General features: G+C 37.3%; 3 protein-coding genes and 6 non-coding genes across 10 annotated transcripts in view; 1 reads left to right on the top strand and 8 right to left on the bottom strand.

Annotated features, from left to right (window-relative positions):
• Positions 1-4998: 4998 nt before the first annotated feature.
• On the bottom strand, positions 4999-20449 carry valopa (vertebrate ancient long opsin a). Of its 2 annotated transcripts, none has more exons than XM_088013193.1 (5): positions 19680-20449; positions 16274-16484; positions 11778-11919; positions 10958-11191; positions 4999-8359 (listed from the first exon to the last, which is right to left on the bottom strand). In XM_088013193.1, the coding sequence occupies exons 1-5, from the start codon at positions 20041-20043 to the stop codon at positions 8123-8125; spliced, it is 1188 nt and encodes a 395-aa protein (XP_087869319.1). In that variant the 5' UTR covers positions 20044-20449; the 3' UTR covers positions 4999-8122. The 2 variants fall into 2 exon arrangements, with proteins under 2 accessions (XP_087869319.1, XP_014865539.1); XM_015010053.2 differs by having other exon boundaries at positions 11802-11919; positions 19680-20097.
• Positions 20450-40780: 20331 nt separating this feature from the next.
• trnai-aau (transfer RNA isoleucine (anticodon AAU)) lies at positions 40781-40854 on the bottom strand. Its single transcript has one exon. It is a non-coding gene; the product is annotated as a tRNA-Ile (tRNA).
• Positions 40855-42286: 1432 nt separating this feature from the next.
• On the bottom strand, positions 42287-42360 carry trnai-aau (transfer RNA isoleucine (anticodon AAU)). Its single transcript has one exon. It is a non-coding gene; the product is annotated as a tRNA-Ile (tRNA).
• Positions 42361-44013: 1653 nt separating this feature from the next.
• trnai-aau (transfer RNA isoleucine (anticodon AAU)) lies at positions 44014-44087 on the bottom strand. Its single transcript has one exon. It is a non-coding gene; the product is annotated as a tRNA-Ile (tRNA).
• Positions 44088-44227: 140 nt separating this feature from the next.
• On the bottom strand, positions 44228-44301 carry trnai-aau (transfer RNA isoleucine (anticodon AAU)). Its single transcript has one exon. It is a non-coding gene; the product is annotated as a tRNA-Ile (tRNA).
• Positions 44302-44704: 403 nt separating this feature from the next.
• Positions 44705-44778, bottom strand: trnai-aau (transfer RNA isoleucine (anticodon AAU)). The gene has a single exon. It is a non-coding gene; the product is annotated as a tRNA-Ile (tRNA).
• A 140-nt stretch (positions 44779-44918) lies between these two features.
• Positions 44919-44992, bottom strand: trnaf-aaa (transfer RNA phenylalanine (anticodon AAA)). Its single transcript has one exon. It is a non-coding gene; the product is annotated as a tRNA-Phe (tRNA).
• Positions 44993-60832: 15840 nt separating this feature from the next.
• Positions 60833-64473, top strand: nkx6-2 (NK6 homeobox 2). Its single transcript, XM_014978687.2, has 3 exons — positions 60833-61621; positions 62441-62613; positions 62733-64473. Exons 1-3 carry the CDS (start codon positions 61201-61203, stop codon positions 62982-62984), a joined length of 846 nt encoding a protein of 281 aa, XP_014834173.1. The 5' UTR covers positions 60833-61200; the 3' UTR covers positions 62985-64473.
• A 645-nt stretch (positions 64474-65118) lies between these two features.
• inpp5a (inositol polyphosphate-5-phosphatase A) overlaps positions 65119-72089 on the bottom strand; it is a 158994-nt gene continuing 152023 nt past the window's right edge. The window contains exons 14-16 of the mRNA XM_088013192.1: positions 69602-69697; positions 68088-68175; positions 65119-66797 (exon numbers count right to left, since the gene is read on the bottom strand). Of these exons, the coding sequence (XP_087869318.1) occupies positions 68095-68175; positions 69602-69697 (177 nt within the window). The 3' untranslated portion in view covers positions 65119-66797; positions 68088-68094. The remainder of the gene's footprint in view (positions 66798-68087; positions 68176-69601; positions 69698-72089) is intronic.

The raw sequence follows: 72089 nt of genomic DNA, 5'->3' as shown, positions 1-72089 counted from the left end.
TGTCATGAACTGATTTATCGTCCTTTTTCTTGGTTCTTTTATGACCTTCTGGATAAGTCATTGATGGCCTCTTGGAGTAATTTTGGTTGGCCATTTTCTTCTGGGAAGTTTCTTTGTTTTTTTCCATTTGTAGATAGTGGTTCTCACTCTGGAGTCCCAAAGCTTCAGAAATAGATCTGTAATGCTTCCAGGACTGACAGGTGTGTTAAAACTTTGCTTTTCATTGGTCCTTGAATTTGTTCAGATAGGGTGATGTTTTTTTTTAACTCTTTGACTGAAATCCTCATCTGAAAAATGTTTGTCTGATATTAAAATGTGTGTCCTGCTGAGCTAATACCAGATATTTCTTTACACAATTCTTTTTTTCATGAGCATGATCCCAGTTACCAAACTAACACTGTTATAACTCTTCCCCTGCAGCAGATAAGAGAATGTCCCAGCCACTTTATCAGACAAGACAGATGAGCTGAGGTTGCTGTCCATAGCCCTCACCTTCATTCCACCCACTTCCTGTCACTCGACTCACACAGATGATGAACGATCCCTGTCTGTGTTTTCATTAGATGAGAGTTTAAGCACTTTTAGTGATTTATAAGGTTCAAAGTTCCCTCTAGGTGAATTATCATATGCTTTAATGAGATTTTAAGCATAAACAGAGGGAATTGTTGTTTTTTTGGCACCTCAACTGATTAAAATGAGCAACAATTATGAAACTAACTGCTGTGGTAGTGTGAGAGATCTTAATTTGATTTGATTATCCTTAATGCAGGTTTGATCAAGAAGCAGTTTTCATGGGGCTCATGATACACAAGTTTTATTATGTTCCCTGAAGTCAACCAAAACATGCAGCATAATTTATCATCATCTCAGAACCAGAGAGAAGCTCCTCTTGTTGTCTCTGCTGAACGTATCGCTCATTTAGGGACAGAGAACTCGGCTGCTGTGGTTTGTGCATTGTCTTCTTTTTCCGTGTTTGTCTTTTTCTATAGCTGACACTTTCATCTCAGCTGTCAATGCGGTTTGACAGTCTTTGTAAATATTTATTATGTCTTCTGTGATGGATACAGAGCCACTGGTGTCATTGTTGTTTCAAAGGATGGATAGAGGTTGTCTAGTGGATAGAGAAGAAAGAAAGGACCACTTGAGAACAACAGTGATGCTGCGCAACAAAGAAAAGAGTCTTTCAAGCAACCTTCCCCTTCAACTTTTTTCTCCTACTGGCCTGTATTTCTTTACTTTTTCCTTCTTTGTTCTTGCTTAGTGATTTATTTTGCAGAAGGTATTTTTAAGTTGTGCTGGTACTAATTGGTTGTGATTTTTGGCACACTGGCAAACTTTAGGAGAAATATGTTATGTTTTTTATTTTTTTTAAATCTCTCACTTTCTCACTGTTTATTCAATGTCACATGCTGTTTTTATTTTAATTATGTAAAGCACATTGAATTGCCTTGCTGCTGAAATGTGCTATGCAAATAAAATTTGAATGATTGATTGATGTTAAGGCTCCCCTTATATTTACATGAGCAAAAATTAAAAAATGTAAGTAGTAATGTAAGATTTTACATGAAAAGGCAAAAGGACAGAGCAGACTGTACTTCTGAAGGAAGCTCCTTCAGAGCTTGCAGCTAGATGTTGTATAGGTGAAACTAACGCCAAAAAACAGATAAAGAAAAAATCTAAATCACCCATATTCTTGTTTTTTTTTTTTTTTTAACTCTGTCGGCTTTATGATACACCCATAACAGCTCCACTAGCCAGCAAAGCACCGATCATGTTCAAGTGTATCAGGAATATCATCACCAAAAAAAACGGCAAACCTTTCCCTTGCAAAGAGCAGAACAGTTATGTTTTCAGGCTCGATGTGTACTTTGCGATTACGTATTATTTTTTATTTTCTTCATTTTATTGTCTTTAATTTCATCATGAAATTATTACTTATTTAAACAAAATCTATGTAATAATTTTGGGAAAGCTTGGTTTTATTTTTGCGGCCGTGACCTGTGACGTCACTTCCTGCTTCACCAGACCAACTGAATCGTTCATGGCTGTTATGGAGGAAGGTGAGTTTCTCACGGAGTTTCAGTTGATTTACGATTTAAAAGTTGCTGTAGAGAAGAAAATGTTTTACAGTCTTTTATCTAAGTTGCTTGTAAGATGCTTGTTTCGTTATTTGCATCTATTTAGGCGGAGAATGGAATGATTTTGTCAAGTTTCAGGCCTTACTGTGAACAAGCCGACTCGTATTGTTGTGTTTCCTTTGCCATGGGCAGATGAACTGATGCTGTCTGGGTGTTTTTCAGTCTGCTGAACTGTTTAATACCACTCTGCCCAGGTATTTTGAACTTTCCTGTTCCTTTTCAAAGTTTTATATATTTTATTTTTGTAGTATACAAGTTGTAATGGATTTCAATTATTAATCGTAGAGATCAGGTTTTGATGTGTTTCTTTCCTTTTTATTCATTTTGTCCTGAAAACGTAACCTGATTCTTTATGTTCCCAATTAATACTGAATACTGATAAAAGACCAGACGTTCATGGCTGTTATGGAAGAAGATGAACTGATGTTGGCTGTTTTTTTTAATTACTATTATTTTGTGCAGCTGAATTGTTTTAATTCCATTCTCTAAAATAAATATGCCATCAGTTAAGCTGACCTGGAACTCCAGAGCTTTATTGGTGGTTTGTGTGGTGTGACGCCAAGCCAGGCTACAGTTGCCTGAACATAAGTGTTTGATTAGCTAATTTAAATGCCTGCTATACTGATGATCTGTCAGAGGTCTATGGGCCACCTTATTCTTTTTTTAACTGAACCGAAACACATCAAATTGCGCAGTACATCTACAAACTAAGGTTGGCAAAGCCGAGCTAGTATAACTGACCTACTTTCCTCTCCCTTGCTATTTTTTTTTTCCATACCTGTGAAATGCAATACCCTTGGACCTTGCTAGTTGTCTTAGTGTTAACAATTAATTTCAAAGCACTGTGCCCTTTTTTATTTTATATATCATATGTACATTTAAGATTTGGCGTGTTATTTTGACGACTTGGCAGTTAATACCAATGGTAGTCATAGTCGGTGAGCAATTTTTTGAGGGGTGGGATCTTGCAAGCGTGATGTCACGTTGCAACGTACCTGTATCAATGTAGCACCTGCTCCTCCTACCAAGCCATCCAGCATCCTCAATACAATCATATCTTTATAGACATTGTACAACTCTGAACTGGAAACCAATTCAAATCCAAGCTGGGGCCTTGGCACAAATAACTCACTGCAGAAGGGATCAGCCTCTTAGTACAACACAACAAACAGCTGGAGAGACTTTATTCAGTTGGATAATATGAGCTTAAGCTTGCATAAAGATGGTGGAGGTGCTCCCAAAAGCATGCTGCAAAGTCTCTTAAATGTGACCCTGGCAGGTTTGTTTGATTTATATCCCACCCCATCTTCAAGGCCATATGAAAAAAAGCCCCTGGACACCTTGTGTATTTCCTACTGTTGACGGGTCTCATTTCTGCTCAGACCTTCTTGACTCACTGGGATATTGCTTTCTTTGTGGTTTATGCCAAAGTTTACATAGAATCATTTAAGTACCTTTTTATTCAAAGATGTGCTCACTATTTGTTACACTTTGTTCTTGCTAGGTATTTGAGGATTTGAAGATTTGCCACGATTTTCTGCTTACTCAACACAAATCTCACTTATACCCCAGTCATGCTATTTCATATTGTCCCTGCTTTCTAATGGCATACAAGGATACACAGGTTTAAGTTAACACCGCCCCTGATAATATTGCAAAGATAAAATGATCTCCAGGTGAACCAGGATGCCCCAGATTCTATAGGGCAGGTTGAGAAATTAGTATTTATTTTAGTATTTGAAAATTTTTTTTTTTTTTTTTTTTTACATTATGTAACACTGAGGAGCCGATAACAACAATCCTGTATATTTTAGATGTGTCTCTGTTGCAGAACAATTGATTCAAGTAATTGCACCACCTCCTCTGCATTCCATCAAGTGCTGCAGGAGACTGTTAGTAACCCACTTATTCAGGTCAGGTGTGGCAGAAGAGAAACACCAATAACATGGAGGTAAGTAGTCCCTGAGAACTACAACTGCTCTACAATAAAGTGGAGAGGGATGGTGTTTTGAAAGGTACTGGAAGGACACTAACAATTTTTATTTTGATTTTTGCAAAAACCCTTAAAATACGTGAGTTTCACATTCAACTTATGTGCCCGCAAAAAGTTTTTGTTTATGTTTACGCCTCCAAAATGCCAATGCATTACACACAATCATAATAAACTCCAGTGATACAATTGGTTTTTGCAGCAGTTTTACTGTTTGGACCTAACAGAGCAACAAACTTAAGATCCTAAATACGGTTGCATAGATTTATTGACCAGCCGATTTCCTTAATTTAGTTAGATCAATGATTGGCCGATACTTGCATCGGAAGCTGATCTTGTCCCCCGATCTTAACTGCCTAAGCAAAGGTTTAGAATTCAACCACTGTCATCTCCTGCTGTCCCGAGAGGTTTGACTGACAGACTGGCCCACCAGGTCATGGCATGTCTAAGCCAACGTTTGCAGTTAACAATAGTCACATCACTCTTACCAACTTTCATGCTATATTTAGTGATATTTCAAACCAAAATAAATGGTATTGGTCAAAATTGGAATCAGCAGGTCAGGCTTCTTAATAATTGGTAATGGGCAATTTGCCAGAAAAATGCAATCGGTGCAACCTTAATCCTAAATATGTGTGTCAAACCTAAGTAGTGAATTACCAAATGGCCAATATGTATTTGTGGACAGTCTTTTTTTGTAGCCCATCTTTCTAAAGCCGTATATATAAATGTGTTTTGGGTTAATTGTACATAAAATGGTGATACACTATTATTTCTTTTGATGCTGCTGCTTGAATGCAACTGTATCTTGGAATATTGTAGGGTAACCAAAACAGACAGAGACATTGAAAAGAGGAGAGAATCAACAAACAGCATGAGCAAACTGTAATTTGAGATTGAAAAACAATGATGCAAACGGTACATTTTGAATACAAATTTGACATTTTATGTGAACATTACAACATTTCTGGTGGGCAAACTGGTTACACTAAGATGGAGCATCCTAAAGTCAAGATTCAGTCTACTGACTCCTGTAGATGCACAGGAGTAGCAGCTCTACTCTGAAACACCCAAAGGAGCAATCTCATTTCACCCATGCAAACAAAAATCATTTACATTAGTTAAACGTTGTTTGGATCATTTAAAACCGCTTTTACCCATTTCAAAAGAGACACGCAGAGTACTGTGGTAATATTATTGAAGGATGTCACCAAACTTAGCATTTGTGATCACCAGGGCCCCATACTGTTATGATTACATTAATGTATCACAATAAGTATAGCACAGATGTACACACCCTCATAATGTGATTTTGAATAGAACTGTCTGACATGACTGGGACACACAGACACCATAATGTTATATTGTTCATACATAGAGTATCATTGTGCAGCAGATAACAGTGATTGACATATACCAAATAACAGTAAACAAACATGCAACACAAAGTCCAGCAATTAGCAACACTCACTGCTACACCTGTTGTAGCTAAAGCTTCGGTGCTAGTTTGTTGGACATCATTTGACTTCCGTATTGCTGTTGATTTTTGCTTAATATAGAAATTATGGCTAATTATCAAAGCAACCCTAGTCCACTGCATTTTTGTCACAGTGACTACACTTAGCAACACGGTGTCCCAACTTTCAGGGAACACTGTGCTAATAGTGGGTTTGACCCAGTTTGGCCCTTACAATTGCCTTTATTACATTTGACATACTTTTAGCAAGGTATTGTCAACACTTCTGAGATTTTGGCATCAGACATGTTGTAGATTTGTCAGCTCGATATCCAAAAGGAGTTGTGTTAGACTGGGATTCAGTGACTGCAGAGAACATTGGACTACAGTCCAAGGAATGATTTGAGCTTTGTTACCTGGTGGAAGGAGATGCCAGATGTTGGATACAAGTGGATCATGAAGGAATGGACATGCTGAGCAACAGTAGTCAGGAAGGCTAAAGTATTTGTACAACACTCAGTTGGTAATAGGTGTCTGTGCATTCTTAAATAGTCCTAAATTCATGCATCTAAAATTAAGGTCTTAAAAAATCTTAAATTCACAAGCTGGCTTTATATATGTCTATCCCAAGTTTTAAATGTTGTCATGAAATAACTATTTCCTTTTGTATATTCTCATATAGTTTTTTTGTGTGACTTTTCCAGCAGGCAGAAGTTCGAGTTGCGCGTCGACATCTTCATTTCATTCTGTAGCAATCAGTTTGGATTGAGGCACCCGCTAACTAGTTGCTAATACACCTTTGCTAGCTAGCTAGCTTTTTATGTCTGTCATAGGTGATGGACGAATGATGGGGTGAAACCTAACAATAGCGATAGTGACATCTGTGACAAAAGTTGAAAATCTTTGATCTTGTCACCTCTACATTTATGAGCAAAATTTCACATGCATGTCATCAGATGCTTGGCTGCAGGAGGGCAAACAACTGTCCCCTCGTTGTATAAATTTTATAGGAAATTAATGGAAAGGGAGTAGCGTCGATCTGCATGTGTCGAACCCTTTAAGCGTAAAATTTATCGCTGGTCGGCCACAACAAATAATATTAGTTGTGGCCTCTGGGTCACTTCTGTTGCCAACCCATATTTGGCTCGGTGCATTCTGTGAAAAAAACCAAAAAAAAACAAAAAAACATTTGCATTGTAAGGACAAGAAACACAAAGATGCTGCCAAGAGCCACAAAAAGGCCCCAGAAATGTAAAAGATTTTGCTATGCTTGATTGTAATTCAGCAGGATTCCCAGACCATCCCATATATTTATAGCTTTTTTTAGTCTTAAATTTTATTCAAAGTGGTATTTATGCCATTTTTCTTTCAAAGCAGCATTTAAAAAGTCTTAAATTTGAATTGTTGAAACCTGCAGATACTCTGTGGTATTAAGAAGTACCACAGAGGCCTATTTTCTGGAGCAATGTGTCCAGAAAATAGGCAGGTCTGCTGCAGTAGAAATATTTTTGTATTAAATTACTGTGTTGGGTTATTGGTAGTTTTACTTGTTCTGGTTTTGGCTACAACAGCTGTCAGATGGAAAGTGCTTGGCATTTGATTCCTGAAGAACAGCTGGTACCTCAACTTGAAAATTTAATCACAAATCATACAGTTCCATTAATAAAAGACTCTGGGTACTAAAGTGGCCAGTAAGTGTTTAGAGCTTCTTGTTAGACAAGTGCTGTTCATATGCGGTGTTGCATATTTCCTGATCTCTTGCTAGCAGCTCATTAATACTTTGACTCTAGAACTGCAAAAGAAACAATGGCGGACTGGTGAGACAACTCAACCATACTCAATAAAGATGAAAGCCTTGGCCCAAACTAGTCTGTGCAATAAACACTAAAATAAAAAAAATAGAAGAACTCCCAATTCAAAGACCGCTCCGTGCTTTTGACACAACAAGCTGACTGAAGCTTGCTGCCAAAGCAAACACTGAAAACAGCATAGGAAATCAACATTTTCTATGCAGACGCTATCACGGGGCTTCAAAGGAGAGGGCAAGGACAAGATGAAAGCCTGGATGCACTGTGGTTTTTGAAATACACTGACCAGTCCTTAACTTACTGATGTTGAGATTTTTCAGTCCACTTCTGCACTATGAAGTTGAATTGAAGTGCCCACTGATGTGATTCATAAACAGGAAGTGCATCAGGGACAAGGAGAAAAAGAAGAAGAGAGAGAGTATTCAGTATTTACAAGTGGCCTACTGGGCAAAGGCTGAATATATGTTACTGCTGTTTTCTGGCCCTATTTTAAACAAAATATAGCAAACTACCAAAACAGGCTAAAGCACAAAACTTTTCCACAGTTCCAGAGAACAATGAAGGTTCTTCAAAAGTGCCAGTGCCCTCAAAGTATAGCCAAGACATTGACTAATTATCTGAATTTCTCTTAGCGTCCACAGAGTTTCTGAAGCACACTGTAGCTGGATGACAGACTGGTAATATTCACTCTTAGGGAGAAAAATGACACCTAATGGAAGAAGGCTTGCAGTTACAATGGGCACACTTTGTTCTCTGGGATGGGAAGCTGAGCAAAGGAGCCACAGTCAGTTGGGGAGTCATCGGATCTGGGAGACACGGTGCCGCCTACAGGGATGCGGGCTGCGATGGCAGACATTTCCCCCGTGTGACTCTCGGCAGTAATTCCGGGTCGCTCTGTGGTCTGATTCATGTTGCTTTCTGGGATGGTTCCCATGCCGGTAAAATGCTGGATCAGGCATTTCCTGAACTGCAGAAAAAGCAAAGAAATGTAATATTTAGTTCAAAAGAACTGTTTAAAATTCTCTGTTTCAGACTTTGTGGACCAAGTACTTTATTACAAATGTAATTGGGTTTGGCAGTTTCTTTAGAGGTACTGATGGACATCATATTGTTCACAGAAGGTCAACTCTTCTCAATGCACAACATTTGAGATATTCCAGTCATGGTGAAACAAGTTCATCCTCTGAAAGGGATTTTTTATGTTTTCAGGACATAAAAATGAAGCAATTTTAACTCAATTCTAAGATTATAGTAATCTAACTTTAAGTGTGGAAAAAACTCATTGCATTTTAATATGTAAATGCTTATTAAAGAAGAGCAGAGCCAAAATAGAAAGCCTGTTAAATAAATACACCCCCATGATTCAGTAGACTGCAGAACCATCTTTACCAGCAACATCTCTCAGTGGTGATTAATCTGTCTGACTTTAGAGGTCTGAAAGTGTGGTGAAATCTGGGTTCTCTCTTTTTTGTTTGTTTTTTAGGTCCCAGTGTCATCAAAAAATTATTGGCACAGCTTTCTTAAGGTCCCATCTCAGAATTTCAGTGTTTTGAGATCTGATGTTTTTATTCACCATTTAGTGTATGTGCAACAAACATTACACAAACCTTTCTAAACAGTCCTCTGACTCCTTCCGTCGTTTTCTCATTGTAAGGTGATAAAGTTTCAACCAGACACTTCAATATTTTTAGTTGGGTTTTATGTGGCACACCAACACCAGCTGTTTTACAAATAAAAAAATTGCAATCATGGTTTTCTTTTGTATTCAGTCCCCTTTACTCTTGCACTCTGAAAGAAAATGTTGAGCAACTAATTTCCTTCGAAATGTACCTGCTTTTTAGAAATGTGACTGGTAAAACGGAGATAAGGGAAGATGGATGGAGCAGAGCTATCCTAGAAGAAAACCTGTTTTAGGCTGCAAAACATTTCACACAGGAATGGAGGTTCATCTTTCAGCCCGACAATTACCTTGTTTTAGCAGAGGCCCCTTTGTCTACCAATATCAGATTGACCTAAATCTGATTTTAGTTCCTGGCAAGAGCTGAAAAGTGATGTTCATAGACACTCTTTATCCAATATGACTGAGTTTGAGCTAATTTTTGCAAAAGTGAATGAGCCCCAAAACACATGCAGCTGTAATTGAAATAAACTGAAATTTTGAATGTAACATGACAAACTTCAACTCAAATCTTTAGCATGTTCTAAATATTTTAACTCTAAAACTAAGCGAGGTAAAACAGAGATTAAAACCTGTTCGAAACATTTTAAACAACCTCATGAAGTGATGCGTCCAAGGATGTTTCATAGTCAGCGACTTTTGACCTTTGAGTTGGCTGAAGGCGTTCACCCACTAACTACAAGCAGAGTTAGTCACGCATCATGGAAATCCCCTCAGACTGTTTGAGCTCACCTTGTTATGTACCCTAGTGGGGGAAAAAAACCTGACTGTTGCAGGTCAGCTGGAATCATACAGTCATGTGAAGGAAATTAGGACGTGCTTCAACAATAAAATAATAAAATAAAACTTACAAGAGAACCTTTCAAACCTGCCAGATTTTAAAAATTCAACTTCTGACATCTAAAAACATAAAACTAGCATAAGTGGCCATCATTTCAGTCTGCTTTGGGCTAAAATTACATAAATGTATATCAAATCAGACCCACATGACTAGAATGTTTATCCTGTTTGAAACTTGGACATTTAGTTTGGTATCCTCATTGTTGAAGTAAATGTGAACACCATTGTGATAGAAAGAGCTGCCTTAGGCCTCTAGAAAGAAACTAACTGCTTATGAGTCTGGTGGGGGATTTAAAGAGATCTCAAAGGAATTTCTAATCAGCTTTTCCACTTTATAGGAAATAGTCTACAAGAGGGGAGGCTTTGAAATAACTGTCACCATGTTCAGGTCGAAGCTTTCACTCTGAAACCATCAACGTAAAAAGAAAGCCTACAGAAACTCAAAATATTGGTGAGAATTTATCGTAATGTTTATTTTTTTATTGTAATATGCTTTTTATGCAATCCTGTATTGTCTTGCTTGCACAAAGTCACAGCCAAAATGAAAAAGTATTAAATTAAGTATTCCACAAAAATAATTTCAGACCAGTTTTGTGGAAGTTTCATGGGGATGCTTTGTTCCAGCAGGACCTGGCCAGCTGACCATTACAGAATATTAAATGTAATTAAACAGGAAAATTAATTTTTGTTGCTTAAGTGCTGTTATTTCATATTTTTTACAGTGTTTTTCCAGAGGTTAGCGTGTCCTAATTGTTTCACATGACTGTTGGCACCTTATGTCTGTCTGAGGCAACCCCTTTGAAATCATTTCCTGTCTTCTCAATGCTGTTTACATCCAGAGGTCTGCAAATCCCCTCTTTGTAATCACATGGACATCCAGACTCCATGCAGCTATTTAGCAAGAAATGCTTAGCTGTGCCGTCTTAAGACCATTTATGATCTGGCTAAAGTTATTGATATTTTAAACTTCCAAAAAGCTGCATGAAAATAGATTGCTACGCTCTTTATTGTGATATTTCTTCATATTGCTTTAAAGAGAACCGTTACCTGTTTGTTCATAAAGACGTAGATGATTGGATTGTAAACGGCGGCTGTTTTGGAGAAGAAAGCCGGGATGGCAGCCGCCCTTGGGTCAAGCTCAATAGTGGGATAAGCTGTGACCAGTATGGAGAAGGCTGCGTAAGGGGTCCAACCCACCATGAACGCCACAATCATCACCACAACCATACGGGTCACCTGCCGCTCGGGCTTTCTGGCAGTTGCCAGACGACCATGAGATACCTGAAGGAAACAGAAACTATTGATGAATTATGTCACCAAAACGATTGTGTGCTTTTTTTTTTTTTTTTTCAGAAAAAGTCAGCAGTTTATAGCCTTTTCTTGGTCATATACAAAATATCAGCATCCATAAAGGACAATAATTAGAACAAGATTCCAGGGACACAGCTGTAAAAAAAAATTATACATTCTGCAAAACTGCAATGGAAACACTTTATTCACATTATACTAGTCAAGTGATCAACAACCAAATGTTACTACTGGCGGAAAAGACAAAGAAGACGACAGGAAGTCATAGGAGGATAGCACTGCAGCATGTTAATATTTAACTTATTGCATGAGCAAACTTACTGACGTGTGATGTTGACAGCGTTTCTAAATTAAAGAAAATGCTGCAATTGTGAAATTGACTTTTTTCAGCATTAGCAGCTTATTGACATTTGTGATGGAGACGGAGCTACTGAAGGTGTTTCCAATTACAAACTGTGTAAAACGATGATTGACTATGCACTTCACGACTGTATCTCTATCATCTAGCACTAATGCTGGAAATCATAAAAACATTAACTTTATGCAGCACCCTGCACACAATGTCTTCCAACTCAGAACTGACCTTTCTGAGCTTCCTGAGGAGTTTCCCATAGCAGAAGAAAATCACTCCAAGTGGTAAAATGAAACAAGTGGCGAAGAAAGTTATTATATAACTGTGGTCTGTTATGTTGGTTGAATACCTGTGGAGAGGAAGACAAAAAAAAAAAAACATTGATAATCACTGTAAGCTATTTGGTGTTTACTGTTACAGTATTTCTTGATAAGGTAATAAGCAGATACTTGGATCAGCTGCTACACTAATTGAGTGTCGCTTTAAGAACCAGAAGGCAAACAATAAATTCCCAGCTATGAGACGCTGTGAAATTCAGGAGCTTTTATGTGACTCGGGAGAAACATCACAGTTTGGCTCCTCATTTGAGCTTTAGTTAAATGGAAAATTTCACAGCTGAGACCAATCTCTGCAAACACTTAAGAGCCCTCAGGACAGCAATTTAACCTAATTAAGTTGTTTCCATAAGAACACCTACGAATCTCTAAAGAAACACCATTCAGATTAATTTCTGGGGATCCACCTGGCAGAGAGAGCAGCATGATTCTGTTGTAGTAAAGCCCAGACCAGGAAATGTTGCTTCTGCAATTTACCAGTTAGTTAAGCAGACTTTTAGGTGTCTATTATGAGTTAAAAACTCAGTTTTTCAGCAGTAGTGTGATGTAGGTGATGTATTTGAATGCACCGTAAAAGTGCAGCTGTTTATAGCAGGGGTGTTCAAACTTTTTGCTTCGAAAAATGTTAAATTCAAAGTGCTTAGGGCACCACAAAATTTAGCTCTCAGTAAAATTTCAAAAAACTACTTTATTTTTTTCATGTTTACCTGTTCAACAGTAAATTAATCACACAATATTTTTTTTACAAAACAAGTAGTCATTTCTCAGGAAAACCGATCAGTATCTCAAAGGTTTATCTGGATGAAGAAAAATACAAACGGCAAACAATTTCCTAATTTTTCAAATTGCATATTGCTCTCTACATGAATTTGTATCTTTTTAAACAGCCTCGCGTTAGCGAAAATTGCACCCTTAAGTTTTTTATTTATTTATTTAAATGTTTCCAAACCAAATTCAAGCCATTTTTGAATTGTGATCGATGGCCGTGTCGAATCATTTGCCTCTGCTTTGCACTTTGGACACTCTTTCATTAGAGATTTCTCCTTTTCAGTTTTTTTCATATAGCCTGTCCCTTCTTGGCTAAAGGTGAGGTCTCAACATTTTATTTCTTTATTTTAAACAGAAGAACACTGTGAAGTTAACTCAGTTCTGTGTAACCCAATTACCATAATGCCATTTGAACATTTAGCAAGCTATGTTTCCGGTATGTCAGTTATCAGTGTGAGCAGGCAGCAGTACCTCATCTCTAATCAGACTGATTTCACTTAATTAGATATTTAGTCTTCTCAATTGGTTAATCAGACAAATTGAGGTCAGTTGAGAAATTAGGTAATCTCAAAAACAGGAAATGAGCGACAATGTTTGAGTTAATTCTGATACAAGGACAAAATGTTGATCGAAAGAGATCCACTATAATTATTTCTATTTGCTACAACTTGCAGTCTTTATTTAATAAAGTGTAATTAGAGTGTCATCTTGATTATCCCTAATTAGCCCCTAATGCATCATCCTTAGTGTGTTGTGACATATTACCAGCACCAGATCCTAAATCGATAAGGTGTCAACTTTGGGTACATTTAAGACATTTTGTGTTAGTTATATTTGCAACATGGTTTTGTAAACATAAAAAAAAAAACATTGGTATTTTGGTATTTGTCCCTCAAAAAGGGTATTTTGAGATGTTATGGCACCATGGATGAAAATTAGCATTTGTCTAACTCCGGTATATTTTCAACAACATTGTACATTCATTAATATGAACTGTCCCATTTAAATATAATCAATCAATATGAATATAACAAATATATTAAACCATTTGAAGTATTTCTACAGCTAAAGGGAGATGTTCATGCGCCTATGTAGTTTTAATTAGTTCCATCTTTATAATTTCTTTAAATGTTCAAATATTTAACTCTTACTGTCATTAGCAATGTCTGAAACAAGCACTTTGGCTATTAGCTCCTTCGTCCAATTGAGTTAATTAGCACACCACCAGGTTATATTAATCATTAAATGAATTTAAAAGTGGTGCCTTCAGTATTGACACCCATTGATCTTGTCTACCATTTAACATATTACAACAAATTTCAATGTATGTTTTTCAAGTGTTATGTGATCAAGATGAAGCATAGGAGTGGAATAAGTTTGGAAAGTTGTGCCTGCCTTTGTGTTCAGTCCCTCCATTCCAGCTGCAGGTTTTCCTCCAGGATTCAGTTATTTTGCTGCGTCCATCTTGACATCAACCCTAACATCTCTGTCCCTGCTGCAGAAATCATCCCCACATCATGATGCTGCCACCTCTATTTTAAATGTGTCAGTTTTGTCTGTTTTGATTGAGAGTCTCATCTGTCAAGAACACCTTCTATCACATATTTGATGTTTCCTCTGCATTGCGTGTGGAAAACTCCAAACACGACAGAAAATGTGTTTTTTTCTTGCAAATCAAGCAGCCCCTCCAGAGTTACGGTTGGCCTTTTAATCCATGGATACAGTTTATACCCAAACTCAGCAACTTCCTCCCTGACCTGCTGTGCTCTTTGGTCTTAATGACGCCGTTTGTTCACCACTGTCCTCTAAAATCAGCATTTTACTGAGAATAAATGACACCCAGGGGTGCTACACGGCATTATTAGCTGAGTTTTGAACTCAACTGGTTGCTCTAGATTTTATTTAAAGGCAGACCAGCTTAGTCCTTGCTGTTAGCATCAAAGCCAGTTTGGCCTTTACTCTTCTTTGTTTGTAGTTTGCATAAGGGAATAATCTCTTTTCTAATCATATTTTACCACAGATTTCAACTGCAAAACTGTTACAGCTGCAGGACTGATGTGTGGTCTACTCATTTTCAGTGTCAAAATTTTTCACATTAATGAGGTATTTAAATTCACCAGACTGATGATGCTGCAGCACCTGGACCACACACACACACACACACACACACACACACACACACACCTCTGAAATCTCTGATCTGCTTTTAACCAAATGCCTTCTGTCATACTTACATTTACTCTGCTACATTTATTTTAAAATTACTTGTAGGAGTAGATTTACTGCACTGTAACTTTTTTTACTTCTTCTTGAGTCATATCATTTTGAAGCAGCGCTGCTCTACTCACCTGTGGCGTCATGCAGCCAGACGTCATGGACTCTCCAATGAGAGATCTGCTAATTGTTCTGTGTGAACCATTTGTTCTCAACCTCGAAATAATTCTCCTTTCTGGGCTCGAGGTCAACACTCAGTTCTATATCCGTACGCCTTTGATCAAAACATCTAAATAGTGTTAACCAGATGGCTCCCTGGGGGCAGAGGGTCACAGCAGGCCTGCTGCTCCGCTCCCTTCATGAAGCGCATTCAGATTGAAGGCCCTGGGCCGCGTGCAACAGGTCTGTTACCTTTTTCTGTTTGTGTCAAAGGTATGTGGATAAAAAGTAAATATCTGGAGGGGATTGTTAGGCGGAAACCTATCGAAATTAGTTTAGTATATAAAAAAGTCCATAAGACTTAGTGCTTGTAAAATTATCCTCAAAGTCTGCCAGATTTTGTCACAATACAACCACTGAGTTTAATGTATTATATTGAGATTTTATGACATATACCACACCACAAAGAAAAGTCATTCATAACTGAAGAAAAACATAATTGTACATTTTTGTAAAGCACCCCCTAAAAGAGTGAAGGTTATTACAAACATTCTTACAATAACAACCTGGTGAGGATTGAAAAGTGCACCATGTATTCATATTCTTTTAGTCTGACAGATAAATAAAGCCAAAGGTTTACAGAACTGGTAGAGACAGCAGAATACTTGCAGCTGGAAATGTGGAGAAAAGTGGCTCCACACAGCAGCTGGATGCAAATACAAGCCACACTTTTCAGATTTCTGCAAGTTAATTGGAAGCTATCGAGAGAACAATTAATCTAATTATCGCTATAAGAAATTTTTCACGATAAATAAATGGTACGATAAAAACCTGTCTCTAGGTGAAGCATGGTGACGAAACATGAAACTGCAGGTGACTCAATGGGCTGTTGCTAGGTAACCAGAGATTGAGTGAGTTGCTAGGAAACCGAAGAGTGGGTAAGTTTGTTGACTCCACCAAACTTGCTTAGCTGACTATAAGAAGTTGAGCAGTTCACACTTTCCCTCTGCCTACATCCCCCAGAATGCTGTGCAGATCTGGATCAGAACTCGGTGAAATTATTGAACATTTATTGGCTGTTTTCTATTGATATTGATCATAAATCTATCAGCTTATATATTGCCGTTGGTTTATTTCAAGCCCTAATTACTAGGTGTTTATATGGAGAAGGGTGCCCTTCATACAGCTGCCACTGCCCACATTAGCAACAAAACTTGAGCGTCTCACCAGTCGGGCTCGCAGGTGGTTCCGATCTTGCTCACAGTGTATCTGTTCCAGCCCAGAACAGGAGGGAAGGTCCAGATGAAGGAAAACGTCCACACGAACAGCAGGCCCAGGATGGCATGCTTGGCTTGCAGTCTAATGTTCCCCAGCGGCCGACAGATCACAAAGAAGCGCTCAAAGGACAGGACGGCCAAGGACCACAGGGCCACGATCCCTGAGGAAATCAGCAACCACAAACACACCGGTGATTAATGTGTGTGATTCAGAAAAACGAGCTCACGAGGGGGTTTCACATCCTTTTTTGGTCTCTAACATGCTTCTGAATTTTTAAGCAGACATCCCAGAGGTCAGCGTGGCTGCGCTGTTTCTGGAAATACTTTACTGATCTGGATTGGGTGCGTTCTGCTGCCTGCTAATGGGGCTAAAAAAGGCAGCCTTTAATTGTGGTAATAAGTCACTGTGAGAGACTGGAGTTAATTACTTATCCCTGTGTAGTCAGGTAGTCTTTGTATCTGCCTGATAGACTTACTGCAAAGGACAAAGGAGGCAGGTGGAAACTGGCTGTTTAATTACCACCCTCTTTTTAACAAGAGCATCTGGCATAAAGGTTCAAGAGTAAAATTAGCAGCATCAACGTCCAGGGGTGTTTTTTTTTATACAGCTTCAGGAAGTTTCAAACTGACCATTTAAAGAGGGCTGTTTGAACAAAACATTAAATCCGGTTGTTGTTTTACTTTTACTGTAGATTCAGATACAATGCAAAAAGGCAGGAAATGTCCAATTAAAGCATTGATTTGATTTTAATCTGGTGTAATTTCCTGATGAGGACGTTCTCTCTCCTCCAGGGAAACCTTTCCAAAGGTGAACCAGAAGAAAAGCTTTTTCTCCTCAGAGTGAAAAAAAGAACAGACTTCCACATGAACTATTCAGGTACTCCTGGTTGCATTTATTCTCACCAGATTCCCATGATCCTGCATTCGGAGCTCCCTATGTGCTTTAGTAAAGGAAGGCCCTAAAGCAAAACCCAGTGAATTAGTTAACCTGGTGATCACGGGGATGGTAACCTACTTATGGCAAGACATGAGAAAACTCCTGCAGGACTCTGCAGCTGATGTGAGCATAACTTTGTGAATCTGTTTTTTAGAGCATAAAAGCAAATACTTTGCAGGTGCAAAAAAGTAAAAAATTAAGGCAGGTATCTGCTTCTTCACCCCTGAACAATATATGAACAAAAAATTTACTTTTGAGCTTCACTAAATTGAGCTTAACCTGAAAACCTCATGTGTCAAATATTAGTCCGAAATTGGTGTTTTAACAAGAAATGTTAGGAATATTGCTTATTTTTATTAAAGGATTAAAGGAATTTATTTTACTTTTTTCTGTTCCTTTTTGAATTTTACTGAAAATGTGAATTTAGCAGAATATTTAGCTACAGCTGGTGTTTGAGGAACAACACACTTTTGGCTCACCTTTTACTTTTTCATGTTGCTTAGGAAAGTTGTTTTCTTTTCTAACTTTTTAGCCAAATTACTTTATTTTTCACATGATTAAACTCCAGATTTCAGAGTTTGCATGTGATACGCCTCAAATTTAACAACTTACTATCCATGAAAAGTCATTGTTTGGTACATTTTCCAAGATAAAGAAACAAATCATTCAGCTAAAGACTCAGAAGATTTTCTTCTGAATCATCACTGAAATTTTTTTTTAACAAAACTAAGAACTTTCATAATTTTTCATAAAAGCGTAAATGAACAGCAGATATTTTAACTCCTTAAGAGTTTCACACCAAATGCTGTAATGCAGAAATCAGAACAGTCACAAAATTCCTTCCTTTTCTGAGTTTCTGTTTATATTTCTCATTTATTTGTGATAATGAACTAGAACTGGTCAAAATTGGCCTTCAGGAAAACTGGGAGTCATTATCAGCCTGCAAGCACCTGATTGGTGCGTCCCTTCTACATCAGATGTGAGTCAGTTTAGACTTTTCAAATTTTACATGATAACCTTTTCAGAGCATGACTACTCACAGAAACTGAATGAAATTGCTGCACTCAGAAGGTCAAAGTTATTATGACATTTTTCACAGATATATACATCTTGGATTCTTTTCCAAGAAGTTCTTGTCCGTGAGCAGGTGACAAACGTCAGTTTTAATTGAATTCTGGGAATCTGTGGAGTCATTGAAGCCATCAAACTCACCTGTAAAGCATGTGATCTGAAAGAAAGCTGCGATTCTGATGCCGAGAGCTGTGGAAACTATATTTATCCATCCCTGCACTTATAGTAGCCAAAAACTGCAACCACTTTCAAAGAGCAGAAGCTCTTTCATGTGTTTTGCAGAGACATTTTACCATAAATCTCCCATTTTAGTTACAATCCACAGCATGTTACTTTATTATTTTATCTCTGCATCATAAAGACACTAGAATCAGTGGATTTTACTTTATTAATAAGACGAGAACTGAAAAATGTATTTTTATTCTCACTGATAACTCACCCTTTTTAGTCTATTAACACATCACCTAAGAGCATGCATGTTGATGCACTACCATTATCAAAGAACATATTCTTTCTTTTTTGTGCGTTATAAAAAAGCAAAGTGGGATTGATCAAATATAATATTAGTAAGTCAGACCTCAAGGAAAACAGGAAGTTGGTACCAGGATGGAAACATGATCGGTGCGTCTGATAATAATAAATGAAAGAATTTGCTTAAAGATGTACTAAAAGGTAAATCTTTGCCATTTTTTACAGGAATTCATTTATATTTGAACTCTTTTCCGAGTTGTACCTGTTCACCAGAATGTGTTAAAAGTCAGAGTTAATCCTGTTCTGGTCATTTCTGGATATGTTAAAGTTAGCTCCAGTGTATGTGGTTGGGTTCTGACAGTGGAAAAGATTCAGTCCCTAAGTTGGCCTAAATTTTCTAAACACATGAACACATACTTAATGCAATTGTTCAGTGAATTAAAACAAATACTAGGATGTTTGCTTTGAATCATAAATGTGATAATAATGTAATTTATTCATTTTCTGATAGATTCAGAACTACTTCTAACAAGAAATCAGAAAAAAAATGTCTTATGTGTTATAATCTATGAAGATAAGAATTTGCGAGGAAAATTGAGAATCAAAATAAACCAGAAAAATCCTGATTGGTGCATCTCTGCTGCGCCAGCAGAAAATATGTCTTTTTTTCTAAGAGGATGCATGCTCAAGTTATTCTGACATATTTTACAGATATTAATTTCTCATTTCTCCCTGTTTCTGATAGCAGGTGGTAAAAGTCAGCTTTTCAGGGAAGTTATCAAACTCATCTGTTCAGATTCTGACGCCTACAGCTGCAGAGTTTGCAATTTATCCGTCCACAGAGTCCAAAAAGTCCAGAACAAAAGTCTAAACCTACCAAAGAAAGTGACGGCAAAGCCCTCCAAGACACAAGCCCACCTCCCGAGGAAGAAGTAGCCCCGGGCGTTTGTCAGGAAACTTATCAGTCCGCCGGTGAGGGACACCAGAAAGTCCGCGATGGCCAGATTAACTATGATGTAGTTCAGCGGCTGTCTGAGCTGCTTGAACTTGAAAGTGACAAACATGACCAGGAAATTTTCGGTCAGAGACAGCGAGGTGACCACGAACATGACGACGGCCAGGACGGTGAAGTTCCACGGCGCGATGTTCTTGATGGGTCCGCTGAACGGGTCGTCGGTGGTGGGGAGCTCCGCTGCCACGGTGGAGGAGACCGCGTTCACTGACAGGCTCAGGGTGTCCATTGTCCACGCCCGGGGATGTGACGCCTTAAAGGGTGGAAAATCCCGCTGGCTCTCCTTTCCCCATGTTCAAAAACTTCCCTCCGGAGTCACTCCTGGAGACGGTGGCTGCGCCGCGCGTCCTGTGCGCTCCGGCGCTCCGCTTCCACAAACTTCTGCTGAAATCCGGACATCGCAAAAAGCGCCACAGACGGACAAATGCGCTCCACTTAACCAAACAGTCGCTACTGTAAAAGTGGGGCTCTGGAGCAGAAGGTGTGAGGTGCAGTCAAAGGCGAAGATGATGGAGGAAGCGATCTGGGAGGCATCTTGGAGGGTCTTATATAGAGGCAGCGCCTGCATCACTGCTGCTGCCCTGAGGAGAAGCGGCAGGGCAGCTGAATCCAGCCCAGACGCTCCTCCTGACCACAACAAAAAGCTCCTGGTTGAATCCCACATCCCAGTTTGAACAAGTCCCGCGTTTCCACCACGCAAATTAAATGACCGAGTAATGTCTACTGAAGACACAAAAACATCTATTTAACATGAGAATACACTTATTTTCAGTTCACTTCATTTATATAGTGCCAACGAATTTCTCAAGGCCCTTTACAAAAAAGACTCTCATTGGTAAGCTCAGTTAATTAAACCCAGTTGCATCAAGTCAATGAGTCAATTACAGTGAACAAATTAAGAATTCAAATTCAGAAATATTTTATTGATCCCAAAGGGAAATTGTTATTGTAATCAGAAGTGATAATTTTTTTTTTAAGTTACTCCAGTAAATGTAACTACCCAACTCTGGTTGGAACTCATATTAATTCAAAATTCACAATTCTTCCACACGAGAAATTAGTAAAACAGAGTACTGGAAAATGTTTTCACAACTTATGAAGGATGCTTTCTAGTTTTGTTTTTTAGTGGGAAAAGAATTACAGATATTACATAATAGTATTATTTAACATGTAAGTATTCTGACTTAGACAAACAAATCTAAATCTAATTGCATTGCAGATAATTCCTTCAAATCAAGTTGGAAAATATTGACGCACTTGACCTTTTACAAATTCACGAATAAGTCGCTGCTGTGTTAATCAAGTTTCAACATTTTTGAATTGCAGGTGCCTTATGGACTCATTGCACCGTTTCTTTTCATTTCCACTGTGAAATCTCAGCTGGATTGTTTGTTCTCTAATGATCTCTCATCTGTCTCTGGATAAATCACGTCAGCAGCAGAGCAATATTCATCTTGTCTCTTATTCATAAATGTGGAAAAATAAAAAATGCCCTTAAAGTATTTATACTAAAATATTACACACTTTTCATTTCAAAACAAGCTGGTGCTGATGCTGTTTATCACATTGACTGAACTATTTTCCTTGTGAGGGAAGGGTATTATTTCATAAACTTTAAGTATTATTAAAATGACTGGACGTCCGCCTCGCCTGCTGCTCACATTCTAGGCTTCTGTGAGGATTTTTTTTTTTTAAATTGGCCACCTACGTTTCTGTTTTAGCTGCATGTTCCTAAGTTTTTATTGTTTTTTTGGTGAGCAATTTATTATTCATGGGTAATTAGGCACCTCAGTGGACTAATTGGTCACAGTGGACATCTAGTATTAATCAAAATTAGGTCCATTTGTTCCCCTCTCGTACTGTTATGGACCAAATACATATAATTAGTTCATGGTGGACTTGAGCCTTCTTGGTTCCTCAACAACCTCAGCAATGTCCTTTCAGTTAGCTGAGATTGTTATTCCAGGCCTTGTAAAGTTGTGATGCAGCTAAATAACAGATGCTTGCATGCTGTTGTTTGAAATTGGCCGTAGAAATGGTTAAAAAAAAAAAAAAAACTTTCCCAACTTCTGTTAATCCATAACTTTCCTTCTAAAATCTTAACTGAGTTCCTTGGATTTTCTCAATTTTCTAAGTGTTGGTCAATCCATTGTTTCACTCAGTTGTGGTTACTGTTTTGAAATTAACAGGCCTTTGGTTCATCAAATCAACAGGTACTCCTGAATTTGAGCTCCTTTCAAAATGGGCTCTTTTAGGGCCTTTTGTCACTTTAAATCCAGATAAACTGCTGCCGGCCACGCCCTCAACTCGGCGCTTCACCCGCAAGTGAAAGTCACTGCAAACTGATGCACAATTACATAACCGTACATCTTTGGTTGCTAGTGATGTGCAGTACCTGCTGATTTCTGACATTATATTCTGGATGTTTTTGAAACGGCTCATTTTCCAAACACCAAAAAAAATAAAGAACTTATAGTCAAAAAACGGCTGACTGTTTTTTTTGTTTGTTTGTTTGTTTTTTAAGAACTTGGGCTGTTCTTAGAAGCAATTAAGACACAAATTGAAGTACAAAAATGTACAAAATGTGATTTTTTTTCTATTATGTCCCCTTTAACTAACACTTCTTAAAAATGTAAAAAGTCCTGCATCCAGTTTATGTTTTTGTTGTATTCTCCAAACCTATCAGATTTTTCAAAGCTGTTTTCTTTTTACCTTTCATCTGCAATTGAAGAAATGAAATTCCTGAAATTATGAGTTCAGAGTAGAGGAGCAAACTTAAGGATCATTTCTACACAGTGAGTATTGAAAAGTCTTTGAAGTCATAAGACTCAAAATTAGCTCCACATCCATTCCAAAAATCCTGCAAACGTGACATTTCTACTTTGGTTTCCACATTAAGATGAAGAACGTCAAGGTCAGATCTGCACAGAATCTTTCGCCAAAGGTGAATGTCCATCCAGCCATCTCCATCTCTGCCCAGTCTTTGATCTAGCTCCGTCTTGTGGAAGCCAGCTTGTCACACCTCAGTGACCATCACATAAATGAGGATTTATTGCCCATTCTGTCTGTCAGGACCTCCGTATGAGAGCTTTTGTTTGGCAGCTGTTTTAAAGCACCGCTGCCAAGTTCAACCTTGTGCTTTTCGCAAAGAGTCAAAAAGAGCTGCTCCAATTAGTCAAAGTTTCACTAACATACTTTCCGTGACTTTCTGTAAAACTTCCAAGAGGCCTTTTGAGGCACAGCTGATTGGATTACAGCTTGAAACGGACTACAGTGTTCATGTCTCATCGTACCTTCAGTGCATGTTTTTCAGTTCATCATTTGGACAGCTCTTCTTTGAAACAGTGTTTGGGATTCATTTATTGATGAATGTGTGAACCAGCAATAAATGTCTCAGTGTACCAGATTATTCTAGAATAAAATGTTCGGCCAAACGGTAGCAAATTTACAACAAAATGTCTGAAAAGTGTAAAGAATCAAAGCACCATGAAGATCAGTGCAAAGAAAAACTAGCTTTTGGTTTTCTGGCCATTGGACACAGTCAGTCAGTCAGTTTTGTTAGGTTCTTTTCATGCCTAATAGTCCAGTTGATCCAGATTGATTGGGGACCAAAATTGCAACAATTGTTACATTTTCACTTGGTCTGGTTCGCTTTCACACCATACTGTCAGATGAATCAAAAATCCTGTTCCCCTTCTCTCCTGTGGTGGCGCTGCTCTAAGAATAACCAGAGGAAAAAACTCAAAAACCCCCAAAGAAGACACTAAGCACAAATTCCTTTTCCATAAAATGCAAACAAAAATGGAGTGGGATCACATTTTAGCTGTTGTAGGATTTCTCTTTTGTTTTTGGTAAAAGGGTTAGTTCTCCTGCTATCGTTGGACTGATTGGTTGATTTGATTTGATTTACCCAGAATGCCATGTGTTGTAGTTTGTTTCCGGTCTGCTTGTTGTTCACATACGCATTCAGAACACACCAGAGTTCACCTCAATCGAACCCAGACCTGCGTTTTCAGGCGGACCAGAGTGTGAATGCGCCCTTGCTATCGGTTTGTGTGTTTTGATTGAAATACTCTCACAGTTTGGATCCCAAGCACAACAAACACAAACATTAGCTCCAATTCCCAAGCATGGTGCTGGAGGGGTGATAATCTGGAGGCTGTTTTGCAGTCACAGGACCTTGGCAAAGTGCACTCATTAAATTGACCATGTAAAGTATTTCATAGTAAAATGTGAGATCATCTGACAGCTGAATCTATACGCAAACGTTTTGTTTACAAAAATATTGGAAAAGAGGTTCAATATACCTGAGCAACAATGTGAGTCTGATAAACCTGCACAGAGAAGGACTGGCTAAAGTTGCTGCTGCTAATGTTGTGACTTCAAGCTTGAATTAAAACAGATGTTTCCTGACATCTAACCACATGTAGTAACCAGAACAGCAAGGTGTCTCTTCTAATTTGCATGCTGGGCTTTTATATGGTTGTGTTTTCTTGGTGGTCTCCATTAGCATGCTCCACCTCACCAACAGCATAAAGAAACAGGCTCTGGGGTTTTTGCATCAGTCTGAGCAAATCTGTGATTACAGTTGTTACATAGATGGTGTTTTTCAGATTTCTCTCACGGAGGTGTGTGCTTATCAAAAATGAAATAACAAATAAAAATGGATTTTCAGTTTAAAGCCGCCCTGTATGCGATAACCATCAAAGAAAAACACTCTGGGCCTCAAAAGTAACTCAAGCTTCTACATTTCTCCATTTTTGAATCAAATATAGATGTGAGCAACCAGACTTCCATCTGAAATCAGAGGAGCTATGTAGCTAGCATGTTTTATTTCCCACTTTTCTTTCTTGATAAAACATCACACTAAACGTTTCACAGGACAAATGTTAACAATAATGCTAATAATTATATCCATTTGTAAACACACTAATAAATCAAAAGGATACTTGTGCTGATGCATCTAATTAGAGGTTTTAAGAAGTTAGAAAGAAAAAAATGTCTCAGTTTTTCCATGTTGTTGCCCGGTAGGAGCAGATTAGTGTCACAAGGAGGGGATGCTCTGAGGTCTGGGTTCATGTGTTCACAAGAAAAATGATCACATCAGTGCTCCAGACATCAAATGTTTGTATCTTTCCATATCAATCATCTTCTCTAATTACCAACACAGTAAGTAAGTATTTGTTGGAAATACTTACAAATAAAATTGCAAATATTAGCAACATTATGTCCATTTTCTTTTGCTTTTGCTTTTTTTATGTGATAAACTCAAAAGTAGTGCATAATTAAACAGATAAACACATGATATGAAGTCTGGTGTGCATACCTTCAGAGACAATGAACCAATAAACTATCCTTCACTGTCAAGTCTTTGGAAAAAACTGAGCTTTAGACAAACACATGAACTACTGAGCAGCTCAAAACCAGAAGCTTAGGATGTTCTAGAAATGTTTAAGTTTTTCTACAGATTCTGACCCAAACCCTGTTAATCATGTGAAACGAAATACACTGAAGTTTGTGGTTGTAAGTGAAGTGCACAAATTAAATGCATTTCCATGACTGGACTGAGTCAAACAAGGAAATGAGCAAAACAGGCATTATGTTGCAACTGATGTCGCAATGTTATTATCATCACAAGATTTTCTAATATCGTCCATCCCTGAACTACCTCAACTGACTCATTTTGATGTGGATGCTGAACTTTAAGCTTCTCTTAGATGTTCCTCATCCCATTTCTAAGGCTAAAGAAGAAAAACATTTAGGTTAATGGAGTGAGCTAGTTCGTCTGAATCCTGCTAAAAAGAAGCTGAAGCTCTAAGTTACCAAACAATCACCGAGAAATCAGGGGAAAGCCTGGTGGCCAGCTACAAGTACTTTACCACAAGGATTTTCTAGAAAATTCTGGGTCATATTTTACTTGATATCAAATACAGATTTTACTCATCGACATTAAAATTTATTTTATTATGTTCAATAATTTGGTTTTTCAGATTTTTTTTCGTCTGATATTCTTTTTCTCGACCAGCTCACAACATCAAAATATCGTTTCTTAAACAACGGTTTAAGAAGAGTCCAATCAGCTTGAAGCCTCCCAGAATGATTGGTCAAACTCGACGTGAATCACGAGCGGTGCACTTCGCAGATATTTGGAAAATGTTCTGAACGTGGTGCAGGAAGCAGAGTGGGACGATACACCTGCACAAATTGCACCCAAGTGTGTCTCCGGTGCCAGGGTGACCCAAAAAAACGGAGTGAGCTTTTGTTGCAGCAGAATGTATCTGTCAAACTGTCAAATGACAGCCTTGGCTTTACTTTTACTAATGAAGTGCAGGAGAAAGAGCTGAGCAGCAGCTGAAAGGGTGAGGCTTATTATATCTTCAGGGCAAGATATTAATTCAAAGATTTCGGGACTCATCCAGTGGATCCGTCTTTACGGTGACTGTCAGCTTCCAGGACTAATTCAAGCTGATTGGGAAACCATTTGACAACCTGCTTTGGAGAGCAACATTTTGCATGCGGAGGCAGAGAGGATTGTGGGATGGCAAAGTCAAAGACCAAATTTGTTGAGTTGTGTTTGAAATTTCCAGAGTAGAAAAGCAAACTGAGATTCATGGAGCTCCATGCTGAAGTGGGGTCAAAAAGTGTCTGTAGGTTAAGCTTTTAAAATGTCACTTAGGTAGGAAAACATCAACAGAATGTATTTTGCAGGGAACAATAACAAATAAATCAAAGTAATCTTTAAAAGCTTTCCTTTTTTATTGCTAACCTAGTAAAATCTTTATCTCAGATATGTTTACTTATATACTTGAAGGTGATAATGCTGTGTAACTTTTACCAATTAAAATGATACATCATATTTAATGTAATGATATAAATCAATGACAGGCCACCAGTGAAAGTAGAAACCAACTACTTAAAATCGGTGAACTGTAGGGTAGAACATTTTCCTCTGACTTTAAGTATGAAGGCTGTGAGCTGTATCTGCCCTTTGAGGTTCGTTGTTGTGCTGTTACACAACAAATAATTTTTTGCTGCTGTTTGTGTTTAAGATGCTTTGACTTGAGTGATGAATACAGTTTGGGTAGAAATAGTGTAAAATATAAATCACTTTTTTAAGGATCGTAAATCAGGAAACTAAAAAGTCCGACCAAGCGTGAAACGACCGGCCAGCAAAAGAAAAATAAGGACCAAGAATGTGACTGATAATCCAGTAGGTATGAACTGAAGTAATGCTTAAATATCACCAAACACAGGTGAAGTTTTGGAAGAAAGAAACTGAAAGTAGATGAAAGGACAAACGGAAACAAAACGTTTGTGGGAAAAAGATGAAACTTTTGTCACATTGTTTATCATATAACCACATCCAGGTGTATTGAAAACTGTGTATAGCACAATGTCAAACGTAGAAGAACGTAGTTGATTTAGGTGGAATATCAAATCCTGTCACTTCTTTAAAGTGTAAAGTCTGATGCTGTGAATAGTGCGCGTGTATCGGGGTGAAGGATCTCAGTGCTCTACTGCATCAGGATGTGGTGTGTTACTGTCTTTCTGTTGTTTGTTTATTTTAATCAATAGTTAAAGACCAAATCATTATATGTTAATTAAATTTCAATACTCTATAGTTGTTTTTCCTCTGAAGGGACATTTAAAGTCAGCCATTGTGTTTTTTTAAAGATCGGTGGCTTATTACAAAGTTATTATGAGTTATAACTTCTTTTAAGTCTCTGTATATCTGTCAGAAATGATTTTCCTTTATAATCAAACTTAGAACGCCTGGAGTGCCAGTATGTGACTCCGAAGCCAAATGATAAATACAAAAGCATCAAAGACATAAGAAATGATCTCATGTTTGGCCTGTTATATTCCTATTTTAATCATTTGACAGCCCTAATAAAACATTTAGAACTCATTCATTAACTCGGTTCTTTAAAAAAGAAGATTAATTCACAGTAACCCTGTGATTGTTCAGATTTAAAAATCCCAAATGCAGAAATTAAAAGTATGTTTTGAAAAGCTAGCATGTTCAGCTATTCAATTCATATGTATGATTTTATTTTGTAAAAAAAAAAATGAATTAGATGCCTGAGTTATTTTTTTTTTTACTTCATTTGTGGAATGTGGAGAAACAAAAACCATCATTATGTCTCAATTATGGTTTTGAATCTTCAGGTTTTAATTAACTCTCACTTAATTCAAAGTAACTTTTAGAACCATTAGCTTTGTACTTTCCTGTCTGATTAAAATAAAGCCCAGCAGACAGCAGGTCTGAAGCAGAGATGACCTATGACGGTGTCCAGATCTTTCCTTCACCTTCAGCCTGAGCAGAACATTAGGAGATCAAACAGACGTGACCCCAACTTCGCGTCTGTGTGTTCTTACAGGAGGGAGAGTTGATGGTAAGGAAAAAGATTTTGGCGACTCATCTGGGACCTTTCTTCAGATGCCAGCCTGCCGAAATGACATTACACGTTTCCCTTTCCCAGTTTATTTTACCTGCCTTCTTATCTGTCACATGAAAGGCCCAGACAACCACCCCCCGCCAGGAGACGAATGATAATTATCAGTTCCTTCCTAGAAACGCACAGGTGAAGTAAATGGACTGGCATTTATTCACATTAGTCTCCTGGTCAATCGGGAGAAGTTGGTGGCGAGGTCACCGGCAGCTGGATGCAATCTTATTGAAGAGCACAGGAAGGTAGAAGAGAAATAAAAGCTGCAAAAGTTCAAATCCTTCCCTTCATCTTGATATTATAAACCTACTATTGGGCTGAACTGCTTGGCTTAAAGTTCGGTGGCGAACGTTAATATATCTGTAAAGAAAACTAGAAAGTGGGGCATAATTAAATGTTAAGTCACGTGTCAAACCTCAGCATTTACCCTTCCTGTAGTTATCTTAATCAGTTTCGCCTTTCACACTTGGAACCTATATAAATGCTAATTGTTCTTTTGTGAATGTGCACAAAGCCAAACATTTGCTGCACATGCTAATGATATGCAACAGTTAACATGAAGCTGCAGCAACCTTTGTGATCGCACAAGTAAATGACTTTGGTGCTGTCCTAACCTTTTAGCACTGTGCTGAGTCAGAGAGCAAGGCGTTACGCCGATCATTAGCCGTATTGTGATGAGTATCGTACAAGTGGGCTTCCAATGTTGCTGCACAGCTTTGACCTTTCCACACTGCTCTGTAAATGTTGGATCACTTCCAGGTATGAGGAAAACCTTTTTCACATCTCGCTCCCTGACACCTTGCACATGGTTAACGCTGGTACGCTACATGCTAACGAGTCTTGAAAGCTCACTTCAGCCCAGATTGAGACCACCCTATGTTATCCACAACCCTTCATGTCGTGGCTGGAACCTTATTTCATTATGAAGGCAGTCTGAGAACTGCCTTCATAATGAAGGCAGCTCTTTTTTCTGAGCTTTGTGTCCAACAAAAGCTGCTACGGTGGAATTATAACGTCACTAAGACGTTTGTCCAAATCACAGTCTGTATTTTCCTGTGCAAACAGTAAAGGCTTGTAATGCCACATTATGTAATAATGCCATAAAATCAGGATTTTGTCAACATAAAATATAATAAAATCCTTGAAAGTTTGAGATTAATTAGATACATTTTTTGAAAACATTTTTTACTTTCGAAACAAATACATTTCCAAGAATTTTTAAAATTTCTGATGAATCAAAAATGTTCAGAATTTTTCTCTAGCCACTTTTCACACTCAGAAATTCCCTTTGTTTTTCAAGAAAATTTCCAAGATTGATCTCAGTCAATCTCAGGCAGAGATTTACTCTTTTTTTGTTGTAATTTCCTGCATTGTGGCTCTTTTTGAATTTCCTTTGTCCTCTAGCTTTCTGAGAATCAACAATTGTTTTTTTAACTTGAATTATTTTTGAGACTATGCTTTCTCAATTCAGAGTTAAATCTCTTGGTGCTTATACTGGATCTGAATTAGGAGAAAACATCCAGTGTGAACTAATTTTGCAAACCTGAAGCTTTTCAAAATTAAAGCACATCACTGTGCAACAGCTGTTTATTGGGCTAATAATGTTGACCCTGGTAGCTTTTTGTTTTTGTGGAATGATGCCATTTATGTGTGCAAGGTAAAATAATGAGAGAAATGATCACAGTTGTGGCTATAATTTTGTCCTGAAATGTAATTTACCAAGGCAGGGAAGGTGAAATCAATGATTAGATAAATGTTAGCCTCCTGTGTGGCTAAGATGAGCATCTCTGTGTTTCTAAATGAGCGTGGTGGCCTGAGGTGAGGAGGGCGATGGAGCAGCTGGCTGTCTGTTGGGACCTTAACTGCCTCTGGAAATCCAGACTGGATGCCTCTTGATGCATGTCTCCGGCTGCAGTCACTTCCAAGAAATTCACTCTCCCTTGCGAAGTGTTTTGGGAATAAATGCTCAATATCTACATGGCGTTTCATGATGCATAATCGCTAATTTCACCAAACCAAGATTATTTGAACTTGGTTTAAGCCTTGTTGTTCTCCTTTTGTTGTATTATTCCAATATTTTCATCTGCAGATGAGGGAGTAAAACTAGCTTTCCACAGAAACCTGTCAAACAAGCGAATGTTCGGCTCTTTTATGTCAACAAAATGCACCTGGGACACAGTTACAACACAGTACAAGCGAAGATCGCAACGCCTTCCCTTTCCCTCAGTGAGACGTGCTGCAAATTTCAGATCAAGCTCAAATCATGTCAAGAGGGCAGAGTGAAGGGTGAGCGAGGCGAAGACGGAGCTTCTGGAACGGGGCCTGTCTCAGCTGTTTGCCTGAAGACTTGTGAGAGGAAGGAGATGTTTATCTGTCAGCACTGAGAAAAACCAAGTGTCACCTCTAAAACACTCTTCCTCTGACTGCGGCCACATGGGGACCGAGAAGACATGATGTTCTTCACCTCCTCCTTCTGTGTTATGCAACGTGACCTACTTCGTTCAGGTCGTTTAAATGAGGGAAGGCCACTACTTGCAACAGGTTACGCTAGGAGCTCTGTGAATTTGAATTTAACCTTTTGACCCTTTGCATAGAAGAAAGGAAGGATAAATGTGCAGCATCTGGACAAGTTTCATGCAGAAGAAGAAATAAAAAGCTTTCAATTAGTCCAGAACAATCCCTCCGGTGCCGTGCTCATTCAATTTGTGAATAGAAAAGAGGAACAAAACCAGAGCACAGCTAATTGAAAGATGTAGTAAGGACTTTTTACAAAAATATGTATTTTACAAATCTGTTAAAAGTGTCACCATGTTGTGACAGATGAATACGAGGCAGGTAATCTGTGAAGAGGTCATGCTAACTAGCCTTAGCATTCATGGCAGGCTACATTGTGGTGAACCAGCTGTAGCTTAGCAAAGAACAAGGGGAAGGGTTGAGCACAAGAGTGATTGACAGCACTAAGATCCTCCCCCTGGCTCTGACTGGTTGTTTCTGACTGAGTGGTGTATTTCTGGGAGCGCTGGGAGAAGGCAGAGGAGCTTGAGTTTACTGTCTTATTCTGACACGACATAATGATAATTTTAACAAATATGCAAAAAATAAATAACTTCATAAAGTCACAGACTGCAGGTTTAATTGTGTGAATGCTTAAAAGCTAAAAAATTATGCTTTTTCTGAACTTTTCTGCTAAAAGTTTTTTTATTTGTTTTTTTAGCAAGTCAGCTTATTTGCTTTTCTGGAACGTCTTCATTTTTTACTATTCAAAAGATGGCTTTGTATTGATTTCAGCTTTTTTTAGCTATATGTTCATCTTAAAGTTTTTGTATTTAAATTAATCAGCTGACAGTTTTTCTTTTATTTCTAATGTTCTCATTATTTAAGTTTCAGCAAGTTTTTGTTGAATTTTCTCTCATTTAAGTCGCTTGAAAAATACTCGGCACCTAAGAAGCAGCATTCAGTTTTTATCCGTGTCTAGTCTGGAACAAACTTCCAGAAAACAGAAAAACTGCTGAAACACTGAGTTTACTATTATTAGAATAGATACAATAAGAGAGTTTGAAAATTATATTTTAAATTACATGCCAGTTGTAGATGCAGGACAAGTTTAAGACCGACCCACAATCCAAGAGACTCTAAATGAAACAAGCATCACTGACCAATAGGAGGAAACTAAATACTGGAGAGGAGATGAAGGTCAACCCTCAGAAAGACTCAGTTACTGTGCTGTTAATCTCCCACATAAAAACCAATGAAAAATTATAGCATCCAACATAAAATAAAGTTTATAGGGGGAGAAAAACTGAAGAGACATAAAATCCTAAATTCAATAAAAAGGAAAAATTAAATTACATCTGGAAAAACACAAGAAAGCAGCAAGAACTTCTACAAGATTACACAATAAAGCAGGTGTATTAAATAAATCACGTGGTTAATTTTTTAAAAATTGTTTTTGAAAACTATTTAGTTTGTAGATTCTAAAAACGAATAACTTCACACATAACCATCTCCTGTCCTGACAGAAAATAGTGCAAAGAAACAAGAAATATCAACATTACCACAATACATGGCAGTGTAAATATGTAGGAATTTAGGAATTAGCACAGTAGCTTAAAACAAAACACCTCATTGTGCAATTCACAGGAAAGAGAACAGTACATATAGTGCTATAAATAGAAGAAGAAAAAAAATGATCTAAAATCACGATACAAGATGCTCAGCATTAAGCACTCAAAGACATGAATGGGTACATTTGCAGTCACAAATCAAACCAACAACAAATACAGTCCTAACAGTTAAAGCAACTAAAGAAGATGAATAATAAATCTTGACACCGTAAGAATATACCTAAACCACAATCAGACATTTCTGCAATCTTGCCAAAGCAACACTGAAGAAACAAAACACTTACTAGAGCGGCAAAGTGGGAGAAAAATCAAAATGCCACATGCTGTGTAGCCACGTTTGTACTAAAATCAATCAAATTCACACCAGGAAGTGGGCGGGGCTTATGCCTGTCTGGAGGTAGACTGTTAAACGTGATGAACTAAAATCTATATAACATTATAACTTTACTTTTAGTGCACTATCTTTGTTTTTATGGGTCACAACCAACTCTAACTAGAAAGATTGTCTGGATTGTGTCCTTATGACCAACTCATCCATCCGTCTGTCGTCTGTACTTGCTTCTCATTGCAGGGTTGCATCATTAGCTTCATTCCTTGATTTCTTCTCGACATGACCTGCATCCAGTCTCACTGTAAGGAGCTACAGAAACATCATCCGCCTGACAGATTGGTAAAATGGGCAAAGATCCATGTTAGAGGTTGAAGAGAACAGCTTAAAGGCTAATGAGCCAGTCAAGTGAATATCCCTTAGAAAAATATGTCATGAGCGCCTCTCATCCCACTGATCTGTGTAACTGAAATCTGCTCTTACTCTTTCTTAGACAAACATCCTGCCTGGACTCAGTGGACTAAGCCGGCATGATCTAATTTGTCAGACAATTTATTAAACATTTCACATAACTCAATTTGACACCAAACCAGCTCCGGTGAATCCCTGGGAAAACACCATGATGGCAATTAGATGAACTACATTTTGGATACATAATACATCTCTTTTTACTAATGTGACAGGAGTTTTAGATTGGAATAAATGTTCCTTATTCTCTTGTTTCAGTGACAAACTCAGAAAGATGTAAACTATCCATAGTTCCTTTTTGCTTCAATCTGTGGATTCAACAGAGGATAAAACCTGTTTTAAAGCAAAACCAGGAAGTCCAGCTGTTAGAATCCAGGCACACTTTAATGAAACATTGGTGACACTCGGCTCATTCTACATATGCATCTAAAGGTTTAAAAAGAGGAAAAAGAACATTTTGAATCATCAATGTTTCAGTTCATGCATATGAGCAATAACTGGCCACTATAAGCTGATTTTTCAGCCCAAGTGATGGACTGATGTGCTACCAAGGATGGACTTGGATGTCATTGTAGGTTATTTTGTGACCTCCTGTATGAACTCTGATGGTAAATCAAGTAGGGAAGATTCACTACTGTTCTCTCCATGTGTGGATAAGCGTCTGATGTGGTTTGCTTGAGTCCAAAACACATAAGGGTCCATTTACACCAGCCGTGACTAGTCCCCTTTATTTGAACTCTAGTTCGTTTTTCTAGAAAGTCTGGTTTGTTTGGGGAGGTATGAATGGACAATCAAACTCTGATGTCAACCAACAAAGTAAAGTCTGGTCCGCTCACAAACTTCAGCCTTGGTTCAGTTGAAGTGAACTCTGGCGCAGTTTGAATGCGTATGTGAACGCCAAGCAGACTGGAGATCGCTCCAAGAGCAGGAAATGGACTACATTAAAGAACATTCTAGGAAAAAAACAAGCAAAACAAACTTGAGTCTGACGCTAAAGGGAGAAATAGCTTTACCAAAAACAAAAGAGAAATCTTTCAACTGCTAAAATTTGACGCCAGTCCATTTTTGTTTACGTTTTGTGAAATGGGAAGTTGCATTCAGTGTCTTCTTCAGAGGTTTTTGTGTTGTCGGGGTGAACAGGTCTTTTAAAGGTGCAGTGTGAGAACAAACTGCAGCAGCTGAAAGTATAACAAATATTGCGCTTTTGATCCTCAATCAAACTGAATCTACCGGAGTATGATGTGTGAAAACACCTTTAGAAATTTCTCTATAACCTTTAAATCTGATTGAGATGCTGTGACACAACCTTGAACTGCCTTCCATTCTCTAAAACCTGGTTTATGAGTTCTGCAGACGTTTTAAAAACAATCTGAAAGCCATTTTGTTTTACAGGGCTCTTGTCATTTTATTGCTGTTTTATATGCTTGTTTTTATATCATATGTGATTTATGACGTGTAGCACTTTGCCTGCTAAATAAAAGTAATTCTGCAAACAAGAGGGAGCTAAAATTCTTCCTCTGTGGTATAAAGGACTGCCCACCATCAAATGATCTTTATTTAAATGATAAAAAAAATCCATGCAGGTTATCTTTGCCTGAGAATAAAATTTGATTGATTGACCTGAACATTTAAGTTTGGCCCACAAAAAGCAAAATAAAAGAATAAGTACATGTATGCAAATACACTCCTGGTTGATATTGAAAATACAATTAAAAGGATGGTTCATTTTTCTCTAAGCAGGGTTTTGAGAGGCAATTAGAAGTTGTAAGTATCTTACCAAACATCGGAGCAATTTTAGTCTAGAAAGTAATGGGGGGGAAATGATGGAGTCATGATAGATGTAGTCATAAGACAGCTGGTTTTAGATTAAATGTGCACAAATCAAGCTCTAACCTGATACGTAGTGAGGTGTGTATCTAAACTAACGTAGTGATTTTTGTTGCCGCTGGTAAATTCTTATGATTTCGTTGGGTTAGATGGCAGGAATCTGTTCGGTTGTTATGCTCCATGTTTAAAGTGCTTTGAATGAGATCTATCTTCCACATTAAAAGAGCCAGACCGGGTGTGCTCTGGTAGCGCAGGGGTTAAGCACAACCCAAATATGGAGGCCTTAGTTCTCAATGTGGCTGTCACAGGTTTAATTCCCAACCTGGTGACCCTTGCTGCATGTCTTCCCCTTCTCTCATTTCCCACTTTCCTGTAAATTAACTATCAAATAAAGGCCACTAGAGCCAATAAAAACTAAAAAAAAGAACCAAACCATGTATTTACATCTGTGCTCTACTGCTTATGCAGATTTTTTTTCTACTTATTCACACAGCACAAGGTCATGCATCCGTTTTCTCTGGCCTCTGCATTCCTTTAAACTGTATTCAGGTATTAGGTCATAAAATGCAGTTATGACCCGTTACATGATGGCTGTTGGGAAATATTGCAGCTATTTTATCACATGATACACAAAGTTCTTGAGTTTAAAATGAATTCAATTTATTTAAATTAAATAAAAGTATCATATTTGTGGCTGTGTTGAAGCTCTTTCATCAGGTTAAGCCTGGTTCTTGCATTCAAGGCATTATAGTTGGAACAGTGGTGCTTTTGTTTGCTGGTCTTGCAGGTCATCTGTGATTAATTGTTGTTTTGTAATGAACTGATTTGCTCTTCAACAGGTCCCCAACTAATTCATAATGTGGCAAGAAAATCACTGGATCTCCTGTCAAATTTTCAGCTTTTTCTATTGTTCTTATAATTCTGCAAGTTCAGCTGAGAAATTGTCTTGAGGTAATTTCCTGACTTTTGAAGATAAACACTTCCCTGAACAGGTTAGGGTAGGTTTATGGTCTACACAAAATCATTCCTAGATTAGAAGATTTTAGTCTTTCAGTTCTGCCTATTTTGAGCTGTTTTAGAGTTTCATGTCACTTTAAATCCAAATAGTCTGCTGTTGGCCACGCCGCCAACTCAACGTTTACACTCGCCCATAAAAATGGCTGCAAACAGATGCAAAATTATACAACTGTACATCTTTGAAAAGCAGAAGTAGAGCCTCCTGTACAACCAGTAAGAATAGAGCAGGTGATTTTTGAATGCAAAGTCAACAACAAAACACTTATCTTTTCCAGCAGCCATTGTACAGCGCAGACAGTGGTAAAACCAGCTAACCAAACATCCTGGCACTCTCTTTGGGTTGCTAGGTAACAGCACAGTGTTCATTCAATGTGACTTAACAATCAGGAGGTCTTTGAAATGACTCATCTTCTGGACATCTAAAAAGATTGTCAAAAGAAGCATTTGAGACACAAATGGAAGTACAAAAAGTTCTAAATTGTTCACTTTGGGATGATGAAATGATATTATAGTGTTGGTGAGCTTTTTACACATTCTTTTGCAAAGGTGGAAATAAATACTATTTTAATTACCAATTAGTGGAACAAACCATTTATCCCTACGTTGCAGCAGTGAGATGAGCTGGCGTTGCAGCTCAACCTGGAATCTGTCTGATGAATATAGGCTGTTCTTTTTTTCAAGGCAAAACCAGGCACATCAGCCTCATGTGAATTCATGAGAACAGAGTATTGGGAGTACACCGTCCCACCACCCCCACCCAGGAGTGACAGCTTTTCCAAAGTGAATCACTAAATGGGTGGTGAGCAGGAGCCTCAGGGGAGCGTGTGGTGAGTGGAGCTCCTGCAGCTCCTGTAACAGAGGGTCACCTAGATGAGGAAATTCAATCTAAACCACGACAGCGTTTTACAGTAAAGTGGGGATAACAGGCAATATAAAGCTGCATGCATAGCTGCGCTTGTAAAGAAAAACCCTGATGGGGCCCAGAGGGCGAGTGAGAGCAGATTAATGGGGCTTCTGTTTGATTTCTGCTGAGACTCCTGAGTTTTCCACCTGCACTCCATTGTTTTCGGCAAGTAAACAGAACAACATGTAACCAGTCCAAGTTTGTTAGGATCAAACCGCAGTCATTTTTGTGTCCCTAAAAGGGACGAGTCAAAGGAAAGTTAAAAGAAAGAAAAAAAATTCTCACCTCCAAATAATACTAAGAGGAATTAAATGTGCAACCATTCCGGTTGTTAAGATCAGAAACTGTATTAATTGTCACGTTTTGGGAGGCAAGAAGAGCAACCTGGACACAATATTTTTGCACAGTGTTGCCACATACAGGTTAAATGTGAAACACCAAGGTCCAACAAGGTCAGAGGTCAAACTTTAAAATCAAAAGAGCCATTTTTGCCCTCAGTCCAGTCAGCTGAATGAAACTCATTGAGAGCGTCTAATATTACATAGTGAGTTCAAAAAGACAACTATACAATTACACATATTAATATGCTAAATAAAAGTTGTCAATTTTAAAGAACCACCGTGTTGTACCTGTTTGTCATTTAAAGTCAATTTTCTGAGCTTCCTAAATACTTTAATGTCGTTAATTCACAGCTACAGTTTAATAAAAAGTTACTGAGTGCTCTGAAACAGAAGACTTTGTGTTGACCCTGATGTAACAAATTCAATTCAGTGAAAATGTAAAATCAGCAGTTGCTGCCTCTTCTGGTGACTGACTGACATAGCAAATTCAAGCAGCCTATTTTATGGGTTGATTTTTTTAAGACTTTAGATTTGAATTGGCTACTGTGAGGACATTGAACCCATGACCATAGTGTTATTAGCAGCACACTCTGACCAGCTGAGTTAACCGACCATACACACTGTTTCCATGGATTTAAGAAATACGTAGTTGATCTTAATAACAATTTAAGAAAAGTGTTTATGTCCTAATGTTTTTCGAAATGAATATGTATAATATTTGATTTTCCAGACATTTTTTATGTGTTGATTTTATTAAGACTTTAGAACTGGCCAGTATGGGGATTGAACCCATGACCTCAGCATTATTAGCACCACGTTCTGACCAGCTGAGCTAACAGGCCACACACACTGTTCACTTTCCATGGATTTAAGAAATGCCTAGTTGATCTTAATGAAAATTTCAGAAAATGCTCATTTAATGTTTTTCAAAATCAACATGCATAATAGTTTATTTTTAAGCAATTACTGATTTTGAAGTGTTGATTTTATTTCCCAGCAGTTTTTCAAGTGTTGATTTTATTTCAGTAATTTTTAATTTTGAAGTGTTGATTTTATTTTTCAGCAGTTTTTAGTTTTGATATTATTTCAGAACCATTTGTTATTTTGACGTGTTGATTGTCTGAAAGACTTTAGATTGAATTTGCCCAGCAGGGACACTGAACCCATGACCTCAAGTGTACTAGCACCATGCTCTTACAAGCTGAGCTAACCCACCTATCTTACATCATGTTGAGTTTCCATGGATGTAAGAATACATACTTGATCTCAATGAAAATTTAAGAAAAGTGTTCATGTTCTACTGTTTTTCAAAATCAATATGTGTAACAGTTGATTTTCTAGAATTTTGTTATGTGTTGATTTTATTAAGACAGTAGTTTTTAATTTGCCTGTATGGGGATTGAACCCTTGACCTTGGCGTTATTAGCACCACGCTCTGACCAGGTGAGCTAACAGGCCATACACACTGTTCACTTTCCATGGATTTAAGAAATACGAACTTGATCATAACTGAAAATTTAAGAAAAGTGTTCATGTTCTACTGTTTTTCAAAATCAATATGTATAATAGTTGATTTTCTTAAGACACTAGATTTGAATTGGCCAGTATGGGGATTGAACCCATGACTTTGGTGTTATTAGCACCACGCTCTGACCAGGTGAGCTAACAGGCCATACTCACTGTTCACTTTCCATGGATTTAAGAAATACGAACTTGATCATAACTGAAAATTTAAGAAAAGTGTTCATGTTCTACTGTTTTTCAAAATCAATATGTATAATAGTGGATTTTCTTAAGACACTAGATTTCAATTGGCCAGTATGGGGATTGAACCCATGACCTTGGTGTTATTAGCACCACGCTCTGACCAGGTGAGCTAACAGGCAATACACACTGTTTACTTTCCATGGATTTAAGAAATGCTTAGTTGATCTTAACGAAAATTTCAGAAAATGCTCATATTTTAGTGTTTTTCAAAATCAACATGCATAATAGTTTATTTTTCAGCAGTTACTGTTTTTGAAGTGTTGATTTTATTTCCCAGCAGTTTTTGAAGTGTTGATTTTATTTCAGTCATTTTTCATTTTGATGTGTTGATTTTAATGTTCAGCAGTTTTTGGTTTTGATATTATTTCAGAACCATATGTTATTTTGAAGTGTTGATTGTGTGAAAGACTTTAGATTGTATTTGCCCTGCAGGGACATTGAACCCATGACCTCAAGTGTACTAGCACCACGCTCTTACAAGCTGAGCTAACCCACCTACCTTACATCATGTTGAGTTTCCATGGATGTAAGAATACATACTTGATCTCAATGAAAATTTAAGAAAATTGTTCATGTTCTACTGTTTTTCAAAATCAATATGTATAATAGTTGATTCTCTTAAGACACTAGACTTGAATTGGCCTGTATGGGGATTGAACTCATGACCTTGGTGTTATGAGCACCACAGTCTGTACAGATAAGCTAACAGGCCATACACACTGTTCACTTTCCATGGATTTAAGGAATATGAACTTGATCATAACTGAAAATTTAAGAAAAGTGTTCATGTCCTAATGTTTTTTGAAATGAATATGTATAATATTTGATTTTCTAGAATTTTCTTATGTGTTGATTTTATTAACACTTTAGTTTTAAATTGGCCTATATTGGGTTTGAACCCATGACCTTGGTGTTATTAGCACCACGCTCTGACCAGCTGAGCTAACAGGCAATACACACTGTTCACTTTCCATGGATTTAAGAAATACGAACTTGATCATAACTGAAAATTTAAGGAAATTGTTCATGTTCTACTGTTTTTCAAAATCAATATGTATAATTGTTGATTTTCTTAAGACACTAGATTTGAATTGGCCAGTATCGGGATTGAACCCATGACCTTGGTGTTATTAGCACCACGCTCTGACCAGCTGAGCTAACAGGCCATACACATTGTTCACTTTCCATGGATTTAAGAAATGCCTAGTTGATCTTAATGAAAATTTCAGAAAATGCTCATATTTTTATGTTTTTCAAGTTCAACATGCATAATAATTTATTTTTCAGCATTTACTGATTTTGAAGTGTTGATTTTATTTCCCAGCAGTTTTTTAAGTGTTGATTTTATTTCCCAGCAGTATTTGAAGTGTTGATTTTATTTCCCAGCAGTCTTTCAAGTGTTGATTTTATTTCAGTCTTTTTCATTTTGAAGTTTTGATTTTAATGTTCAGCAGTTTTTGATATTATTTCAGAACCATTTGTTATTTTGAAGTGTTGATTGTCTGAAGGACTTTAGATTGTATTTGCCCTGCAGGGACATTGAACCCATGACCTCAAGTGTACTAGCACCACGCTCTTACAAGCTGAGCTAACCCACCTACCTTACATCATGTTGAGTTTCCATGGATGTAAGAATACATACTTGATCTCAATGAAAATTTAAGAAAATTGTTCATGTTCGACTGTTTTTCAAAATCAATATGTATAATAGTTGATTCTCTTAAGACACTAGACTTGAATTGGCCTGTATGGGGTTTGAACCCATGACCTTGGCGTTATTAGCACCACGCTCTGACCAGCTGAGCTAACAGGCCATACACACTGTTCACTTTCCATGGATTTAAGAAATACGAACTTGATCATAACTGAAAATTTAAGAAAAGTGTTCATGTTCTACTGTTTTTCAAAATCAATATGTATAATAGTTGATTTTCTTAAGACACTAGTTTTGAATTGGCCAGTATGGGGTTTGAACCCATGACCTAGGATTTATTAGCACCACGCTCTGACCAGGTGAGCTACCAGGCCATACACACTGTTCACTTTCCATGGATTTAAGAAATACGAACTTGATCATAACTGAAAATTTAAGAAAAGTGTTCATGTTCTACTGTTTTTCAAAATCAATATGTATAATAGTTGATTTTCTTAAGACACTAGATTTGAATTGGCCAGTATGGGGATTGAACCCATGACCTTGGTGTTATTAGCACCACGCTCTGACCAGGTGAGCTAACAGGCAATACGCACTGTTTACTTTCCATGGATTTAAGAAATGCTTAGTTGATCTTAACGAAAATTTCAGAAAATGCTCATATTTTAGTGTTTTTCAAAATCAACATGCATAATAGTTTATTTTTCAGCAGTTACTGTTTTTGAAGTGTTGATTTTATTTCCCAGCAGTTTTTGAAGTGTTGATTTTATTTCCCAGCAGTTTGTCAAATGTTTATTTTATTTCAGTCATTTTTCATTTTGATGTGTTGATTTTAATGTTCAGCAGTTTTTGGTTTTGATATTATTTCAGAACCATTTGTTATTTTGAAGTGTTGATTGTGTGAAAGACTTTAGATTGTATTTGCCCTGCAGGGACATTGAACCCATGACCTCAAGTGTACTAGCACCACGCTCTTACAAGCTGAGCTAACCCACCTACCTTACATCATGTTGAGTTTCCATGGATGTAAGAATACATACTTGATCTCAATGAAAATTTAAGAAAATTGTTCATGTTCTACTGTTTTTCAAAATCAATATGTATAATAGTTGATTCTCTTAAGACACTAGACTTGAATTGGCCTGTATGGGATTTGAACTCATGACCTTGGTGTTATGAGAACCACAGTCTGTACAGATAAGCTAACAGGCCATACACACTGTTCACTTTCCATGGATTTAAGGAATATGAACTTGATCATAACTGAAAATTTAAGAAAAGTGTTCATGTCCTAATGTTTTTTGAAATGAATATGTATAATATTTGATTTTCTAGAATTTTCTTATGTGTTGATTTTATTAAGACTTTAGTTTTAAATTGGCCTATATTGGGTTTGAACCCATGACCTTGGCGTTATTAGCACCACGCTCTGACCAGCTGAGCTAACAGGCAATACACACTGTTCACTTTCCATGGATTTAAGAAATACGAACTTGATCATAACTGAAAATTTAAGGAAATTGTTCATGTTCTACTGTTTTTCAAAATCAATATGTATAATTGTTGATTTTCTTAAGACACTAGATTTGAATTGGCCAGTATGGGGATTGAACCCATGACCTTGGTGTTATTAGCACCATACTCTGACCAGCTGAGCTAACAGGCCATACACATTGTTCACTTTCCATGGATTTAAGAAATGCCTAGTTGATCTTAATGAAAATTTCAGAAAATGCTCATATTTTTATGTTTTTCAAGTTCAACATGCATAATAATTTATTTTTCAGCATTTACTGATTTTGAAGTGTTGATTTTATTTCCCAGCAGTTTTTTAAGTGTTGATTTTATTTCAGTAATTTTTCATTTTGAAGTGTTGATTTTATTTCCCAGCAGTATTTGAAGTGTTGATTTTATTTCCCAGCAGTCTTTCAAGTGTTGATTTTATTTCAGTCTTTTTCATTTTGAAGTTTTGATTTTAATGTTCAGCAGTTTTTGATATTATTTCAGAACCATTTGTTATTTTGAAGTGTTGATTGTCTGAAGGACTTTAGATTGTATTTGCCCTGCAGGGACATTGAACCCGTGACCTCAAGTGTACTAGCACCACGCTCTTACAAGCTGAGCTAACCCACCTACCTTACATCATGTTGAGTTTCCATGGATGTAAGAATACATACTTGATCTCAATGAAAATTTAAGAAAATTGTTCATGTTCGACTGTTTTTCAAAATCAATATGTATAATAGTTGATTCTCTTAAGACACTAGACTTGAATTGGCCTGTATGGGGTTTGAACCCATGACTTTGGCGTTATTAGCACCACGCTCTGACCAGGTGAGCTACCAGGCCATACACACTGTTCACTTTCCATGGATTTAAGAAATACGAACTTGATCATAACTGAAAATTTAAGAAAAGTGTTCATGTTCTACTGTTTTTCAAAATCAATATGTATAATAGTGGATTTTCTTAAGACACTAGATTTGAATTGGCCAGTATGGGGATTGAACCCATGACCTTGGTTTTATTAGCACCACGCTCTGACCAGGTGAGCTAACAGGCAATACACACTGTTTACTTTCCATGGATTTAAGAAATGCTTAGTTGATCTTAACGAAAATTTCAGAAAATGCTCATATTTTAGTGTTTTTCAAAATCAACATGCATAATAGTTTATTTTTCAGCAGTTACTGTTTTTGAAGTGTTGATTTTATTTCCCAGCAGTTTTTCAAATGTTTATTTTATTTCAGTCATTTTTCATTTTGATGTGTTGATTTTAATGTTCAGCAGTTTTTGGTTTTGATATTATTTCAGAACCATTTGTTATTTTGAAGTGTTGATTGTGTGAAAGACTTTAGATTGTATTTGCCCTGCAGGGACATTGAACCCATGACTTCAAGTGTACTAGCACCACGCTCTTACAAGCTGAGCTAACCCACCTACCTTACATCATGTTGAGTTTCCATGGATGTAAGAATACATACTTGATCTCAATGAAAATTTAAGAAAATTGTTCATGTTCTACTGTTTTTCAAAATCAATATGTATAATAGTTGATTTTCTTAAGACACTAGATTTGAATTGGCCAGTATGGGGTTTGAACCCATGACCTAGGCTTTATTAGCACCACGCTCTGACCAGCTGAGCTAACAGGCCATACACACTGTTCACTTTCCATGGATTTAAGAAATACGAACTTGATCATAACTGAAAATTTAAGAAAAATGTTCATGTTCTAATCTTTTTTGAAATATGTATAATATTTGATTTCCCAGAAATTTTTTAATGTGTTGATTTTATTAAGACAGTAGTTTTTAATTGGCCTGTATGGGGTTTGAACCCATGACCTTGGCGTTATTAGCATCATGCTCTGACCAGCTGAGCTAACAGGCCATACACACTGTTCACTTTCCATGGATTTAAGAAATACAAACTTGATCATAACTGAAAATTTAAGAAAAGTGTTTATGTTCTACTGTTTTTCAAAATCAATATGTATAATAGTTGATTTTCTTAAGACACTAGATTTGAATTGGCCAGTATGGGGTTTGAACCCATGACCTTGGCTTTATTAGCACCACGCTCTGACCAGCTGAGCTAACAGGCCATACACACTGTTCACTTTCCATGGATTTAAGAAATACGAACTTGATCATAACTGAAAATTTAAGAAAAATGTTCATGTTCTAATCTTTTTTGAAATATGTATGATATTTGATTTCCCAGAAATTTTTTAATGTGTTGATTTTATTAAGATAGTAGTTTTTAATTGGCCTGTATGGGGTTTGAACCCATGACCTTGGCGTTATTAGCATCATGCTCTGACCAGGTGAGCTAACAGGCCATACACACTGTTCACTTTCCATGGATTTAAGAAATACGAACTTGATTATAACTGAAAATTTAAGAAAAGTGTTCATGTTCTAATGTTTTTTGAAATGAATATGTATAATATTTGATTTTCCAGAAATTTTTTATGTGTTGATTTTATTAAGACTTTAGTTTTTAATTGGCCTGTATGGGGATTGAACCCATGACCTTGGCGTTATTAGCACCACGCTCTGACCAGCTGAGCTAACAGGCCATACACACTGTTCACTTTCCATGGATTTAAGAAATACAAACTTGATCATAACTGAAAATTTAAGGAAAGTGTTCATGTTCTACTGTTTTTCAAAATCAATATGTATAATAGTTGATTTTCTTAAGACACTAGACATGAATTGGCCAGTATGGGGATGGAACCCATGACCTTGGTGTTTTTTGCACCACGCTCTGACCAGCTGAGCTAACAGGCCATACACACTAGTCACTTTCCATGGATTTAAGAAATACGAACTTGATCATAACTGAAAATTTAAGAAAAGTGTTCATGTTCTTCAAAATAATTATGTGTAATATTTGATTTTCCAGACATTTTTTATGTGTTGATTTTCTTAAGACTTTAGATTTTTATTGGCCTGTATGGGGATTGAACCCATGACATTGGTGTTATTAGCACCAGGGTCTGACCAGCTGAGTTAACTGGTCATACACAGTGTTTTTATGGATTTAAGAAATATGTACTTGATCAGAAAAAAAATGTTTTTTGTCTTTTTATTCAGTGTATGTAAATATCCGTCTTCAACTGTATATCAAATGTTTAATATTTCTTTTATTTAAGAGAGTGAAGTGATTTTTGACATCTAGGACTTTTAGTTTGCTACTTATTATTGTTTTGCACTATGAATGTAGGTTAGAGATAAATGCTTAGACAGTTGTGAATGTCCTTGCATTCATTTGCTGACTGACATGAATTTCTAGTTCTGATTTTGATGGATAAGCAGAACTTTTAAAGATTACAGCATGTTCTGGATCTTTGATGGAAACTAACAAGGCTTTGTTTCTTCCTGACTCTGTATTTTATTAAGTTATTATGTATGTATTCGCTGATAAAGTTGAGTATATTCCTATTAAAATACTGCAGCTGAAGTCTTTTTCTTACTTTTCTCTCAGCTCTGAAAGGCTTACTGACACCAAAAGCCACAGAAAGAGACTGAAAGGAAGCCCGGTCACCGTTTGGTCACAATCTCATCCTACCTTTACTCTCCCAATCAGTTCTGCAGCTGAGGCTAGAAATTAGTTTGAATGGTTGCGCGGTCCGTGTCTCTGAACAATGCCTTATTTTGTAGCCATTTTTATGATTAGAGATTTACCCGTCAGACATGACGGATGTGGTTCTGGCCTCATTTCGCTCCACACTTACGAACAATCCTCCCATTCTGAAATTTTCTCTTCATTCTCAGTGAGACCACACAATTTGAGATCATCAGGAGCTCAAAGGTAATGAGAACATCGAGAACAGGTTTGTGTCCTTGAAAGGGGTTGTTATCATTTCCAAACCATTATTCTACTCAGAAAGCTCCTAATAAACTAACCATGACTAACAGAAAAAGTCTGCATAAAATGTGCTAATTTGTAGAATTTATTTGTAAAAGTATTAAATAAAAACATGTTGACAAGACCCCACAACTCATAATTACTTATATATTCAATTCAGTTGAAAAAGGCTTTTTTATACAGTCAAAGTGAAAGAAAATTGCACCCTCTTTTTTAATTCTTTTGGTGAGGAGATAATAACAATAATCTTCCCAAAATAATAAAAAATACAGAGTGCTCATGTTGATTAAACAGGATTAAAAATAGAAAGTGTAAAAATAGAAAGTGAAACCGCTTCTTCAAAAGCAGAAACTGTCACCTCCAGGGAAAAAGGACTGAACATTTTTATCACAATATCTTGTGATACGATTCTCTTAATGATAAAAGTGATTTAAAAGAAACTATAACTTCTTTGTGCAACAATCACAGCCCCAAAAACACTGAAAAACTACCCATTTGAAAAGTTAAAGAAGTGTAATTTATATCTGGAAGGCCATAAATTACATTTTGTGATATTTTTAAACTTATTGACATTCAATACAAAAGAATAAAAAATAATTCTGACAATACTGTCAGTTTTGTTTTTTTGTTTTTTAAACATCAATAAGTGGAATTTATCCTTCTCCAAGTAAATCAAACTTCTTATTATAAACGATTTTTCACAACAAACACGACGACAGAAGAGTGGAAGAGTTATGAGTTTATGCAGGACTTGAGTCAAATGTAATGTCATCTATCTGACAGCTATTTTTATTTGAGAAAAAATGTAGAAAACTCACATTTTCCTTCCAATTCTATATACTTTTTTCTGGCACATTAAATGATATAATGTTTGCAAATAATGAGCACAAAGCTCTTCTGATTTTACCTTAAATAAAACTTTTTTGTGCCTTTGTGCACTCGAGGCTAGATTTAAATAAACAGTTTTTATATGTGAAACTGTAGAAATGAACCAGTGTGTGCTTTCCTTCTTACCACGACCGTATGTCTTCATTTGAAGCCTGACATGACGTTTCTACCTTGGCAGCAATTTTCAACAATCCTGTCAGGTTTTCTGACGTTCAGCAATGGATGTAATGAAACGGAGCAGTGATGAGAGGCGGCCTTCTGCTCTTTACTCTGCTGCTGAACGCTTCAACCAGTTCATCTCCATTAGGGAGCAAATGAGTTGTCCAACACAACGGGGAAAAATGTTGCTCTGCCCTCCTGAGGGGCAACTACAGTAACCCCTCTCCCCAGAGGACAAGTAATTACTGAAACCTTTAAATCCCATTTAAAAACAATAATTAAACCATTTAGTTCTGCTTACTGTATTAATTATGAAGCCACATGTGGACAGTGGTTGTAATGGAGAATACATGTCTGCACTAAAATTGGCAGCAGTTATGTATTTCCAGTGGTGGGCTCAGCTAGTTAAAAAGTTATGTTCGCTAAACAAGAATCAATTGTGTGCTTAGGGGTTCAGCAGAAGTTTAAAACATAACTGAAGCTAAGGCTAAACCGCTCAATAAATAAAAAGACATTTAGCAGACACTAAGTGCTAAACCGTTAAACTGCTAAGCCGCTAAACCACATCACAAATCTTCATCTCCTTCCTGTTGATGACAGGTGTGAGATTTGCAAATTGCAAAGTCCTCAGTTTCAATTTTGGCATCTGATTTTGCTACATATTATCACTTTAAAGTTGCATGATCAAAGTTGAAAACGTGATGTGACATAAAGTTCATCCAAGTCATAAAAATAAGCAACATTTTATAGGAATAATTGGTTTAAAAGACTCAGAAATCTTGAAAAAAGTTGTCATCCTGAAATCCAAGTGGCTAATGGGAAATATGAAACACCTGCGACCTGAGAGGTGAGCATACAGACTTTATGTTTGTATTCACAGTCAGAAGATTTTTACAGTAACTGGAAGACTGTAAATCCTGGCCTAAAATCTCAGAGAAGCCAGCGCTGTCGCTGCCGGCCGCTCATTTGTCTTCATCTGGATGAACTCCTTATGCTTCATGTGCTTCTAATTCTCTCACTTTTTATTTGCTTTGTCATCAATAACAGCCAGCCACGGCGGACCGACAGGCAGCCAAGGAGAGCTGACATCAACAGACCCTCCTTGACAAATGTCCGCATAGAGTTTTGGTTTTTTTTTGTGAATTTTCTTTTCTTTTTTTTTTTTAAGTCCAAAGTGAGGCGGCTGCCGAGACCTTCAAGCAGCATCAGAGGTGGGAAAACACCAGCAGCGGCGAACTCTGGGTGTCGGAGCAATCAATCAGTCTGACCCTGCACGCGCCCGGCTTTACAACCCAGACTGTACCCTTGATATCTGCCTAACGGAAAGCCTGGCATTAATCTCTGTGCAGATTACACAACAAAAACACAAAATCTTACTAAGTATTTACTTCTAGTGCAAATATCTTGTGTAAATGAGACAAAACTAACTTACAAGTAACTGTTCTGCAAGAAATAGGAGCTTGTTTTAAGTCAATATTTCCTTAATATAGAATAAAAAATACTCGCTCTGTTGGTAGATTATTTCACCTATAACATGGGGGAAATGTTTTGTCATGAATGAAATAATCTGCTAGTGGAGCTAGTACTTTTTCATCAGGAATTATTGACTTAAAACAAGCGCCAATATTTTTGCTGAAAAGTTACTTGTAACTTGTGAAAACAGGTGACAGTTTTGACTGAAGTCATGAAGTGTCATTTGGCTAATTATGTCACTTTTACAGTAACTTTGAATTAAAAGTGTGATTATTAACTGAATGACACTTTGACATCTGTTCTAAACATCCATGACGTCTCCTTCATGTTAATGACGGAGTCGTGTTAGTAACACCCTTTCAAATAAAGTGTTACTGTTTTGTCTTGTTTCAAGTGCATTGAGATATTTGCACTAGAAACTAGACCAAAAATTCTTGGTAAAGATTCTAATTATTCCACAGATTATTATAACTGAAATAATCTGCAGTTGAATACTGTGGAACTACTGCCTTTTCATCAATATTAAGGAATAATGTACTTTAAAAAAGCTCCTATATCTTGCTGAAGTTCGTCTCCTCTTCTTTCAAGTGCATTAACCAAGAATACTTGATGAGATTTAGTATTTTTGCAGTGTGTGGTTATGAGAGCAGCTTCATGGGCGCCACATGCCGTCCTTTCCTACTGTACATGTAGAACTCAATTCCCTGGATGCTCTTAAAGTCTCTTTTTATCGACCAGCTATGCTCTACGTCCGTCTACATCAATGAAATCCCCACCAGACAAGCAGTGTTTTTCTTTCCCGTTGAGTTTCAAACTGTCGCACCAAAAGGACACAGACATCATTTGCTGGAAATCACTGACAAATGAACTTTCAGATAATTCTAAACCACATTTTTTCCAAGGCAATAACATTTTAGGAAAAGGTTAATCTTTCACAATCGACAGATATCTAATTTCCAACTCTCAGCAGGCGAATGAAGTTACATCAAAACACCTTCAATCCAGACACTGCAGGGGAGCGCCGAGGGAGGGGAACTGCTATCATTTGGCTGTTGTGACTAAATCATTCCTGCCTCACAGCTGTAGGAACCTTTCAGTGTTGTGGTCCTAATCACTTCCATCCAGTTCAATCAAGAACTTTTAATCTTCCTCTGACGCCGTCAGCAGTCGAATCCCTTCAGATTTGTTGTTTTTGAAGTGCATGTGTCTCATCCGTTCAGCTTTACCGTTAATATGATTCAGATTTACTGTCCAACTCTTTATAGTTGCAACTGTCCAGTTCGGTACTCTTAACTGTGTCCAAAATTTTCATTTCAACAAAAGTACTCTCTGTTGACTCCTTTGGGACATAGTGACATGAGAACCATGTTTGTCTACAGAGGTTTGCAGAAGCTTTAAGTCATCCAGACTTTCTTAAAATCTTTTTGAAATTGACTCAAGTAATAGTTTTTGGTGTACTACAACTTTTTCTGTGTTTTTCCTTTGATTTGGTTGCTTTTCAGCTCACAAGACAGAAGCAGGTTTTCTTCCAGTGTATCATAATCCTGGCGGGCCACCAGACTTTACTTGCCCCACCACCAGGCTAATCATCGGCTAATTATCTTTTGTTTATTTTAAATAAGGTTTTTATACACCAGTAACCATGACAGTAAAGACAGATTCAGCTGGGTTTGTAGCTGACACATTAAACTGTGATGCCTGCTTTGTACCTCTCAATTTTTGTAACTTTTAGCATTTTTTTTAACACAAAAACACTTTGGACCGCTGGTGGATGTCCCTAACGCCACTTACCATCCAGGCTTAGCAGGTTTTCTAGGGGAAACCTTGACAAGTATCCACAAGAAATAGAGGATAAAATGCAACATTGGTAAAATACAATGACCACAACAGGGGGGAGAAGAAGTGGAGGAACTGCAAGTCTTGGCTGCAGACACACTGAGGATGCAAACAGGTGTGAGAGTCTGAAAATAAAATATATTGAGCTTATTCCTTAACAGACAAGAGGTCAACAAAGTGTCGCCTAAAACCTGTCAGAGGAATCTAAGATTAACCTTCAATAATAGAAATATGTAGCAGAGTGATAGGAATTATCAGCACTGCCTCCTCCTTCATGCACAGCATCGAGTTCCTCATAGTCAGCAGATTTACTGAATCTATTACGAATTTAAAACGACTTTTCAGTCATGAACAACCCTGCTTATTTGTTTGTATTAAATTTGCATACTTGAGGTGGTCAGTGAAATAGAATACCATAAAAATGTTTATTTCTTTAAATTAATCAGATCCCAAATCAAAGCATTCTGCTTTGTTCACCACTGATTTTGAGTGATATGGTTTACAGCAGATGAAAAAAAAATAAAAAATTCTCTCACAATTATACAAGCAGAATTTTAGTACAGAAAGCTTGATCCACTGACTGCTAATTGGCTGGAGTTTCTTTTGCATGACTTACTGAACCAATGCAGCATGGCATGGAGGCCATCAGTCTGTTGCCATGGTGAGGAGTTCAGAAAGCCCAGGTTGCTCTCAGTCTGAGGCTTGTTGGTTCTGGTGTCGTTTTGCTGACCAGTCACACCATGACCTGGCACCTTTAGCAGAGCGGACCGGTACCAAGTCCTGCTGGGAACATAAAGTCAACTTCTCCATGAAGCTTATCAGCAAAGTGAAGAATGATGATGATGATGATGATGATGATGATGATGATGATGATGATGATGATGATGATGACGACGACGATGAATCAGCAGATGACATGGAACCGAAAACCGTCACTGACTTTAAACTTCACACTGGACTCCAAGCAGACTCAGTCCACACTCTGACAAAGCGGCTACTTTTTCCTTCCACTCAACTTCTCATACATTTGATTGGATACATTATTTGTCCATATGTTTTAATTTGTTTCACTTTTGTGTATCCAGGTTGTTGTGTGTTGCAGATTTCTGCACAGGTCCCTCTTGAAAATGAGATCTGGATCTCAACGGGTTTTACCTGGTTAAATAAAGGATTTCTTTTTTAATAAAAAAAACTCAGCTTCTTTGCAGATGGAAGAGCTTTACCATTCTAGCTATCAATTAAGCAGTCTTCCCTTTATTGCGTAGATCATATTATTGACATAACACTATTATTTTTATTTGAATTTTCAGTTTCAAGAAAAGCTGACTTTTTTTTTTTACCAGATTTTTCTTGCCATTTTTAATCTCAATGAGATTTGTCTGGTGAAATAAAGGTTAACTAAAATTAAAAAAATAATCCAGTACAAGTTTATTTCACCAAGCCCAGCACAGCAAGAAATGTTACATGATAAAAACAAAGCAAATGTTTTGTAGCCACAGACTAATTTACAGGCTCAGTCCTTGTTGGACCTTTTTTAAAGTACATTTAAGATAAAAAGACCTTTCAGGAACATTCACTGAGGCGCACCTGTACGTTCTGTTTACATCTCCACCAAGGTGTCAGCGCTTGTGAAACATGCTACCATCTCCTGTTACCCCTCTGCTCTCATGATGATGATAGCTGTTACGGTCGAGTGTCTGAGTGGTTGTGAAATCTCAGCAGGTGTTTCTTTATTTTCAGAGTTTGAGCCATGCAGGAAATCAAATAAATGGTTTCTTTCAGGGCCTCGGAGCGTCTGAGGAAGGCGCCTGAGGCCAGCGGATCTCAGAGCGAAGTGAAGGAGGAATTTAAGGATCTTTCACTCGTCAGCCGATCATCGGCAGGTGTTTCCATCTGGAGCAGCTTGAATAGAGCTGTTCTTGGAGGAGCTCTGTGTCTGTCTGGTGCTTTCCTTCGTGGGTTGTTGAGATCAGATGCTTTACAAACACCTGCAAAAGTGTGAACCGCTTCAATGTTGTGTCACTTCGTCTCCCTGAAGCTTCAACGTTACGTTTTTGGGAGGAATGGGAGTCGATGCAGCTCATCAGGTGATTGTAGCAAAGTGTTTTGTAAACTAGAAGTTTGAAGTACAGCTTAAAAATGCAAGAAAAGACAACAGAAGAATTTCATATTTTGGAAATAATGGAAACATGGTGGTCTACATGTCGGTGTTTTCCATCAGTTTCTTTTTTCTTATTTAATCTGATTAAAGACTTTGCTTTCCAGCATAGGCTGAGCTGCACTTGGGTTCTCCATTCAACACCAAACATGAACGATAGTAGACATTAAATCTGCAGGAAATAGATTGCTCAGCTCATTCTATCAGTCCAAATTTAGAAGTCAAGAATGAATTGTTGGGTTTCATATCACTGTTTCTCGCTATAAATAGCACAACAAACTGAATATCTTCCAACAACAACAATTCAATAATATTTAGCAGCTAAATCATTCTTGTTTAATCCTCTTTCACTGACATAAAATTATAGCACTCTTACTCAACGATTTATTTTAAAAGATCTTTCTCACCAACGCCAGAGGAAGAACAGACAGATGTCTGCGGATGTGTCGGGGCCCGATGGCAAGCAGGATGTGAGCCAATCGGGTCACATTTACATCGCTCTGGACGTTGAGCGCTGTGGCGACCTTCACACAGTCACGACATTCATATTAGAGTCCAATAAGTTCACAGTCAAAGCAACAAAGGGATTCTTGTCCAGTTTGGTTTTGGATCTCAGTGTGGAAGTCAAAGGAAATGGTGGTGATTCAAAGCAACCATGTGACTAAAGATCACACCAGATGGTTCATCTGAGACTTAGGGGGCAAAGGTCAAATTGCAAAAGCAAATAGTTAGAAACAGAAATACCAGCATGATGAATATCTATTTGTGTCAGCAGAATCCCTAATGAAAAGCTAAGAAATCAGGGAAACTGTTTTGTCTTCAGTATTTGTCGTTTTCTTAAGATGACATTTAAATGCTTCTTTTTCTTCAAGGTTGTCTGTTTCTGTCTAAACCTGCTCATGCTTGCAGGGCCACAGAGGAGGTGGCCAATTCTTCAAAATCTTTAGGATCTGTGTTTCATCCCGGCTTTGCCGGAGCAAAGTAAACCCCAGAAATAATGTTTCTCCAAGCTTTCCAGCCCATCACAGCTGCACTGCAGCACCCAGAGCATTCATTTCCCTCTGGTCCTCCAGGTTATTGCTCCATGGTCTGATGCAGCTTCATATGGTCACATAAAGGAGGGAAAATGACAACACAGACATCTGACTCTACAGTCTTTGCTGGGGTTAGCATCGAGGTTCAATGTCTCAGAGTAAAACCCACCCAGTGGCCTCTGGAGACCGATTCCAGCAGACTTCATAGTCTGAGCGGGAGAAATTTGAAGCGCCTGAAGGAGTCAAACTAGCAACGTGAGGAGCTTTGGATGAACACACTGACCTTTTGCATCGAATCCACAGCAGGCGTTGCATGTTGTTGACCTAAATGAGAACTGCTGCAAGCAAATTAAATCATTCATATGTACAGCAAAGAAATAAAAAAAAATTAATTTGTTCATCTAAAGAGTTTCTGTTTTGTTGAATCATCCTGGTTTCAATTCAGATCTTCATTCAACTTCTACAACTTTGAAAATGGTGCCAAATATTTCAGATTTTTATGAATTCTTCTGGAATGTATTTAGTACTGCAAGAGAAAAAAGGTTTTCTAGAGTAACAACGCCATTTTTGACATTAGTTAACTTGACCTGTTCAACCATTTAACCCAAACATCCAAAGTCACCACCTTCAACCGCCTCTAAAATCTGCAGCTTTTCATTATTATTACTATTATTATTATTGGTCTGATGTAATATTTTAATTTTAAATGTTTTCATTAACTGTAAACAGATATAAAGGCTTCCAAGTATCCATCTGTGTCCAATTAACTTTGTAAAGTGTTCCACTTCATGATAAATGAACTTTTCAATAATATTATGATTTATTGAACATAAAATAAATTGACTTTAATGTAACAGGAACATGTTAGGCTTAATGTGTTTGTGTTTCTACTGTAAAGTGATTCAGCTGATCAGTCTGTATTGATCGGTGATCTGATGAGTTCATCTGAACCTGCTCAGTTTCCTGCTTGTGTTCTGGTTGCAGGGCGCCATCTAGTGTTTTCACAGGTTAAAGCACTCAGTTTATTCACATCGCGCCAAATCACGACACGTCATGTAGAGGCACTTCAGAAAAATTTTATTTATTTTAAATTCATGTCAAGTTTCATCACACATACATTCCAGCTGATCCTAGTTATCAATCAGTGCATTAAGTCAAATAAAAAGTTTCTATCTCAAGAAACCAGCAGTCCCTCCTCCAGTAACACACCACAGCTAAACTGAACACCAGACCAGGTGTAGCTTCTATAGAGTAAAAAACTGAAAGAATATATAAAGTTAACAGTTGAAGTAACCATAAATAATGCAAATTGGAGAGTATTAGAAGAAGAAAGTGGTCAGTTTGTCCTCCATTAGCCAAGCCTACTGGCAGCATAACTACCAAGATAGCTCAGGAAAACTTAGGCTAGTCTGACCATAAGCTGCTTTACAAAAAGGAAAGTTACAGTCTTAAAAGTAGAGCCAATAAAAAATGGGAGAAATATGATCTCTCTTTTTAATTTCCCATCAAAACGTGCGTGTTGGATCAGTTGAAGGCTTTTAACTGCATTTAGTAGACTTCCTGCTAGTGAGGAATTACAAAAGTCCAGCCTGGAAGTAACAAACGCAGGGACTAGTTTTTCAGCATCACTTCTGGACAGAATATTTCCAATCTGGGAATATTCTGGAGGTGAATGATGATGGTTTGAGTTTTATTGGAGAGGAAGAGAGAGAGAGAGAAAGAGAGAGAGAGAGAGAATGAGAATGTATCTCATACATTTGACATTTCTACTCTGATTCTGTTGCAAAAAAGCTCAAGTTATTTGTAAAGAAGTCTGTGATTATCACATTTCCAAATGTTCAGTTGTATTTAAGTCTGGACTTTGACTTGGCCACTCTAACACATGAATATGTCCTGGAAGGCTTACAGTTGTGCCATATCTTTCCATTTGTTTATGATGTTCTGAGTGGAGCTCTGTGAGATGTTCAAGGCTTGTTTTATTATATTATACGTGAATTTATCTTTAACATCTCCACATCATTCTCCTTGTTGCCTTGTTCCCATGAAGCTGTTTCTTCACCACTGTTCACTAATAAACCTCTGAGGCCTTCACCAAACAGCTGGATTTATATACTTAGATTAAATTGTTACAGAAATGTGGACTTTTTTATTTTGGTTGGTTGCACCAGATTTTATTTAAAGCAGGTCTGTGTAACTTTTATAATCCCTAATTCCACCTAATTAAAACTCGTTATGAGCCGCAAATGTTACCTGAGTGAAAAAAGCACATGGTCTTTGAAAAATATCATAATATTGGAAATTTGTTGCTATTTCTTTAAAAAAAAAACACAATGTTATTTATATATTTTCTTACAGATTTATGATAAAAAAATATGTCTTTAAGAAAATCTGGCTTTTTTTAGTGTCATTCTTTTTTGAAAATGTATTTTTTCATGAAAAAAGTGAAACATTGCTGCATTTCTTGTTATATTAGTTTTTTCTTTATAGTTTTTACTCAGAGTTCAAAAGAGCCATTTTGGGAGACCCAAAGAGTCACTTATGGCTTTTTCCTCTTTGTGAGATAAAAATAAGTGATTTGAATAAGAAAAATGTATTTTATTTCACAAATAAAATATTTCATTACAATTATAAAAGTTTTTATCACTATTTATTTATTTATGTATTTATTTATTTATTTATTTATTTATTTATTTATTTATTTATTTATTTATTTATTTATTTTTAAATAAAATAACTTTATTCCAGTGAATAACGAAAAGACAAATTGCCCTAAATAGTGATGAAATACAGCACGGGCATAACTTTGAGCTGTTTCAGATTGTTCCCACCAGAGGGCGCCATTGATCAAACTATCAAAGCGCCTGTTGATTTTTTCCCCCTCAAGTCGGTCGGTAACACGTTGTACGTTTGACTTCTCTTTTCTTTTTTTCGCGACACCAAAGTTTTCTGAACTTTTCCTCATATTTAAAATGTTTTACCACATTAGTGAGGACAAACTCACAGAGAGACGGGAAGTAAACGCACCAGACCTCTGAATAATTTGGACCAAACAGCCCGTTAGTCTCTGTGAGTCTATTAAAAAAATAAACGCATATTTATATGGACCTTTATGACATCGAGACTTATGATAATACTAATAAAAGTATGATTATTATTATTATTATTATTATTATTATTATTATTATTATTATTATTATTATTATTAATAATATTATTAATATTATTATTATGTTAACAAATATATTTTTTCCTCTTACTATTTGATTAGTTTCCCCGTTTCTCGTATTAGTTAATAATTTTTCGTTCATACAAAACAATAAAATCGAGTTTAAATTTGAAGTTACCTGCAGGTTTCTGACAGATCCAACTCCTCCATGGAGTTAAATTGTTACATTTGCAGTGATCACCAGCCTGGCAGCTTCATCTCTGGCTGCAGATGAGGTGCGAGAGGGAGGGGGGCGGGGGGGGTGTTGGGGTACCAATTTTTCTGTCATTGATCTCCGTCCGGATGAGAACCATATCTGCCCCACATTTAACCTGCTACGGCGGCTGAGCAGCGCTTCTGTCACATATTTATAGATATTTATTTTCCTCCGATATGTGATCATTTCAGAAAGACCTTCAAATAGGATAATAAAATAAAGGCACACAATCAGAGGAAAATACAGGAGGATAAATTAGAAATAGAAGGCCATTTACAGGATTGGAAAACGCGCGTCTGCTGCATCTCCTGAAAGCTTGAAGAAATACAGTCAAAATTGTGAATCACGTCGCGTTGAAAACCTCTTAAAACCCACAATCCCTCCGCGGTGAGCAAATCAGACGCAAGGTGCATTTTTTTTTTTTTTTTTGCCGGAGCCTTTTAAACACTAACGGTGCCATATTTCACTCTCTCAAGCTCCTCACATCTCCATAAAATATTACAGCACTCAGGGTGATGAGTGGAGTCGCGCTTTCTCTGCAGAGCAGCCCGACTCAGAAGTAAAAGCATCACATGTTTGTTTTGAACACTAAAATTAGGACTAAATAAAAGACTTTGCAAGTTTTATGCGCAGTTCTGGTGAAAACTAGAATAAGAATTAAAATGTTTGTTTTTAACTCATCTGTATAAATAAAAGTCTAACTGAATTTAAAGGGGAAAAGAAATTTAGACAGCGTCTTCTAAATCTGAAAACAAAATCAACTTTAAAGCCAATGATGGAGTTTTCTTAACAACTGTCTTCGAGTTCGTTTTTAAATTGATTATAATGTTTCTTGTAAAAACGTAAATATTCTTTGCTGTGGAAGAAACGAACTCCACATGAGAGAGCTCATCACCAGGACCGCTGAAGCTCTCAATAGACTGCAGCTGATGATGCGTTCACGGTCTCCTCCAACATCACTTTTCTCACACCATCTTCAAGTTTAAAGCAGCTCGCCAGACTTTGCTATAAAATAAGTCAAACTCATTTTAGATATAAAATGTCATCCACATAACAACACAGTTTCTCTGTGGTTTTTTGCTTTTCTGTTTGAAATGTGTGTTTATTCAAGATCAAATTTTTTCTCCCAGCAAGATTTTATGCACACCTTTCATGACGTCACATAAGACAACTAATTAGGGTTATTTTTATTATGACAATTTTCTGTTTTTTCCGTTTTTGTTTGTATCTGCATGTCTCTAATTTCTCATTCGGTTTATTTTTATTTTTATTTTATTTATTTAGTTATTTATTTTTTGCGTTCTTTGTAACCCCAGGAAAATATCATAACTGTAAAAATGAAAAGACAGGAAAATTATAGAAACATTTTTTGCCACATTTTACAAATCTCTGTGGAACTTCATGATTGAGCTTTTTGAGATGTCATCAGCGTAAATGCACACAAACATGAATTAGCAGGGCTTTATTCTCCTTTAGTAAGCTCTTGGAAAATGCATGAAAATTTATACTTCATTTCTCATCTGTCTTCTTATACCTGGTGTGTATTTATTAGTGGAAAGAAAAATAGACCACCAGCATCTTTAATTTCAGTTTTTGCACAGAAGAACTTAACCTTTAATATCAAGAAAACTTAAAGCAATCATATTGAAATTGATAACAACAGAGTTTAGGCCAAATTTTAATATCCTTCATTCATTCACAGAAGATTACAATATAAATATGGGATTATTTTTCTTTTTGTCTTATTAGAGGTAAACTTTCTCACTTGGCAGTGACCTGGAACACGCTGCGCCACAGAACACCTCACCTAAAATCCCCCATAGTTTGGATTTTATTTGTCAGTATGCGATATACTTAAAATTATGCTAAATAGATGTGTCACACCCTTCTCTCGAAGTGCTAATGTAATAAAGAAAGGCTTCATTAGAGCTGCTGTCATTATGAGAAAAACGGAGTGTGGAAACGTTTTGGCTGAATCTTCCACCTCAAACCTCAACAAAGATCCCTACAGGAACACTTGTTGCACAATCATCACCATCAGATGCATGGAAAAGTACTGAGACACACTCTGCTGAGCAAAGTATGGCAAGCTGTTGTAATATATGCATGCATAACATTATGACCAATGACAGCTGAACTAAAGAAAGATGATTCATCATGGTAGCTGCTAGTGCCTGAATATCTTAGGGAGTAAATGGAGATGTCCTCAAAGTCGATGCTTTAGAAACAGGAAAATGGTTCTACAAGTTTCAGGTATTAGCTTGGCCTCCGACTTCAATCTGATCAAGCCTCTGTGGGACATGTTGTACGAACTCCTGTCATTCACAACATTAAAAGATCTGCTGCTAACTTTCTGGCGCCAGATTCTACAGAAAACCTTCAGAGCTGTTATTTAGCAGGTGGTCATAATGCTATGCCTGATCACATTCTTAAACAACATTCGGCCTCTGGTTTTAATTCTTCATGTAGTCCACTTTCTGCACAATTTTAGATAAGCTAAAAAAATCTTTGTGAATATGTTTCAATTTAGCTATTCAAAATGAAAAACATTATGCCTGGATTATATTCAAAATAATCCAGGCATTATGCTTTCTATTACTAAATATTTATACTTTACAATTGAAAGCGTTATTGTTGGTGATATGATTTATATAAGATATACAAGCTAAAATTCTTCCAGATATTTTTTTAATTGACAATGTTTTGCATCATCAATAAATGGTGAAAAAGTCATAAAAGATATTGAGTTTGATTATTTCAAAGCAGTTTTAGACACCTGTAGCAAAAACAAATAATTACCAATATCTACAGATATAACTTGAGGTATTTATTAATGTTAGGTGTGATTGAAAACTGAGTCATTTGCAGTTTTTTTTGTCTCAAAATGTATCAGTAACTTAAATTAGTTTTTTATGTTCAGAATAACAATTTTAAAGAATCACAGGAACAGAGATGAGTTATAATCCAATTTTTACCTATCCTAATTCTGCTGCCTTGTCACCTATATCTGTAGGAGGCCCTGTTTGTTCTGTACGCCTTAAAGATGGCCACAAATATTTTTACCTAAAAACACAAATATAAACTAGAACCCTTAAAATGAATGCCCATGCCCCATTTTTATAATTTAGACAAGATTAAGTATGTAAAGAATGGCTGTTTTAATTAATTGCATGTGAGCCTGGTGTCCTGGTGGGCAGTGACGTCACAAGGGGGCAGCGCCAGAAAATTAGACTTTTTCTTGTTCCATTTTGCCCTTGTTTTTATGAAACAATGTAACATTTTTATTTGTGCTCTAGACGAGATTGCATCTTAATTTCATATTTTGCATTTAAAAATACGAATCAAATGATCATAAGTTTTCTTTTTAATTATTATTACAATTATCTAAATAGGATCCATAATTAACAAAGCATGCAGACACCTCTGATTATGCATCCTCATATGTCAATATTGATTACATTACCCGTCTTATCTTGAAACAGGTGGCTAGAGATTTTGAAAAGATTGCGTTTGTGATTTTTTTTAATATAAGTGTATTTAATAAGCAGCAATAACTTACGAGAGGATAAATGCAAGGAAATACTGACAAAGGAGGAAAGAAGGGGGGATCATTTTCAGGCTCTTAACTGATTAATCACTGCAAAAACAAATGCAGTCAACAATAAATATTATATTTCCGACAGTACGTGAACACAGCATTAGGGTAAGACGTATCAGCGGCGGTTCCTTATCCTCCAATCAGAACGCAGTATCACTCAGCGATATCCAATCAGAATGGAGCGCCTGCAGGTGGCTGTGATGTTATCAGTGACTCCCGCTTCCCTTCTAGCAGAGAGGGAGTCAATTTATGGGATGAAAAGGAGACTCTTTAATGGTTCCCATCAAAACCACTAAAAACATCATCGAACCGGCTGACTTTGGCGAGGATTCCTGCGGCGGACTGCGACCTAAACAAACACGGAGAGACACTTTCAGGGGGGGTTTCATCCGGGTCTGAACTTCCCAGGAGAGAAGAAGTTTTCCCGACTCTTCCTTCCTTCGACATTCAGGATACTTTGGGAGGAAAAGCGACAAAACCGCCTTTTTTAAAAATAAAAAATATATATCTTTAAGTCGTTTATTTCCACTGAAGTGAGTTCGGTGGTTAATGTTTACAAATGTTAGCGGTCGGGCAGATGGACGCTAACCGGCAGAGTGCGTTCGTTCTGGGCAGCACCCCGCTGGCGGCGCTGCACAACATGACCGAGATGAAGACGTCGCTGTTCCCGTACGCGCTGCAGCAGAGCCCGGCGGGCTTCAAGGCGCCCTCGCTGTCCAACCTCAGCTCGCAGATCTCCGGGGGAACCCCGCACGGAATAAGCGACATTCTGGGGAGACCCATCACCACCGCCGGGCAGCTGCTGTCCGGCTTCCCGCGGATAAACGGGCTGGCGGCGACCACAGCGGCCGGGATGTACTTCAGCCCCGCGGTGTCCCGGTACCCGAAGCCGCTGGCCGAGCTGCCCGGCAGGGCGCCCATCTTCTGGCCCGGGGTGATGCAGGGGGCCCCGTGGAGGGACCCGCGGGTTCCGTGTCCATGTAAGGATCCTTCATTAAGTCACTTTTTAAAAATTGTTTATTTCATTTGCGTGCGTGGTGTTTACTTATTAGTTATAATTTCAGTAAATTTAGGTTTTCTGATAAATTGTATATATCAGATTTTCTATCTTAGCCTGAAATATCTTATGTCATTTTTTTTCAACATTGAGTAAATTATTTTTATTTTGAGTTATCGACTATTATTTTGTGTCTAAAATATTGTAGCGTTTATACACATTTTACTAAACAACCTTAGAAAGTCCTCGATCACCCAAATTATTATAACATTTAATTTGTCGGATTTATCCAGGTTTAATTGCAATTACCCGCACAAATTAGAACAAGTGGATTTTTTATTTTATTTGTGCAAAACGCTTTACAACAAAAGGCTTAAAAACAGAACAACAATAGGCAAAAGCAGTGTAACATGCAATTAAATGGTATATATTAACTGTAAAAAAAAAAAAGTTTTATTTCAAACTAAAGGTGGGCTATTTTAACTACTAATTGAAATGCAGTGGAGGTGATTTAAATAACGTTTTAATTTTAAATAGATAGTTTTATATATTTATTCATTTCCTAAAGGTGTCCATTGATGGGTTTTTAAGTTTCTCTAATGACTTTTTGCTGCGTTTTTCACTCTAACAAAGCCGACAGGGATGAAGCTTAAATCACAATTATTTTAAAAAATATGCATATATATTTTTAAATTAATACATATATGGCACAATCTGGAAAATATTTTTGTTGAGACAGCACAAATTAAAGGAGTTTTCTGAATTTATTTCCCCCTCCATGTTTCTCTCTTGTGCTCTGCAGCTCAGGCTAACCTCATGGTGGACAAAGACGGCAAGAAGAAACACTCCAGGCCGACGTTTTCTGGACAGCAGATTTTTGCTCTGGAGAAAACCTTCGAGCAGACCAAATACCTGGCTGGACCCGAGCGAGCCCGGCTGGCATACTCCCTAGGAATGACCGAGAGTCAAGTAAAGGTAAACAGAATTATGTCTTTTTAAAAATTAATTAAAATTCACAGCCACTGTAACAGAGCATAGGTAAATATTTGCTTCATTTTTTAGATTTTTTTTTTTTTTCCTGCCCCGTGCCTCAGGTTTGGTTCCAGAACCGGAGGACCAAGTGGAGGAAGAGGCACGCCGCGGAGATGGCCTCAGCCAAGAAGAAGCACGACTCTGAGACGGAGAAGATGAAGGAGAGCTCGGACAACGAGGAGGACGATGAGTACAACAAGCCGCTGGACCCCAACTCCGACGACGAGAAAATCACGAGACTGTTGAAGAAGCACAAGGCCACCACCAACCTGGCGCTGATCAGCCCCTGCAGTAACAGCTCGGACACCTTGTGATGGACAGAGCAGCGGGGTCCGGCGCCGGAGACCCGTCCTACGCAGCTCCCACCTGATATAGCAACCTGCGTCCGATGGGAAGCGCAATTTATTATTATTTTTTTGTTTCATTTTGCTCGGGCAGAGAAAATTGCCAGAGGGGGGCTTCATCTAAACTGGACACGAGGCGCTCCAGAACTCCTCGTCCGAGCTGAACTTGAAGGAGAAAAAAAAACTGAGGCCAAGTTTCTGTCGGTCCAGAGGACAGTAAAACTGAGGAAGAAACTTGCCAAGTGGGAGTTTTAACAGCGGCGGCAAATTTAAACACAATATTAAATCTGGATCAGCTCATTTATTCAACATTAATAACCCAAAGTTCCAGGGTACTTCAGGAGTTTTTTTTTACTTTTTTTATTATTATTAGAGATGCACCAATCAGACTCTTCCTGGTCGATACAGAACAAAAACACATTAAAAAAGAGAAAATGAATGGTATTCAGATTTTTTTCTTAGTTTTCAATCCAACATAAAACAGAAATATCGTTATTTATGCATCAAAGCATTTTCCCCAACTAGAAATGCACCAATCAGCAGTCCAGGAATCGGAATCAGCCGATTTTTCATTGATTGGCTCTGATTCAATGATTTGCTAAATGCATTAAAACTAAGAATTGCTACTTTTTGTTGTTGGCACATTAACACATCAACCAACAACTTGCACTTTGATGCACTTTTTTCAGTTTATTATAAATCAAATTTAGGGTTAGGGATGTACACTTTATTGCGTAAACGGGGATTATTTTGCTAAAAATGTCTTTTAAAAATTGGTATCAACCAGGAAAAGTCTCAATAATAACCTAAACTTTTCCAATTTAAGATTTATTTCTCATTTCTGTTGCTTTAAAGTAACATTTTTCTGCTTTAAGCAGCAGTACCCATCTGTTATGAGCTGTTTTTCATTTTGTTTCGCCACGCCGCCTCCGTGCTGATCCGGATCCCAGACGCATGGTGTAAACGGGCCTGTGAGGTTCTGAAGCTCACTTTAACCAGGGTAAATCTGCTGTGCTAAAAAAGCAAAAGAGTTATGCCTTTTGTTTTTGGGAGTGTAGGGGGGTTGTCTGCTTGGGATGACTGAAGTGAGATTGTATATATTTTATACTGGATAAGTTATGTTGGCTCAAACTTCATGTCTCTCTCCCTTCCTTGGCTATTTGACCCGCTGTTTACGTTTTTAATCCGTTTTCTCAACCTTTTATTCAACTCTTCATGCAGAGAAGAGCAGGCAGAAAATACTTGCTGTAAATAATCACTGTAAAAAGAAGGAAACAAACCATTTTAACATCTTTTCTTTTTCATTCAGAAGAGTTTGAGTTTTACCTCATTATGCAGCGGGACAGAAAACTGCAGCATCTTTAATTATGTTGATCTAAAAAAAAAGTATTATTGCTTCCAGGAAGAATATAGGAAGGAAAAACAAGACTTTGTATTATGAATAAATTATTTAACAAGCTTTTTTGTTGTTTTTATTTTGTGTGAGTGGGCTTTATAGACAATGGAACGAAATTTTAAAAAATGTTACATTTATGAACAAAATTCAAATTTCTAGAAATAACTAACATGATTATTCCATGTATTCTAATTTAAGGAATAAAACTGGCTTTTGGTGGTTCAAAGTAAATGTAAGGTGGTGCTGCTGGACAGAATAGCGCCCCCTATGGACTGTACCTGCTACTGCAGCTGACCTCATAACTGAGGCCTCATCAGGCCAATCAGGAATTAACTCATTAGATTTAATTTGTTTAAATTTGGTAATAAACCTGCAATCAACAGAAATATTTTCTTTAAAATAATTTATTTCAAATATCAGACTAATATTAATAGAAATATTAAAATTTCTACAAAAATGAAAAATTCAAAGTGTCTTTATAAAGATATGTGTTGTGATTTTTTTTTATTTATACACCAGTTAACAATTTTGTTGACATACATCTCTACAATTTCTATAAAAAGTTAATTGGTAAAACTAACTTGGAGACGATGAAGTAATAAAACATATAATTAATATGTAGTTATTCTAATCACTCATGCAAAACCTAACATACAATAAAGTGAGTCTCTTCTGAATAAAGAAACGATTAAAGAGACAAAACACGAGTTGAGCTCTAATGGTTTTTATTGCTTAAGAACTGCATCACCTACAATAGAGGCCAGGCCTTCCAGAAGGGGCAAGAATAAAATCTCTTGTCTGCTTTTATAAGATGGAGTGAAGAAAAAAACAACTGTGGCTTAAACTCCTACAGCATACTCAGAATGACCAGCAGGAACAAAAACAAGCTTCTTTTTTGCCTACAAACCAACACAAACAAAAGACGACATTAACTCTCCGGCAGGCACAAAAAAAAATAATTAAAAATTCCACTTGCTGTGGTTCATCAAGATGAAACAAATAAAGAAATCACAAAGAATCGGTCTGACGGCTTCAAACAGTCCGAAACCTGTAGTGTGGTGAACAAAAGCGATAAAAGAAGGAAAAAATAAAAACGCTGCCGTCTCCGGTTGCCCCCTTTAATGCTCGTCCTGGGGGCTCCACACAGCAAAAGAAGAAAACCTCCCTGCTTTCTTCTTCTGGGTTTAGAGTCTTACATTTGGAAATAAACACCTTTACAGATGACATTTCTCAAATCTTACACACTTTATGTCTGTGTAGGATACTTGGCACCACAATGCAGTAACAACAAAAAACAAAACAAAACAAAAAGTTTACATATTAAAGGGACACCCAAGCCTACCTAAAATATCACATTCAGAACCATAATATTATAGAAATAAGTTAGAGTAAGAATAATAACGACATAATGTGAGGGTGCTATTTATATCAAACATTATCTTATATATATTCCATATTTATATATATATATATTTATATACTTGAATGGTCTATGGCACTGCTTAAAACATTCTTGGATAGGCAATAAATCACCAAAGAGTTTTTCTTCCTGAACTTATCCGAAGGTTTCCATGGCGTTCCCGCTCGCTCGGCGTCTGCCCACGCTGCAGCACAAACGTTTTGGTGCGAATCATAAATTAACTCTTTAAAAAGTACAGCATATAAAATGAAAAAGTCCACTGATGTGTCAGGCAACAGGATGAAAAGTATATAGTTTCATATAGTTTCGTAATAAACTAAGATCAGAAGTCCTACTTATTCCAACAGGGACGGCGAAGTTTGGTCAGAGAACTGCACTAAAACCATCCAAGGCTCTATATTATACTGTCAAATGTACAAATAAACCTAACAATATAGATATACAACATTTTTTGCATTGCACATTTTTCTTATCTTTTCTGATTTTTTTGTTTAACACCTTACATATTGTCTGAAAAGTAGCTTGTATACATTTAGGCATACCTAAAAATGGCCAGTAAACTCTAAAAGCATGTAGTATGACTGATTTGGATTAGAGTTTTGGAAATAAGGCTGTGGCATGGAAAAAAAGGGTGGCTTATTCATCGCCCTGATTGTCTTTTTTTCTTCTTCTGGGGAATGGGGTTGCATGGCAACGGTGAGGTCAGCAATGTGCGTCTGTCGCACGGAGCCGGGGCCCTCCTCGGGTGCTCGTCCGCATCTCGGCAAGTGTTTTATGGAGAGAAAACGGCACGGATGAGCCGTCCGGAAAACTCAGCGCCGCTGAAAATAAAAGAAGCTTGTCTGGGATCTTCAGTGTGTGCTTGTGCAAACTGTGTGTGTGTGTGCGTGTGTGTGTGTGTGTTTTTCAGGTGTTTTCACATAGACTCTTCATGGAATATGTTCTACCTCCCTTTGGCAAGAATTCCCTGTGGGAGAGGAGAGAAAAATAAAAATAAAACGTCTACACACTGATTTTAAAAAGTATTTGCTGCAGAAACACAAAATCTTATCAAGTATTTTTGGTTCAGTTTCTAGTGCGAATATCTTAGTGCACCTGAAATACGACAAAACTAACTCAGAAGAAGCTTTCAGTAAGATATTGGAGCTTGTTTAAGTAAAAAAATCCGTAATAAGGAATTATTAACTTAAATCAAGCTCCAGTATTTTCATGAAAGTTACTTGTAAGTTTGTTCTGTTTTGATCCAACTCTACTAAGACATTTACACTAGAAACTAAACCAAAATACTTAGATTTTGTGTTTTTGCAGAGTTAGGATGCTTTTCAAAAGTATTCATGACTCTTTTGCACATTTTGCAACATCACAATCACAAACTCCAGTGATTTTCCCTCCCATAATTTTCAAGACTTAATTAGATATATGTCTGAACTTTGACTAGGCCATTAACATATGGCCATTATATTTCATTTTTAGGGTCGTCGTCCTGCTCTAGTCTCAAGTTTTCTACTGGGTTTTGTATTTAACTACATCACTGCAAAAACACGAAATCCTACCAAAGATTTTTGTCTTCCTAGTGCAAATATCTTGGAGTATTTGAAATAAAACACAACTAACTAAAAAGTAACTTTTTAGCAAGATAAATAAGCTTCTTTCAAGTAAAACATTCTCAAATGTAAATACAAGTTATTCTTATAGCAAAATATTTTCCTGTTTAAAGTGAAAAAAAAAATCTGCCAGTGGAACTAGTACTATTTTGTTTATATTAAATAATTAAACTTAAAACAAGCTGATCTATCTTGCTGAAAAGTTACTTCAAAGTTATTTGTCTCGATTTAAGTGTACTAAGATATTTGCTTTAGAAATTAGACAAAAAATTTTGACAAGATTTTGTGTTTTTGGAGTGATTGTTCACAAACTGCGAAATACTTCTGTTTGTGATAGTGAGGTGACAAAATGGGAAAAGGTCAAAGTAGTATGAATACTTTTGCACTTCTTGACCTACAGCACATTCGCTCACGGGTTAGAATAAAAAAACATTAAAGTCTAGCTTGTAAGACAGCATCTTAAAATGGCCGAGGCATTTTAAGTTCTCAACGGTTGAAGTTTTATCTCTGGATAAAAACTCTTCAGACAGGAAACATTTGCTCTTACAAGTACTTTGGTGTGAGATAATGGGAGAGAAAACACAAGCAAATCAAAGCAAACAGTTGCAACAATGGGGAGAAATGTTAATAAAGAAAAGAAAAATGATATTTACCACGAAATCACTGCACCACACAACATCTGCAGGTACATGCATAAGGATTACCTTTCCCCGCTGGTAATCGGAAGGACAGGAAGACGGGCTGGAGGGGGGAAGGAGACAAACCAGTCAGGAAAAAGAAACCGGTGAGTTGTTGCTCTGTGGGAAGAGGACTCGCTGCTGCCCTCTGACCTCTGAGCACCTTTAACATGCAGGTTAAACTCACACAGCAGCACCGCACATTTTTGGGCCTGAGCGTCAACTACACCGGACACTTCTTAAACAGAGGCAGCCGAGATTTTAGCACCGATGTGTGATTTGGAGGCTGCTGCAGTTTTTTTTGTTTTGTTTTTTTAGTGTCCAGGATGCCTTTGCTTGAGAACAGATTTAACTTAAGGCACCTCTGTCCACGTTTAATGTGTTTCTCTACTCTGTCATGCAATATTTCTCCAAACTCCTAAGACTGTGAGAAAATCTGTTGTCCTCACTATGATCCCCACAGGTTTTCAATCAGATTTAGTTTTGGCCTTTGACTAGGCCACTGCAAATCTAAGAGTGCATTCACACCAGCCCTGTTTAATCCGCTTTTATCCAACTCTACTTCGATTGTCCAGAAACTTTAGTTCATTTGGGGAGGTGTGAATGCAAAATTGAACTTTTATGTGGACGAAAAAAGGCAACAATGGTCCGTCTAAAAACATAGATCTCTGTTCTGATGAATTGAATTCTTCCAAAAGCAGGAAGTGGACTAAAGCGCAGGGCATTCTGGGTAAATGCATCCAAAACAAACACGCTAGTCTAGTGCTAGCAGGAGAAATGGCTAACGACGAGAGACAAAACAGAAATCCTATAATCGCTAAAATTTGATGCTACTCCGTAATTTGATTACAATTTGCACAGGAGGAAGATATGCTTCTTCTTCAGAGGTTTTCATGTTGTTTAATTCAGTGGGTCTTGGTGCAGCGCCACCACAGGCGAGGAGGGGAATAACTTTTTCAATCAGTTTGGTTCGTTTGACAGTCAATGTGAAAGCAAATTGCACTGACTGAAAATGTAACAAATGTTGCAACTTTAGTTCCCAATCAAACCAAATCTACTGGACTGTCAGATGGGAAAACAATCTACATTTTCTCTCGTTGAGTTATTATTTTTGCTGGGTTAAGTGCATGTTTGGACTCAATGTGATGATGAAAAATAAAGTCCCTTTACAGACGCCTCAAGATCAAAACTGACTGGAATTTGGAACTGTTCTACATTAGATCACATTGACAAAAAAAGTCCCTAAGCATGACGGTGCCACCAACGTGTTTTGCAATAAAATGTTGATGCAGAGAATTGTATTTGCACTGCACGTTTTTTATTTTATTTTTTTTAAATCCATAAGATCATAAGACATTATTTAACAATACTTTGAAAAGGGGTTTCTCAGTGAGGTGAACGCCTCCTCCACTTCCTATCAGTTTCAACAACATTTAAAGGGAGATTCAGTTACAATAACAGAGAAATATGGTTGGAGCCCCTGGTGTTACCTTGTGGTCCCCCATGCAGACATTTGGCCCAATGTTATCATACACTATTGAATTCTCGTCATTTTCCTGCTCTTCTTCCTCTCTCTTATCTTTTGGCTGCAGAGACAGAGAAATAAAATGCATTAGTGCTGCAGAACCAACAGAAACACATACAGTCAAACACATTTTGGTTACAGAGGCAACAACATTTGCAAAGCAGCCAATCCAGGAGTGACATTTAATTTTCTTGGTACTGACTGGCTGGAAATAATTAACACTGTAGATGTTAGCTTTTGGTAGTTTCCACTGCATATTAATGGATATTATTTGATGTTTGAATTATTAAGCATTTTTAAGCATTCAAGTATGTGTGGATTTTTTCTATTCATTTGAGTTGTAACAATATTTGGGGGATTTTTATGAATGTAAACAATACTACAGTATTTGAAAAATAATAAAGTTATAGTTTTTGAGTTTTTTTTTTTTTTTAGAAGAATGGAGCTACTGGCCAAGGGAAGTATTAATCCTACTGTCATCAGTTGGTATTTAATACCTGCTTTTTGTATAGGGTTGGTGATGATTGTGCGGTAAACTGCATTGGAGAAATAACTTTTCTTTAGTGGCAACAAAAAAAGCCCACATTGCAAATCTGTGCTGTTTTGATGTTGTACACGTTTAAACTCAATAATTCATATAAAAAGGTAGGTAGACAAAATGCCCCAGAGGCAACAATCAGCTGGACCTACAAGTTATATAAAATATCACATGAATGAGCATGTAATTCTAAAACAAGTCGTAAAATAGTTAACTCTGTGAAAACATTACAATTTTGTATTTTAATTTCAGATCTAAATGATTTGAAACCCTTCAGAGAGGAGTAAAGAGTAGAAATAATTCCCAAATTGCGTATTTGCTTCATCCCCCCTGTAATCTGAACGCTTTGTGAGAGACAATGTTGTTTCTGGATTCCTGTCCACACACCGAGAGCCCGATGCCTGTTCACTCATGAATCTTCAGACTGGAGAATAAATCATAACGCGTCTGGTTGAACTAAAGAGTTTTTGAACAGCCACACGCACACAGATCCGCAGTCCTGTTTCTGAGGAGGGAGTGTGAGAATAAGCGATAAAGCAAATTCAGAATTAAGTTCAGAGCGATCCGGCAGCGGCGCGGGGTCAGCGCGCCGCCCGCCTCCACCTCTCTACCTCTCCAAGCGAGCCGCCACCTCTCTATTCAAGTGACGGGCGTCCCCCCTTCCCCGCAAGCCCGGGATTCATTCATCAAACACACACTTGGTAATTTACAAAGGCAGCATAAAATTGTGGATTTTCGGGCTGCGTAATCTTTAGACAGATAAACAAATTACCCGGGGGCTCCTCTGGCAGGGAGGGAGCGCTCGCTCGGCTACACATTCATTACCGGCGCTCCCGGAGCTGGTGCCGCGCCGCGCAGCCAGCGGGCAACCTTTGGCGTGTTAGGGCTCGGCAAGCAGAAAATAACATGATGGCGAGTTAACCGACCGTGCCATGATAGATGACGCCGCATGCCGGGCTGTTTACGGGCCCATGTCTCAACAATCTGTAACGCTCAGAGCCTGAGAGTGGGCGCTCGGTGAATCATCAGCCAATCTGCGAAAGCACTAAACTGTTCCACTCCGGCCTTGCATTACCAGCAATTAGCCGGCACTTCAGGGCGAGGAAAGCAAACAAGCAGCCAGCTGTGAGGGAGAATCACCTTTAACATAATTCTGATAAATTAAGTTGATAAAGGAGAGAAAGTACACCCTCTTTATTTCAGGGTTTTACTAATGAGGACATAAGGAAAGCAGCTGCATAATATAATACCTGATAAGCATCATCATCAGCGTTTCCATTGATCATATATTTGCGCAATTTGACATTTTAAAACTAAATGCGCTTAATGGAAACACCCTAATAAAGAAAAAATATCATTTTCTGAAAAAAAAAAGTTTTGGGGTAAGGATGAGGTGTTTTTGTGACCATATTGAAATCGTTTTATTTTGTTAAACTGCAATGGAAACACGTCTTTCACGTCACATTATGTTGCCACTGGCGCAAACCACGAAGAAGAGGACAGGAAGTAGAGGACAGAAACATGTGGCAGCATGATTTTAATGTCTTATTGTGTGAACAAACTTATTCATATGTGATTTTAATTGTGTTTCTTGCTTAATGGAAACTCCACAATTATGTTTTTTTTTACATGAGCAGAATATTGACAATGTTTTGTGCATCTAAATCGCAGTTTATGCAATTTGCATTATAATTTCTGCCAACAAAATGGCAAGATGGAAATATAGCAACAATAGCCTTATATTATCAATCCAGGAAGAGCTGCAAGGATTTTTTTCAAAGTATTTAAAGTTCATCATTCTGCAGAGAGATAGACTACTCACAGCTAGGTCTGTCATAATTTTGCAGGACTATAAATTGTGATAAATGATAGTATTGTTTTCTTGATGATGGTGTAATAATGCAAGTCCTCCTTT

This window comes from Poecilia mexicana, unplaced genomic scaffold, assembly GCF_051168715.1.
Source record: "Poecilia mexicana isolate PSO_F unplaced genomic scaffold, ASM5116871v1 scaffold_15, whole genome shotgun sequence".
NCBI lineage: Eukaryota > Metazoa > Chordata > Actinopteri > Cyprinodontiformes > Poeciliidae > Poecilia > Poecilia mexicana.
Note: the sequence above shows the minus strand (reverse complement) of the source record. Positions and strands in the feature narration are given on the sequence as shown.

Coding starts and splice junctions, on each gene's coding strand:
- nkx6-2 (XM_014978687.2), top strand. CDS start 61,201: ATGTTAGCGGTCGGGCAGATGGACGCTAACCGGCAGAGTGCGTTCGTT. Junction 61,622..62,440: donor CCCGCGGGTTCCGTGTCCAT/GTAAGGATCCTT, acceptor TGTGCTCTGCAG/CTCAGGCTAACCTCATGGTG. Junction 62,614..62,732: donor TGACCGAGAGTCAAGTAAAG/GTAAACAGAATT, acceptor CCCGTGCCTCAG/GTTTGGTTCCAGAACCGGAG.
- valopa (XM_088013193.1), bottom strand. CDS start 20,043: ATGGACACCCTGAGCCTGTCAGTGAACGCGGTCTCCTCCACCGTGGCA. Junction 11,920..16,273: donor ACCACCTGCGAGCCCGACTG/GTGAGACGCTCA, acceptor TCCTCTCCACAG/GTATTCAACCAACATAACAG. Junction 11,192..11,777: donor GTTCTGAGTTGGAAGACATT/GTGTGCAGGGTG, acceptor TGTTTCCTTCAG/GTATCTCATGGTCGTCTGGC.